The sequence below is a fragment of the Phoenix dactylifera genome, unplaced genomic scaffold (genome assembly GCF_009389715.1).
Source record: "Phoenix dactylifera cultivar Barhee BC4 unplaced genomic scaffold, palm_55x_up_171113_PBpolish2nd_filt_p 000007F, whole genome shotgun sequence".
Taxonomy (NCBI): domain Eukaryota; kingdom Viridiplantae; phylum Streptophyta; class Magnoliopsida; order Arecales; family Arecaceae; genus Phoenix; species Phoenix dactylifera.
In genome coordinates this window covers 265300-337388 of record NW_024067666.1, presented here as the reverse complement: position 1 = coordinate 337388, position 72089 = coordinate 265300, and the positions used below count along the sequence as shown (strand labels likewise).

Here is a 72089-nt window from a genome sequence, read left to right as displayed (position 1 = left end):
CATAGCTTAATGCAATAGTACTCACATACTTCATCATCTACCTTAGCTCTCCACTATAACATAAACATAACCAAGCCTTGTCCTTGGAATGTAGAGTTTGATTCATACGGCAGATTTCTCTATTAGTTTCTAGGCAGAGCCCTCCAAAATTGACTGTCTTGAAATCTCGATGTGCTACTTCCATCTGAGGTTTCACTTTCACCTACTCTATTCTCGTCTGTGAAGCTGAATTATGATAAAGAATCGCCCTCACCATTTTATATTCGTAGGCCTTCAAGATCTCTAACATTCTGCTCCATAAGGAAAAGAGCATCATATTTTAGTCCAATATTCTCCATTACAATTGCTTCTCATGATGCACAGCCAACATAATGCTCTCCAAGGGAGGGTGAATCCAAGCATGATAATACTTTGATACCAAGCTAAGTAACTTATAAAGTAATCGCCGATGCAGCTTTCTAACTATATACAGATGAATTATAAACAAACAAATCCTGAGGTTTGCTAGAGAATGATTACAAGAGTAAAATAGTGATTAGTTGGCTTCATGAGATATATAAAGTTACAGAAGATATATGAAATTACAGACTCAGAGTACAAATACAAATCTTAAATTCAAAACAAACTTTTCCCATAAAGGCTTGTTCCTGTGATAAAACCCAGAGAGAATGCCTTCCCCTTCCTTGGATACCCAACTGCAACATTAGAGCAGAAGAGACGCAATTAATTATAGCCAGCGACTTGTTAAACTGTAAAAATACACATAATAAAGACAGACCCTGGAAGAGCTTGCACCCTTTCTTTAAAATCATTGAGAAAACTAATGGTAGAAATAAATGGGAAGAGGATACCTGAACGAATGATTTAGGCTAGCACTTGCAAAAAGTAAAACCAAACAAAGCAAAACATTATCATTATTAAAAGCCTTTCTCCATCAAAATTGCCGAAGGTTATAGAGCTGAATTCTAGTCCTGAAGATTCTACAAAGGAAGGGAGAAGATTTTATAAACAAAGCAAACCATTGACATCTTAACCCATGCAGAAAACTTAAAATCCTTGAAAGATTGAATTACTTGCGAAGAAATAAAAATAAAACCTAAAGTCTCTAAATTTGAAAGAATGATGAGGGGACCAATAATAAAATCCTTGAAAAATTACAAAACTATATTTATACGGTGCTCAAACAAATATTACCCAAAACCAATTAGAAACTTTCAAGCAATAAAACTTGCAGAAACAGAAAACAAACAGAAAGCAGAATCACCATTTAATTTCAGATATCAAAGGAAAAGATTCATCACTATCAAGTAGGGGGCCAACAAAATTTAATCTTTGAACAATAATATCCATTATGTAATACAAACTGATCTCAAGTACTTTTCATCAAAAAGATCTTAACGAAAAAATTTGGACACAAGTTACAATAAAAAGGATTCAGAAGAAGTAAGTGAAAAAAAAAATGCCATTTTTTGATAATTCAGCCTATAGAGAAGCAGAACCAAACCTCAGAAAACAAACAAAAAAACCATCTTTGATGATATTTACCAGAAGAAGGACAATAAAAATCCTATCTTTGACAAAGAAACCTCAAAATAAAAGCAAAACCTGCAGATAATTGGCAATAATGGGTACCAAAACTGGAAGCTCAGTATCTGACCTCCATTCCAGCGGCTGCGGCCTCAGACGACGGTGACATCGGCGTCGTCGACGACGAGATCTCCATTGACGAGCTCCCTGTAGGCAGCCACCGGCCAGATGAAGCCCCTCCAGACGAGGCGATTGGCGAGGGGAACATCGATGATGATCTCCTTCTGCGCGGGCTTCTTCTCGTCCCTGATGGCAATCAAGTAGCTCCGGCCAACCCACCCGATCCATCCAGCGATGTAGAGGAAGAGGAGGCCCGGGGTGATGAACTCGCCCCAGTGGCGCTGATCGCCGCTGACGATGAGGTGGGGGAGGCCGTCGGAGCCGCAGAGGAGGCCGAACTTGCCGTAGTTCTCGAACCGGCGCTTGGTCTTCTCCATGGTGGCCTTGATGGCGAGGGCCGGGGCGGAGTCCGGCGCGTACTTTTTGAGGGACGTCTCCAGCTTCTTGAGCGACTGCTTCTCCCGCTTCGCGAAGGCCTTGGACTCCTTGCACGGGGTCAGCCCGGCGATGTCGGCGACAGCCGGCGGCGGCGCTGCGGCGGAGGAGAGGAGGATCGAGGATAGAGCCACGGCGGCGGAGAAGGTCTTGAGAGACGAGGAGACGTCTTGGTTTTCTTGGGTTTGAGAGGAAGAACAGGAGATGGAGGGCCGGGGTTTGGAGTGGAGACGGGCGAGTCGGGGTTTCGAGGAGAATGAGTTGGAGAGGGTGGTGGAGTGGATGGAGGTGAGACTGGCCATTTTGCTCCTCTCTCTCTCTCTCTCTCTCTCTCTCTCTCTCTCTCTGCTCTTGTTTCAGATTTGTTCAAGAAGAAGGGAAGAAGGGGAGGGGGGGATAAGATGGAGGGAAAGGATTTGGGTGGGTAGGGGAGGGATAAGATGGGAGGAGTGAAGGGCTGAGGTGGCGGGTGGTGATAGGCTGAGGGCGTGTGGTGTGGGTGGGTACCTGAGATTTTCTCAGCCTTCATGGCTGTGGTGAACGGTCAATCCACAGACACCATGTTATCTGCATTTGATTGATTGTAAGTTCCTAAACTTTGTTCTATATTATGTATGTAGTATCTTATGAAGGATTCAGATTCCCTCCGGCTGCATGACTTTGAGATGTTGGCAATTGAATCAAGTCGGACTAGATATAGAACATCTCGGATGCGTTAAAAAATCTATCAATCTCAATCTAATTTTTTTATTAAACATGTCAAAAATTCAAATCTAAATTTGATAATTCTTAATTATTCAGACAAAATAACTTGACCTATGATAGGTTAAAGCAAGATAAATGGGTCGAACAGATTAAACATTGACATCTCTATCTTGATGGTTGTAGAGGTGATGTATTTATATAATAAAAATACCCCATAGACAGATGTAATAAAAAATGAAGAGAAATGACATGGTAAATCATAAAAGGGCAAAAAGGGCAATGGGGCGGATGGATTCATTCATACCTTGAATCAGAACTTCTAAAGGAAACTGCAGGATCTAAGGATATATACATCACAGACACAATGAAACCTCAATGTAAAATCTTGATGACTAAAAACAAGAGTGAAAAACGTGTGTTGTTTCATATAAAATTCAAGAACATATCACAAAATCAATGTAAATAAGTGATTGTAAATGTCCTCTTAGGTCTACAATTGTTTGCTCTTCAGCATATTTGATCCATCATGTAAGACTAATTGTATGAATTGAAAGTGCTGCTTTTCTCATCTAAAAAATTCTCGTATCAATAGGGATATGACTCAATTGCTCACTCTATAACTAGATATAACTAGATATGCAAGCAACCAGCAATGTTCAACATCATGAAATTATTCCCCTGAATTTTCTGCAATATTGTTGTATTATAATCTTTTAACAACAAATGATAACAGAGTTTCATACAGGCTGGTTAAAAGAAACAAATTAAGAGTTAAAAGAAAAGCCTGTTAATTGAATAGACTCACAAAATTACAAACCAAGAGGGGACATATGTATCGCCACTGAATTGAGACAAGCTTAGAAAAGATGCAGAAGGATGGGAATTATATGTACAGAAAAGGGGGGAAAAAATATAAACTCCCAAGTATTGGAGTAAGACTTGTTTACGTTAGATCATAGGTGAAAGTAAATTTGTTTAGCAGGCAGGCTAACAGCAGAACCACTGGTCAATGTTTCAAGAATAAAAAACAAATAGAGCAGCCTGCTCCAGGAACTGGGTAGTCCACACCAATAGACTAATAAGAGACATTTTCAATTTTTCATACCCTCAAGACTGCCGACGCCATCTCTTAGAAGTTAAATAATCATCAGAATGCTTGGTCAAATAGCATATATACAGCTCACAAAATTTGAAAATAGCTTGAAAGCCACCATATATTTTCATTGAGAAGCTAGCAATGGAGTTCACAACTACAATATTTTTCCTTGAAAAAAATCTAACAACAAGACCATTCAACGAGACAGATAGGATGAAACTTGCTCTAGTTAACCATGTCATGCCCACAACTTTCAAAGGTTTTGGCATTAACAGCCAAAATTGCATAAAACAGCACCTTTTTCCTCGAACTTCTTGACATCTCTGCAGGGCTAAATAGAACTGAACTCAGTGGACAACCTTTGTGGAGAACAGAATCGAATTCTGGTAGCTGTCAACACAAACACCAAATGTTAATGAGTGTTAACTTCTCATATATGGCCTATGAATTTTGAATAATGGCAATTAGAATTTGCACCGAATAGGAAAGCCTTGTCCGATGAAAATTAATAATTATGTGAAAAGGCAGCAGGATCTAAAATGACTTCATAACTCGATCAACAAATGAGTAAAGACATTCCTCAAAAACACACACACAAAAAAAAAAAGTAAACAAATGAGTAAATACAGGAAGCATGAAATAACTTTTCATCACTCCTGTTGGAATTAGTCTCAAGGACATAACATCTAGCATCTGGTTTTTGTGTGTGTACGTGCATCTCTGAGAGAGAGAGAGAGAGAGAGAGAGAGAGAGAGAGAGAGCACCAGTTTGATGTTACCAAATCCGTCTCCCAAGAGAAACTTTAACGCAGGCTACGATTAAGCAAGCTTTGAAAAGATACATATAGATCCTTGTTATCTCTACCAAATATCTCTTCTGCTTTTTTTAGAGTTTCCTGCAAGTCAATAGAGGGCATGTGACAAATTATCTTACCACTGACTTGACAGATAAGGATATTTCTCACATAAGGAGTGAATCTGCAAGCTGGCAAAGGATGCAACTACTTACTTCCCGTGACTGTTTGTGAGCATTGAGCTCCTTGATGTTCGCTAAAAATGCACCAAACTGCTCATACGAGAGTCGGCTCCTGAAATGCACAAGCATTGGAATAGCCTTATAACAAATTGGCATTAGGTAATCCACTATAGCATGTCCAGAAGCATACACTGACCTAGCTTGACGGAAGAATTCCTTTCCATCAATACGGGGAGTGCGTCCTGAAAATTTGAACCGCATATCAAATAATTTATCATAAGCTTGGTAGTATAAATGATGCATGTTAAATATCCATATCTATAAGAGCAAAATGGAATAGTAAAATGAGTGGACTGTTTCGAAGCGGTTTCAGCCTGTTTCAGGCGAAAGGCAGATTAGCTTCAAATGATGGTCATTGACTCAGATAAAACCCCTTGAATTTATCTGAAAAAGATAAACTAGACCAAAAATATTTGGTATTATCAATATATATTGGGCATATATTGCCATCATCCATTATTCTACATTTTTATGCATTTAGCTACTACTTTGTGAATTTTATTTAAAAATATTGTTATTACCTTTTAAGAATATTAACTACCTATCTAGAGTATACAAGAATACCATAATAATTGTAATTAATTTTAAAATATCTTAAAATTACAGATAATTGTTAAATTTTCCAGTTTTCATGTTTCAAAGCTGTTCTCCCCTAATCTTCTAACATTAGAGTGTGTAATTCTAGCATTGACCCATTTCGATCCAAGACAGTAACCAAAAGAAAATCTACACCATGAATTTCGCTGGTAATCTTGAACCTGGCATAGAGCGTCCACGAGGAGGAGAGCTAGCTGCTGAGGACTGCTGGCTTGATGGATACCATGGTGACATTGCAATGTGCCCTTCAAAGCGAGGTTTTGACGGTGAAGTCGCACCAGACGTCAATTTTGGCGATCCTGCAGTAGAATGTTGTCTAGGGGACCCACTAGTTGACTGTATTTTTGGTGTAGCAGTTGGAGTTAGATGTGGGGTCATTTGCGGAGAGATGAAAAATTTCGATCCAGCTGGTTTCGTCGCTGTAACAAGATAGCTCAATTTCATCAACAACAAGTCATTCTGACAATGATCATAAAATATAAGGCTATAGATGTACCATCTTGAATCATATTTCCCATTTCTGCAGATACACTTATTAAATTTGATGCAGGGCGGCTAAGGGTCCCTTCATCTTCTGCATAAGTATGAAAGTAGTCATGCACACAAACAACAATAAGAATAGATTTTTTTTTTTGGTGAAATAAGAAAGACTTCAATGGGGCAACACAAACAGTAAAAGAAGGGTTCCCAAGCCAAAAATAAAAACCTTTCCAAGAAGATGCTTTGGCAACTGACTGATCGTAGGTCCTTATGTCAACGGTTTCTTGTGACTGCTAAGCAGAGCAAAAAGAAAAAAAATATTAAAAGAAAAGAAAAGCAAAAGAAAATGAAATCATCTTAATTCATTAGGATATTAGAGTTTCAATGAGAATGAGGAGGATTCTGTGACAGAAAGCTTCTGAAGAGTATGCATCAGGAGTTTTAATTGCGAATGGTTGGATGAACTTACAGATGAATTATTATCATTCAGTGACTGCATCAAATGCCTCTTGAATGTTTCCAACTGCCAAAGGAAATAGTGTCTTAGACTTTCTAATGAAGAAATTGATATAGAACATGACAATTCCAGATAAAAATGGATAGTATGTAATGAAGCATACAGCTGGCATAAAATAAGTTGCATCAAAATTAATATATAATTTGCCTCAAGTCGTTAGGCATATCCCATATCATGACATAATTTCTTATGCTATAACAATAGGCTTGCCAGAAACTTAGGTTACATTGTAAAATAAGACTGTAAAGGATAAAAGACACAACACTTACTGGACACATTACCACTAACAGGCCATTAGTCCAATATTCTGACATGTCAATCAATTAAGAACCTATTGCATCGGTGACATCACATTTCTGTTCAAGAATGACCACTTGCATCATGTAAGCAATACTCTGCCCGTTTGGATGCAGATGATTTTGGTGCAACTTCTTTCAGCCAATCTTCATTTTTAACAGTTGTGCCACATACTTTCCACAGACCATTTCCTTAACCCTGAGTATGCAAAGCTAATCATTTTCATACGATAAGCTATTCCATATCTATTCTTTTTTAGACCCTCAGAATCTTATGTCAAGGAGATTTGATTTTACAATTGAAAAGTAATTAAACTTAATTGAACCAAGTAGAGAATGTTCTTGTATTCTATATTTCTATTCGAAGATCAAATTATTATCTCAGACGGCATTCTCTGTAAAAACTATTAAGAGGCCACTCAAAAGAAATTCATTGGTTCCCAATTACAGTAAACAGCATAACACAAAATTTTCTAAAAGAAACAAAGTTCATTAAAAGGAAGGTCAACTACGACTCACCAAGCAGTCAGCACTAATCTTAAGATTGCATCTTTCTAACCTGATGAAGGAAGCTTCTACTGAAGATGTTTTTTGTCTTTTTGTCACCATGTGCTGGTGTTCTTGTATTAAACCTAATGAAAATAGCAAACATGATTGTATATCATTGACCTATGAACCTAAATCCTTTTAAGTTTTAATAATATCTAAGAATTTACTAGCCATTTTCAGTCAGGTACTTCTCCTTCAAGACTTCCACATAGGTTGTTGAGAACTGTAAGTTCATTTGCAAAAACTTCTTCATCATCTGAAAACAAGCATCAATGTCTAACATGAGACAGAGAAATCCTCCCTTTTTCAAGAAATCTTAGAGACAATGACCTAATTTGCCACTACCGATGAGAAAAAATGCACACCAATGAACTCTCATCAAGCCCATGATTAATTAGGAAATATCAAAACTGACTTCAGCCAACCAAAAGGAACTTTCTTATTGAAGAAAACATCCAACATCTCAAACCATAGACGAACTAAAAGTACGATCTGTTATGTCATTAATAATAAAGATTAAAGACAAAAGGTGAATATAAGAAACATCCAACATGTCATGCTCCTAACCAAAGAAGCACCAAGCATCATATTTTTGGATAATCCAATATCTCTCGTTTTAAATTCTCCACAAAAGCGGGCAAGGAAAATCCATTTTAGTTTTGCGAGATTTAATCCTTTCTTATAACTACACAAGCTATATTTGTAAAAGTTGAGGCAATGAAAATATACAGCTTTTTAAAAATTCTTTTAAGACACTGGTTGTTGGTGGCTATCAAGGTGATTGTAGCAAGCCAACAAAATATATTAGTTGCGGCTAGCTCCATATTTATTGAATACAACTAGAAGTAAAAATGTAAGAGGACAATATGGAAGCTGATGTGAACAAGCTGTACAGATTTCTTCTTCCAATTGTAGGATCTATGTGGACTACAATTTAGCCAAAAAAAAAAAGAGAAGAAGGTCCTCTTTGTAGCATAGAATAACAGCAATAATGTCGATGTGCTTCACATTTCACTTTTAATAATTGATCAAAATCAAAGCAAGATTTTCTGTACCGACCCATACCACCCGATAGCAGGCATATAAGGTATCAATATGGTACAAGGGCTTCATACCATACAGTAATGACACATGGTACTGCCTCTGTCCTGCCTCCAGCAGCATACCATATGTCGGTATAGGGGTGTACCATACCAATCCAACCCATTTCAATAAGCTCCAAGTACATGGTCTGGTACCCAGACTAGAAGCCTTGACTAGCATGTTTGTTTAAACTCTTTGTTAGGGCATTGATTGAATCATGCCAACAAAATGACTGGGGTGCAAACAAAATCAAGCAAATGAAGTCTCACAATTTTCAATTTTGTAATGATTTGTATTCTAGAACTCCGTAGAAAAATCAGTAGACGGTTCTACAAAATCAAAGTCAATCAAAGAAATGATCTTAGTCATGGATTTGGACATAGGATTTTAGGACGAAAATTTGTCATGATAGCAAGCCTCTCCTAATTATCAGAAAAAATTCTTGGATTACTCATGAATTTTTCATTGACCATATGATTCTCCAACCAATTCTCTTAAGTAATAAACTAAACAGACTAATTTAAAACCATTCAACAATTCACAAGTGACTTAATCATGGTAAAGAAAACAAGCTATTGAAGAAACACTCACAGAGTACAAATCAGCAGTATTGTCCCATGTTGTTGCTGTTGTATTATGTGGTGGTGGTGGTGGTGTCATTATTCATTGTTCTTACATCTTGCATGCTTGTTTAAACATGTGTGGATATATAAAAGTATTTTATAAGTTTTTATTCACATTTTTTTGTTTTATTAATTTTTAACCATCCAAAATCTTTCCAATCATTTGGCAAAACCTGCACATGATTTCAGAATTCTAATAATTTTCCCTCCAGAGAATTGTTCCTAGACCCTCTGTTACTAGCATCACAAGAACCCTGGCAAGATTTAAGCATTGTTTTTGTTTTGAAACCTGACAAGATTCTTCATTGTATTGTTCTTGAAAGATTCACCAAACGGGCACATTTCATACCATACAGGATGATAGCAGATGCATTAAATGTAGCTAACTTATTCTTCAAGATGAGCTCATCACTATGGAGTATTCAAGGCTGCCATTTCCAGTAAAGATGAAGAAGACATTACAAGCTATTTACTAATCTTTGCAGGAGTAACAAGAACTAAGCTTGTCCTTTCTAGCGCCACACCACCTGATATGGTGCACAGTGACCTGGTGAATAGGAGTTAAGAAAAAGATGCCATCCTTTACCGAAGATCCTCTTACAATATGGCATCAAGTTTAATCAAATCTTTAGTTTGAAGCAAAAGAATATGACTTCAACATGAACAATCCAGTGTTCAAGCCCTAGTCAAACATATATCAACTAAAATGGTGCAAGAAAAGTCTCAAATTAAGATTATTTACTCTATATTGTTACAAAGGTTTTAAGCTTTGTCTTTCTGTCCCATAAACAACATTTTGTCCCCTTCCATGGCCCAAAACAGGCAGGTACAAGTTTCTCAAGCCTTTATAGTGCATTAAGTCATTTTTCCCTTTTCAATTCATGCAGGTATAGCTAATTCATGCTCACCTCCTTCCCCTTTTACTACCAAAAATCGGTATCCATTGCTTCCATCATCACGATCCTGAATAAAAATATGGATAAATCTAGCACAATTCTACAACAAGAGAGTGAACAAATTCAGATTCCCCCCACAATTCACATGTGTTGCTTCAGTAAAAAGATAGGATTTTTCTATCACATACGTTCCTGATTTAAGCAGCAATAGGCCAATTCCTTTGATGGAGCAGGGCATCAGATATTCAATACTAAATTATGTGTATTAGCTAAAACATTTAGCAGCACGCCAACCAAACATCAAGAACTACTAGAATTGCACGCGTAAACTATTAAAGTAACTTCACTAGAAACAGTTGGATTAAAGAAAAAGGAGAAAAAAGAAGAAAGAAGAGAGGATCGCACCTTTGCCAGATCACGAGCTAACTTCTTCGATGTCTGGGCCAGCGAATCGCGCTCCTTTGACAGCTTAATCTAATCAAAAACATCAAAAAAAATCCTTTTTTTCTTCACACCTAACTAACAAGCTACAAACAACTATCAAATGCAGCAAAAAAGAGGTTTCGAGGTCTCACATTCTCCTCGAGGGAAACTCTCAGCCTGGCATCGGCCTCCTGGAACATCCGGTCGAGCTGCGAGAGCTTGTCCTGGAGTTCCGCGATCACACGATCCTTCTCTGCCACCTTCTCCCGCAGCTTCCCGTTCTCCAAATCCAGCTTCGACACCCGGGAGGCGATCGCCATGGAGGTTACCTTCCTCGCCAGGTCCAGCTGCTCGTAAGGGTCCGTCGGGATCACCGCCAGGATCTCGGCCGGGAGATGGAAGTCCGCCCCGCCCCCGTATCCCCCGGTGCCGCTCTGCGTCATCTCCGCCGCCGTAAAACCCTAACCCTAGCTCCGAATCGAAAGATCAGAACCCTAGCGAAGGCTCAATGGGGATTTTGATCTCAATCTTTTGGGGAACGAATCCGCTTCCCGCGCTGCCTCGCTCTCGAGTCCCTCCCTCTCCCCCACTAAATTTCTCTCGAGCTTCGACAAGGACGCGGAAGTGGAGGTAGCTTCGATGATATCGTCGCTTAGCCGTAGCTTATGATCTTGGGGGCGTGAATATATCAGTTTTTCTCGTGCTGTCCGCCCTCGGATAGTAGGTTCGGGGGACTAGCGAGACCGTGGAACAGCGAATTCGAATTTTCGCTTTCCCGGGATACGCTGTTCGGCGCAGCGAGTCCGCTTCCGTCCTCAAAATTCAAATTCGCCAAGACGTCGCATTATACTATCACACGCTAGAGAAATATTAGTACTATTGGGCCCTCAAGCCGTCGCCGCGGAACGTATAGTCCACTGCGGATGGATTAATTTACTCCTAATTACTTTTTAAACTTTTGAATAAATTTATTTTATTATACAGAGTAAAACAGTTTATTCCTGTTAATTTGTTAAGAAAACATTGCTTATTTTTCAAAATATTATTTCAATCTTGAAGTAAATAAATTCAATTATACTATTTTCATGGATTAAAATAGAACAAGTTAAAAAAAATATTTCATTTAAGTAATTTTCAACCTAGAATCGATGCAGACTTTTTATATTCATACATGAATATTTCACATATGCACTCCATGGTAGTATGTTATGAGGCGAATAAGCTGCCCGATGCAAGAATATGATTATTATTTATTTTTAAATTAAAATATAAAATAGTAGTATAATAAATTAATTTAAAATATTATATAGACTTATCTAAACCATCGTGATGCCATTATGATATTTTAATAGCCATTACATGAATTCATATAGTAAATTAATATGTATAAGCTAGAATATAGAATATACTAAATTTCAAGACCATAGATGTATTGATGGGTTTATGATTGACTTAAAACTAAATTATAAACATAAAATTATCATATATGATATTAAATTTATTTTTTATAATAAATTAAAATTATATTTATTTTATCTATTTCCTTTTTGTTATATATAATTATTATATTATATTAAACAAATTGTGAATGTAACATATATTTATTTCAATTGTTATATGAATTTTTTGGTAACTGTTGTGATGTTCGTATAACAAATTAAAAATTATCATTTTATAGTCTGTAATTATTTGTTTACATTTTCAATATCAACTTTTTTTATCCCATTGATTTAATTAATACATACCTTTCAACTTACTAATAACATATAGAATATGAGAATAATTTAAATCATGTTATTCTCAGAGCCCGGAAAATATAAAGTAATTTTATGAAACTAATCTAACCAGTTTTTTTTCTTTGAAAATACGTAAAGTGCATCTAAAACAATACTCTTTCCAAGCATGCTTTAACTAAACATATCAAATGTAAGTAAGTGTATTATATACTATAAACCTAGTAAGTTAAATTATAAGTGGAATGTATAAATAATTAATGACCATTCCATGACACTGATCGACACTCTAATACTTCCAATCCCTTCGATCGTCTCAACATCGATTGGAAGGAGATTTTTTTGAGATTTTTTCTTATGGCAAATTTAAATAGGGCTAGTCAAATAATAATTAAGAAGAGTTTCTAAATTTTGTAAAATGATTAATAGGAGTTTATATGTTTCCTAAAATGACTAAGAAAATTTTGCCCAATTGGCATATATTCTTTTGAGAATTTTTTCACATTACAAAAGATATTCGTAAAAAAATAACTAAGAAGAGTTTCTGCATTTTTTAAAATAATTAATAAGCTTTTTGTATTTTCTAAATTAATTAAGAAATTTATAGGTGAAAGAAAATATTTTCTAAAATAAATAAGAAGCAGGCTTGTTGAAATAAATTTTACCTCTAAGAAATTTTTAAACGAATGGCTTCAAATAATTTTTTATCATAACTTTTCTTCCTAAAATAATAAGAAGTGCCTAATACTTGATGATATTTCGAACAACTTCCGGTATACATGAACTCTAAATGGATAGATTCAAATATTTTCTAACATTTCTACATTCCTAAAATAATTTGTGCATTTCCTAAATAGTGCTTGATAAAAATTAAATCATAAGAGATTTGGAGCAAGCTTCCTAAAATAATTCTCTTTCTCTAAGAAATTTTTGAATAGATGGCTTCAAATAATTAAAAAGATTCCAATGCATGGTGATATTTTCTAAATGCATTCTAAATGGATGGCTTTAAATATTTTCTAAAATTTCTGCACTTCATAAGGTAATTTATGTATGGGGATAAATAATTTTTACATAGAGACTACAAATGGATGTCTTTCTATTATTGTATATTTTTGAAACAACTTTAGATATTTCTTAATATATTTTCAATATACTTAGATAACTTGAAAATATATAGATACACTCAAGATACTTAGATAATTTTAACATATTTAGCTTCAAATATTTTCTAAAATTCTTGCACTTTCTTAAATTAATTTATACATAGGGATAAATATTTTTTCTCTTCAAATATCTCCTAAATTTTTTGTACTGCATAAAGTAATTTATGCATGAGGATAAATATTTTTTTTCTAAAATAATGTCAGTGTGGAGACTATAAATGGATGCCTTTCTATTATCGTATTTTTCTAAAATAATTTTAGATATTTCTAAACATATTTCTAACATATTTAGATAACTTTAACATATATAGAAATATTTAACATACTTAGATAATTTTAATATTTCTAGTTAACTTTTTTAAAAAAATTGCAAGATATTTATATAATTTTGTATATTTTTTGAATTTTATTGAATTTTGGAGAGGGTAGAGTTTTTTCTTTCCTTTTTGTTTAATAGGTATCCAGGTGGGTTGAAGAAGGACAAGGTTTTATATAAATTTAATATAAGGTAGTGAGGTGGAAGTTGTATGAGACTCGGTTTGGCTGGTATCTTCCTCACAAAAAAAATAATAATTCTTTTTTCGCGACGTCAACCTCCAAATTTCATCTCGCATGGGTCTCAAAGCACTCCTAACTTTTCTTTCTTTCATATGCATAGATCAACGATCCAATGGTTGACATCACCGAGGAAAGTGATTATTCTTTTGCATGAGAGGTACAATATGAACTATGATCTGTTGTACCGCTTGATATGGGTAAGAAAAGAAATCAAATACAAAATTTAACTTCAAGTTGGTATAAATTTCGCACCGCCCATACCAAAGTGGATCGACCTATACCAAAGCATATAAAAGTACATACCGATCTGTACCAAAACATACCAATCCACAATAACGCATACTAAGATTAAAAAATAAAAAAATAATTAAAAAGCTATTTTAGTATAAAAATATATCATACTGATAAAGTATCCAACACCAAAATCTGAACCCTTATTTTTCTTGGCTACAAAGGCCACGTGCATAGGTCGAGGATTTGAAGATCCAAAGGTGCTCGCCATGATTTCAATCCAATCTTAAAGATAAAGCCCTCTGCTGATTCCAAGATCTCAGAGATGAAGAAACAATGGGTGGGTCTCAACTGGGAGGCAGAGATTTTAGTTTTTCATTCCTTTTCCTTCGTACACCTTTAAATCTCCAGTCCACTTTTCGCTCGGACCACCTGTATCTCTTCCCATCATGCGTTAATTGTTCTTTGATTAAAGTGGGAAGATATACTCCACCCAGATTTTATTGGAAAGATTATGTACAGATAATTACAACATGAGTTGCACAATTCCTTGACCTGGGAGGGACAGATTGTAGAGAAATTATTCCCTACACTACATGCTCCATATGGCCGTGCACCCGCCACCAATCACAACAGCTCATTCTTATGAGTCCCATTGGTGAATCACAACAGCCATCAAACAAGCAATTGTGCTTGGTGGCATGCAGTATAAAGAATAATTTCTCCTATTTGTGTTAGACTAGATAGGTTTTTCTTTAGCTGAGTGGTGCATACAGTGTAAAGAATAATTTCTCCTATTTGTGTTAGACTAGATAGGTTTTTCTTTAGCTGCTGACCAACTAAGGCCTCCTTTTCTCTTGCCACCCTTCTCAACTATTTTTGAGTCTTTAGAGTTGAGGTCATCTCCACGATGGCAGCCTTCTCTTCTCTTCGATAGCATGATGCCCAGATGCCGAAAAGGGAGATGCTTTTGTTGTGTACTTTGATCCAGGCCGAGGCTTCAAATCTTAGTCTTCCGTTTCGTTCTGTCCATATCAACCAGCAGATGACTGTAGCCGAGCTGTCCCATGCCATCTTTCAAAATCTTGCGTTCATTGTTACTATAACAAGAATTACACATACAGCCAATGATATAAACTATATCCCATACAACCAATGATGCATTAAAACAAAAACAAACTATATCCAAGCCATTCTATAACAAGCTGAAGGTCATCATGACCATGGCACCCACCATATAACCCTTTGAACACCAGCGTTGTACCTTCTCCATGATAAGATTGCGGGATGCTGCCCGGTGAGGAACTGGATATCATTTCCCCTTTAAACTGGAGAAAAGTATAAGAACTTTATGTTCCAGTTTCATTTTCATGTCGGGAGTTTTCTGCAAAAACTTGGCCCTGGTCTGGCACATCTCTGAACATAGAAAAGAAGGGTACAATGCCATCAGAAGAAGCTCCTCCTAGGATCCATAGCAGGAGGGAACCGAATGGGTTGAGTAGGCTGGAGCCAGGAGCAGTTCCTGTCTGTCGAGGACCAAGAGCCTGAAAGTGGAGAGTGTTGCTTATTGAATCTGGCCTGTCCACTACTAACTGCTCTTGAGTTTCGGTGCTTTCAGCGGAACCTGGATGATCAGGCACTGAATGAAGTCTGGGTCCATCTCCAAGCTCATTATTTACTACACCACCGTTTCTCACATCTACTCTGGCAATATGCACCGTTGAGGTGTAGATGGTCGATGATGTGATCTGAACACCAGCCTGTTGCTGCATCTGACCTCGGCTCCTCATCACCCTCTGAAGGGCTGGGACCTAGGATGGGCTTGCAGAGTAAGGTGATTGAGAAAGGCAAAAAAACACTAACAGGTCCATATAATTGTTCTAGTAGATGTCAATGGTACATCAGCAGGCTAGTAGAGTACCAAACGAAAGGGCCACATTCGACCCTTCAGTGCAGCCCCATTGATATAGGTAGCTTGTCATGCAGCAAACTCTTGAGACACGAGAAAATGCATAGAAAGAACAGAAGCAATGTAGAAAGAAGACAAGCATCTTTTGGATTTTATCATGAAATAGGAAGAAGATACATTTGCATAAATTCTTATTAAAGGAAAATGATAGTCCTGAAAAAGTATCTCTTCTCGGGATCTTGGTTCAGGTTTTTTCAAACCAATGCCAAATTCAAGTTTCCTTAAAAAAGACTGGCAGTCATGACTTCTTAACATCGAGATCATAGACACAGAAAAGTAAGAAGAGTCTGGCAACAAAGGAACATCTACCAGAATCAATGAATCTAAAATCGAGTTGGCTATGGCTATTGTTTAAATAAATAGCAGGAATTTAGCAAAATAACAGAATGGTACTATCTTATGAAGCTGATAACACAATTACCTCAAAGCGGTTCCAGAAATAAAGAATTAAGTGCTGCATGAATGCAGCAGTCACAGAGAAAGCAAGATACGAAAAACCTGGGGAAGGGTGAATAAGGATTAGTTAGCTTGCAAAGGCATGTATAATTATCAGTGCCTGAAATGTCACTTGTTTCTTTATCCAGGAAATTCAAAATATCAAGCCAGCATATCAGAAAACATTCGTAGAAATTGGAACAGTAGATATAGATACATACCATAAGCATACGAGAAGAAGTAGATGTGAAAAACCAGAAAGTAGAGCAAGAAGAAGCGAGGAAAAAATTGCCTAGATATCCATGTACGCACACTGCAAATCAAACATAGCTTAAAGTCAGGGAAATTTAGGGTTCAAATTCTGGCTAAATTGTCAACAGGAAAGTCCATTAATTGGGCAGTCTTTGTAGGTATTTGCATGTATTTTAGCCAATTTTTACAAGACCACTCCTGCTATACACACTTACAAGTTCATCGTAGGCTACCTTTATGAGTTAACATTGCAACACGTGATTGGAAGCAGTCTTCAGACTGCTTCTAATCATATAGGAATAACACTTCCAATCACGGGCTACAACATCTGCATGTGAAAGGAGCATGTGAGGAACTCTTGCATGAGCAATGCATTTTCCCTTCACGGGTGAACAACTTAAGTATGAAACCATCAACATGGTCCACATGGATCTCAACTGCTACTACTTTGCAGTAGTTTACAAGCATGCTACTCCTTAAGAAAGGAGGGAACTCAGGGAAGTACCTGATCATTGTAAATAGTTCACACAACCATACTAGAGTTAAAACCAGGAATGCAAGTAGCTGGTCATCATAAAACTCAAATAGAAAAAACAGAATTCCAATCATAATCTGCAGTAACCAAGAATAATTTCTGTTAGAAGAGAAGATGCACAAAAACCAACCAAAGCCACAGGATGATATACCAGAGCTGTTAACTAACCATATGACAGAAAAGCTTAAGCTGATAGGTAAAGGGTCAACAATATATATCAGACTTAACACCACCACTCTCCCTCCCATGGAGTACAGACCATGCACGTGAGGGATAACTGAGTTAAGACAATCAGAACTGGAATAACAAATAACCAGAAATAATTAAATAAATAATTGAACGAGAGGGATTCAAACTCATGGCCCTAACAAACCTAAGCTCTGATACCATGTTAACCAACCAATTGACCCCGAATACCTAAGCTAATAAGAAAAAGGTCAACAATGTATATTAGGCTTAACATATGTATGCCTTGCAAATGCTTTATGTGGTTTAACATTGCATACACCAACAAATTTAAAATTCACTCACCGGAACAAAAACCAAAGATTCAATCACATGCACAAAGATCAATTGGAATGTGGGAAGCTGATGGCGAGCATGGTGCTGGAGCTGCACTGGACAAAGTAAAGAAAAAGAGTGTGCATCAATTTTTCTGATAACAAGTAAACTGTTTAATATAAGCTTTCATTCAGCAAACCAGAATGCAAAGGGGACAGAAGAAGCACAAAACCTGTGAACTTAAGCATGCGAGATTGTGTTTCTCTCAAAGTAAATGAAACAGACATGATTGTTGTGAAGAAAACAAAAAGTGACATAATAAGCACGCCGCATTTTGTAACAAAGTAGTCTGCACAGGCCAAGGATCAAACTGTATTAGACAACATGGATGCAAGGAAACCCAGAAAGCATCTCTTCCATCCAAAGAGATATTAAAGAAATCATAATTTTTTTCATTAACAATTGATTCACCATCCAATATCCGATAAACCTCTCTAGGATTGGAGGGTACTTGTCAAGTAGCATTCTCCTATCACTGGTCAGCGGTCACTAATGACAACAGAAGAGAACCATGTACAGCCCAAAGAACCATTAAATAGGTCTGAAATAATTCAGAAGAGGAAGACAGTGGCAGCAGAAATCAAACCAAAATTCTCTGTACCTTTCACTTAGTTGCTTATTGTTCAAATCATGAATATCTGATGGCAATTTGATTCATTGGACTGATATGAACAAACAAGATGGTACATAGGCACCTTTCACTTAGTTTCTTATTGTTCAAATCATGAATATCTGATGGCAATTTGATTCATTGGACTGATTTGAACAAACAAGGTGGTACATAGGCACCCAATATCATCCCATGCCTTAAATAACATCCAAAAATTTCAACATAGTTATGCAGGTCCACATGAGAAATAATAAGCAGTCCTCAATCATTAAAGTGCTTATACTTTATATTTGATGTGGTCAAATTATTTAATAATATAGCCTAAACAAGTACACTGATAATCCAAAAATATCATGGATCTACTTAGCAGTTAAACCTAGTGAAACAATACTTTTTTTGATAGAAAAGATTTGACCGGACAAACCTCCAAATCTGGCAGGGCCTTCTGCTAAGTCATGCCCATAACTAAGACCATAGAGTTCCTTTGTTTGAAAGTTATAGAGATATCCTGCAAAATGTTGCAAATCATTATGTATATAATTCAAAAAGCTTCCATGAAGCTTGAAAAAACATTTTGATCTATCCGTGCATTAAAATTTAAAAGGATGATGTTGAAAACAAACATATCAAAGGAAGCTAAGAAGTAGCATCAATTGAAAATAAAATAAGAAATAATTGCCTGATGGTTTAGACATAAGAAATGTAGGATAATAAAGCCATATCGGTAAAGGGTCTCAAATTCACGTAAAAGAGTCAAAAAAAAAAAAAAATGGGGAGGTCAAACAAAAATTCTGTGAAAGTAATACTAATAAGCAGTAGACACTTTCCATTTCAGCAGACTCTACATTCAGAAGGAATCAATAGCAAAATGGGACCAAAAAGCATAAAATTATTTTTATGGATGACATACACTATCTGAGCTGTACCCAGCATTAATCAGTAGAAGATATTAAAAATCAATATACGTGGGTAAAGATTTATCAATAAGGCTAATAAAGTAATAAAATACTCTATTTTCAGTTAGAACAATTATAAATAGCTTCACCATGGTTCTCAATCCCATTGCACCTTCAATTGGTTCCAAGAAAGCAGGAAGAACTACACAAGCAGCGGTTATGCACTATTTTTGACTCAAGGAAAAGATTTAAAACATTTTATATCAAAAAAAGACCTCACAATAATAGAGAACTTGCAAATACTTAAGTCGTATCAAGTAAATGTTTGATTAGATAGCATATGATAGTAATTACAAATGTAAATATTAGCAGGGAAAATAGCAGGGAGAACATAAACAAAAAAGTGAGGTGGCCGATTTTGAAAATGGAAAGTGTAGCAGGTGTCCTTTTGAGAAAATGCAGAAAAAGTGAAGTCAAGCTTAAAGTTGTACCCATTATTAGGTTGAATCACATGGAATGCTATCAATGAAGGTAGCCAACGAAATCCTCCTACGCACAAGGGAATTGTGCCCGTATGATGCTCGGTAAATGGTCAAAAACCGAAAAGGCCATTTTCTAGGAAAAGCATTACAATATGAACAATGCAAGCAAAAGGATATGAACAATGAAATGAGTAGAGAGAAAAGTTCGACATAGGCAAAAAAAATTTCTTTTGCATCAGGCTACTTGGGCAGGCTATGATTAACTAAAAACTGGCATAAAGAAAGAAAAGAAAACCAGGATATCAATCATATAGAATATGTTACAAATAAGAATCTTTGCTGAAAAAGATAAGGTGACAAGAGGAAAAAAGTTATTGGAACAAACAGACTCTTTGGGTCTTAAATTCATAGACTCCTACTCAAAGAAGATATAAGTACACCAGCAGCTGATTCATAAAATCTTAGTTGAAATCTATGACAAGAGTACAGAGGGACATTTATAAAAGCAAATATAAGAAATCTCTACAGGCATTATGCTTTATCCTATTTGTTCACACTGTGATTCATAAGGGATTTTTGGAAGGGACATTTATAAAAAAAAAGTAAGAAATTCGTACAGGCATTATGTTTCATCCTATTTGCTCATACTGTGATTCATATCGGATATTTGGGACTGAATTTCATTTTGACTCTTTGACTTAGAATTGCGCCTCAAAGACGGGCATCTTTTTTATGTTGCCATCTTCCCTCTTCATCTAGGCCTTTCCCAAACCCAGGGGAGGTTCAGAGCACTGCTGCCTTATGGCATCGGCTTAACTTGATATGAGCTTAATAAATGCTTACATAGTTAGACATAGATGCCCTTAACTAAGGGTGTAAATAAGTTTGTATCAAAATAATTTATGTGTGAAACATATCTAATTTCACTGGATAATTGTTTGATTTATGGAAAATGTCTCTCAAACTTACCTGATGTAGCATTATGAGTAATGCATCAACACATAAGTCTCATTTCTCGCCATAATGTAACACAGGGTATGCATATAAATACATAAATATGCGAAAAAATATAGCCATCTCAAATATCTCCGTTTTAGAGTTCAAACACTCTAACAAAGTAAGACACCCATTATGAATATCAAAAGAACACCCTGACCATATCCGTGGAAAATAATTGATGCAATGAGTTTCAGACCACAGGGATAAATGCTGAACTGAATTTGGAATAAACGCCAAGACGCTGACTGTATAGAAGTTACTTAAACAACACTGGCATATTTAGATCATGATATTAGTAGAAAAGGAAATGAAGATGCCTCTGCCACTAAAGGTGATGAAAACAAGCTGATGCAAGGAAGTTGAATACATGATGCGTGATCCTAGATTGTTGTCAGATCACAGCGTGCTGATGAAACCAATAACGCTCAAATGCAGCATGGATTTAAATGTTGTTTCACATAAGACAAATATGGGATATGCAAGGGTGTCGATCTGGATGTGTGGATATTGTAGGAAGAACAGAGTAAAAAATAATTATAAAGGATCTTAAAAGTTGTAGTGGTAAAAAATTAACTAATGACATATGGGCATCTGTATCAAAGGTTGTAGGTGTTTCAGTGGAAAGTGCTCATCCTAGGTAGGATGAAGGAAAAAGAAATAGAAAATTCATGATGAATTCCATTATACCAGGATAAGAATTATATTTATGCTTAATGGAAATTGTTAATAAAAACTGAAATGTTTTGTAAACTATCTGTAGAAGTTGACAAGACAACATAAATATATGGGAAGTTAACCATAATAGCCAGTATATGACATGCATAACTGAGGATCTGTCAGTAATTTTCTGTAATAGATGTAAACATCTGATGAGCTGCGACCGTATGATTTGTGCTTAACCAAAATCTAAAGCAATTTACTTGTTCACACACCATAAAATTGTTCCACAGTAACCTAAGTCTCAGCTGGCAAATATATAAGGGAACAAAGCACATATCTGTGACAAAATTAAGAAATTAGGCTAAATACAGAAGCCATAGATTTTCTTGTAACCAGTCATGATTAAAAAAAATTAAATATCATAAGCAGCCTCAGATCAAGATAGCGCCACAAGAGTTACTAAGCACTCATCTAGGTCTATTTGTGAGGAATATCAGAAATACATAGAAATATGAGCTTAGAAAGCAAAATAATGGCACAAAAATACTATATATAAACTTATGTCAGGAAACCTTCACAATTGTTGAGGACCAGCCCAAGCACAAAAGGCAGAATAGTATTCACATCAACTCAAGTGATCACTTCAACTTAACACGTACAGCAGCATAAACACTGATAACTCTATAGATGAAGCTTATTTGCTCTGAATGTAAAGCAACTTCAAATAGTATGCGTAGTATACAGAAGTCTTTTAATTGTATTATTCTAAGTACCCTTAGTTCCACCTCAAGCATAAATTTCAAAGTGAAAATGCAAGGTGATAGTAAAAGGGGGAAAAAGAAAGGAGGAAAAATCTTACCCTGACCAGGAGAACTCAATAAACTATTTGTAAGAATTGTATCATAACCAACAAGACTGTTGATCAGAAGTTGTTGCCATCTAGAAAAACAAGAAAATTTGTACATTTAATAAGTTGCCTACATGCACAAAAACAATGTCTATAGTTTATGATAGCTCAGAAAAGAAATATCGAAAAGTTTTCAAATTGTTCTTGATTTTTTCCTTGGTTAGGATTAAGCTGTTGTACCATATAACTTTAGGTCAAGTTGACTGAGTCCCTTACCTGAATCTACCTCAACATGAAATAAAAGTAAATGTTTGCCAATCATGATCTAAGTTGAAAACTTATTGGCCCATTTCTATGCCCAACCCCTTGTTTGAGTCAGACTGGGTCAGGTCTCAATCATCCCGGAACAAGTTGCTGACTTGCTGCTAGGCCACTCAATGAATCAACATATCCATGGTTTGTCAGTGGTCATTCTACAAGTCTACAGAGACAGTTTTAAAATATATAATTGAAGTGCATTTTTAAGGAGGTCTGCTTGTAGTCCCATCCGAATTTATAGAGAATGTTGATACTTGATACCATTGGTATAGCCATTAGTCATTCCCTAGCATGGAGAAGTATTAAAGAAAAAAAAAATCATCTTTTAAAAACTTGTTTCAACTGGATCAGTCTTGCCAACTTTGATGCCTCACTTACCAAGATAATTAAATAGCATCACAACTAAGATGCATTGACCATGTTTACAGACATAATCCCTATATAGTTGAATTATAAGAAGAATGGTTGTGTTTGTGGGTTTGTTTTACATCTTCTTGCTCTTTTTTGAATTGCTCAATAAATCACAATCCAGATCAGTATGGAAAGTTCAAGTTTCCAAATATTATAATTCATTATATTCATCAAAATATAGCACATATCCAATTAGATTACAGGTATTAGTTCCAACATTATGTGTAAATTTTTCAGCATCTTGTATTCTCTTCCTTTCTTAAAAGCCTGTCTTCAGAACCTGAAATGCTTATAAATTAATTGAATAATAGCTCAGAATCAGAGTCAAATAAAGTCATAAAGATCAAGTTCTCAATTAGGTCACCTATTCAATGTATGCCCCGTAACGAATCAGACTGAAATCAAAGCGCTACATGAAGAGTTAAAGTCAGCAATAATTAATATTCTCTATGTATATCTGTTAGGAATCAGACCTGGTAATATTAAGATTGAAAGATCACAGCTTTGGTATGACAAGGAAGCTCAAGCAACCAGTAAAAATCTACCTATGCGTAGGAAATCTACAAATGATTTCCTCCACCTACCACACAAGAAACAAAATCATAGAGGTAGAACCCAACCTAACCTGTTTCCAAAGCAGGGATTCTGAGAAGAAATCGAAATATTAATCATTCGGATGTTATGTCGAGATTTTGCTCCTTCAGGAAGCAGGAAAAATCCCTGCAAATTTAAGCAGCAGCCCAAGGTATCCATTATAACATCTAAGACATCACAGACATCACAGGCAACAAGATAGGTAAATAGCATCCTCATATCACAATACTATCCTCATAACACACCTGCAACTCATGCAACACTCCAGAAGACATGTTTGTAATCATTAAGAGCAGTGATGATAGCAAGCTTTTAGAAGAATACAGTTTTCTTTGAAGTTAATGCATGATCATTAAGGAAAAGTGAATAAGCAAAGCAAATTACCTTCTCCGCAGCGTATAGATATGTTGGCTCAAATGCTTTGCTTCTCTTCTCAAGCCACTGCACTGCAATAAGCATCACAACTTAGCCAGAAGTTAAACAAAATGAATGAACATGTAACAAAGGAACCACTTCCTATTTACCAAAAGACACAGTATCTGCAGCAACCTAAGGAAGTGAGTGACAAGAATCAATAAAATATGGTAGATTAACACTACATTGGTCCATTAGATGTGTAAAAGTGTCTTGTGAGGTCAAAAAAATACTATACACACACAAAATGGCATATTCTGAAAACATTCACCCAACTAACAAGGAAAAGGTTATTATAGATGAAATTATAATAGTGTTTACCTATCAATGAGCTAAGATGTTCCATGTGAAGCACTTGTAAGCACTTTGAAATATCAAAAGACTCATTCCACCTTGCAGCAGTCTGTAGTTCAAAAGTTAGGCTTCAGAATAAAAAGAATATCTTGTACTCCGCAATGAAACAAAGATCAACTAGAGCTAATGAATTCTACGCTTTCAAAATTAAATGATATAAACAATAGAACCTAGCAATTTATTATTTTTGTCAACAACTGAGAACTTTTAATCTTAAGAAGGATATTGAAGCAGAAAAAACAAGAATTGTGAATGATTCATTTGAGTGAATGCAATTGGCATGTAAAATAAGTGGCACAAGCTATAGTCTCTGTGTGTACAAATCGGAGGTGAATTATGTGGCTGTCTATGCTTATTGGCATACCCAATAAATTGATCATATGCAAGAGCAACAGATCCTCATGTCCAATGTTTTTTGCTATGCTCAAAAGGATTGTTGTCTCAACTAGTCAACTGCCACACAAGTGGATATGTTTTGTTATTTAATAACCCTAGACACCAAAGTTTTTCCATAAAAAGAGACAACAATCACCATAGCATGCAGATGAACATGCAGGACAGATACATGCACGCCTTCTCATGAATATGTGCATACACTCGCTCATTCATGAGAACGCAAAAAGCAATCATGCAAGCATTCACATATACAGACAATATTTGTGCCAACAGAGGCATATCAGCATGAAAAACAAACCCAGTAGCATCTATATAACCAATGATTCATATCTTGTGGAATGGGGCATCCCAATTTTTTCCATGTAACGAGATGTGCTGCAGTCCTGCATATCCCAACACTTAGGTCAAGGGATGTCCTAGGATATGCCAAACAGGATGCCGAGACGACTGCCAGATGGTCCTGTCCTGACACTTAGGATGACGCCCCATCTTGACATCCTGCGGTACATCCTACTAGGACTATAATCATTGTACGTAACCATATAAGTAATTCTAGTCAAAGCTTGAGACTGTAACATATGTTGACATTGCATTAGAACGAAATCAATTTAGATCAGAAGTATGTTATTTGCATGGTATATGATTTGGAACAAACTTTTCACATAAGATGAGATATTGCTTCTCCACAATTGGACCTTTTATCTTTTAGAAATAATTCTATGAACTTTAGATTGCAAATATTCTTTTGTTAACCAGCTGGTTTACCAGCTGGAATTAAGTTAGTATGCTTGTGCATAGTAATTTATATTTTCCGATCATAGGAAAGGATTTTTCACAAGATGCGATTCAGAGGAAACATCTGATCAAGGTTCTCACCAATAATTGAAAGGTGCTCTGAGAAAACTGCTTTACATTTTTCCAGAAGGAAACAAAACGCATGCGCCACTTAGTAAAGAAATGAAAAGGTGCTGCTTTTAATGACTCTCTAGCAGATAAAGGGAGGCCTTTATGACCTTCTGTACTAGCTTCAATATCTGTCTCATCCGAACCAGCTTTGCTGATGCTACTATCAGCTGCATTATCCAATTGAGGCTCAAGAAACTCTTTGTCACTCTTCCAAGATCTAAATATCAATTTGCTCCTTCTAGCACCTGAACCTAACCAGTTTGACCAAAACTTGGCTGTCAAGATTGTGAACTCATCTCCATTCACTTCTGGAATTTTGGAGTTCTCAGTCAAAGTATCCTGTTTCTGGAATTCCACAATGTTCCGGTCGGCTGCGCTCTGACCCCACAGACCCCCACTGATTATCTGCAAAGGGCATAATAACCGCATTTTATAGAAAGGTAAGAAATATAAGCTTCAGAAAGAAGAATACAAGTGCGAACAGCAGAAACCAAAAAAGCAAGAAACAATTAAGTGTCCACAAGGATGCAAGACATTTTTTTGAAGGAAAAGCCTGTGAACAAGTGAATCTAGGAGTGCACCCTATAAAATTGCAAATGCAACATCCAGAGACAATGATAAGCACATCTCTACATAAATATATGATCAAGCAAATATCAGGTGTAATGCTCGAAAGTACAATAAGAGCATAATGCTGAGACAGAAGGAGAACAAACATCAACATGTACCTTTATCTGGACAAGTTGAGCTTCGGTAAATTCAACTCCAGAAAACTCGCTTGAACAACCCGGCTTCACATGCAAAAGAAATCATATATTCATTTAGAGGTTCTAAAAAGTCAATTATGATAATTAATGACAATTATTAAGAATCATAATTTTTTAAAGTAGCTATCTTCTATGCATTAGAAGTTCACATATTAGATAAATGTAATACAAATTTATTATTATATAATGACATGTAACAAGGGTATGATTAGATTCACCATTTGAAGTAACTTTAGTAAAAGAAAATCACAATTAAAGACAGACTGTATAAACACTATAATGCTTAATTTCAGTAGGTTAATAATATTTTTGAACAAACTGTGAAATAACACCCAAAGGGTTCACAAACCCTCACATCTTCCAATCCACCCCGTGCACCTGCAGTCTCCTTCTTGTATTCAATATATTGACTTATAGGCATTAGAACTTGCTAAAATAAGGATATATTAAAATGGAAAAAAAGTACAGATAAAAATGAAGTGCAGAAATCTTGAGAATAAAGAGTAACAGGACATATATCATAATACCAACAAATATTATGTACTTTATTAAGTGAAAATCAATGTGAATCCAACTCATCAAAGATTGGACCTATCCAACTCTGGAATCTGGAAAAGAAATATTTCTACTGCAATTTCCTCATGACAAAGTAATTCACATCATAGGATTGTCCACAAAGTTATATTTTACCACAAACTTGGAAAGAGTCTTTCTTAGCCATCAAAATATCTTGTCTAATCCTTTTCTGAATGCAATAGAAATGCACAAAAATTCCATTTTGGCAAGTTAAATGCAAATAAGGATTATAAAAATAATGCTTTTTATACCTTGAATTGCTATACTTTATATAAAAGAAGCAACCTGTTGACAGTTATGGTAAATCAATGTTATCTATTGTGTGAGCTGCTACACTCAAACTAAATCCTCAATTTTTGAGCAGATCTCCCAGTTCTCCATCTCATCTCGTATACTAACAACACAAGTATTTATTTAAGGGAAAAATGATCTGAACAATTGGACATTTCCCTTATGATCTAGTCATGTATAAAGCTAATGAAGAAAATTTCAAGCAATTAAGTGGGACCATGATGTCAGAATATTGGAAATTTCTATTACTGTACAGCAAAATATCAAACCAGTTAAAGATATCTCTATCAACAAATGGGGAATGATCTTAGAGGCAAGGTTTGAGATACTAGTCGATGCATTACATTCCTATTAAACCATACTAGATTGATCCCTTGGCAATACAAGGGGGCACCAGTTTGGAGAATGCCCAAAATGCACCTGAACCACTCGAATTGAGATTGGTTTACCCCAGACCAATAAAGTGGCCTGGGGTAGATTAAGATTGGATTAGCCTGAACCTGACCCAAATCAAGTGGTATGAGATGACTAAAACAGCCCTTTTACAATCATTCCCCACCATTTGAAGGTGGGACAAAGTGAAGGAGAAGGAAAGTTTGCCTATGGAGATTGGCTTGCAAGATCAAAGCACCGTTTACAAATCATTCTACCTAGGTAAATCTTCTACCTCCTTCCTTTTTCCTTACTTCTTCAAAAATTCAAGTGGATTTTTTGTGTTTAATTAAAAACAACAGGAAAATTTTGCCAATGAGGATTAAATATTGTTTGATCATGAGATTTATGCATTAGAGTATGAATACAAGATCAAGATCAATGATTTTGTGATATTTTGGATGGAACTCCAAAATATATACACAAAATCATATAAATCTAAAAATAACCAAGAAAAGGTCATATCAACAGCATGTTCACTGCATTTACCTTACGCAATGATACCCTTTGTTGGCACATACTCAATATGGTGCATACTGTAGCCACCTCCAGTAGGTATGGTAAACAGAATTGAAACTTGCTTAGAGGATGGGCATATAAGTTATGTTAGAGACAATTTCAAAATAGAAATCCTTTATGTGATACCATATAGACATGTTATTACAACAAGTCAGACTATTTTTAGTTTCTAGAAGTTACTCTATGAGGTGAGCACAATAATTTGTCCTCTATGTAATGTGGAGGCAATTTGAGCTTCGAAAGGCACATTTTGGATCATAATGTGTCTCTAGTTGCACTAATTCATATGGCTTCAAGACGATAATTGAGTTCAGATAGGATTTGTGGTTAAACAACATCTGTAGGATTTATAGGTTTCTCACTAAGGACAGATGATGGAAACAGCAGAACAGTAGCATCTCTTCTCCTCCTTCCATGGTATTTCATCGTCTTCTAGTTATCATTTCTGTCCCTTATGACGGCAGAGTGGAGATTGTGTTAAATATAAGTGGATAGTAATCTCCTATATGAATAACTACATAAAATCAACATCAACTATTTTACTGTGTTGCTAAATGCTAACCGAAGAATCTTAGTACATTGGCTCTACATGAGAAAAGAAACCCATGCCACCTGTATGCAACTAAACCTAATTTTCCATTTCAAATGGAAATGGATGGATATGGTCATTATATGTGTTTATGTAGGTCTGTATTCCAATAAATCAAACAACCATAGAGTTCTCGCTGTGATATGAGGTCTGAAAACCGCTAAAACAGTAAGTTATACTGATAGCAGACCTATTGACTTCGGTGAAGATAGTCATTTTTAATAGTTGTTAGTTGACCCTTCCTCGATGACATTTTTTAAAGAAAAATACAAATATATATTTATTTCAAAAAGAGGCAGCATATCTACAACCTTTATTTCAAAGCAACTACAATCACAAATTAACATTCAAAGAGGCATAGAATAATTCATTTCATTGATAGCTTAAAATTTCTACCATCAGTTCCTCCAAAAAAAAAAATCCCTTCGAGCATTAGGATGGAGAAAGGTCAAGAGAACAACAGCTTCCAAGTCGAGCCAATTACGGCTTTAGATCAAAGAGCAATATGTAGCGCTTTCTAAGAGATCCTAGAACTGACATACGTTCATAATTACACGAAAGAGTCTATAAAATATGTTTATGTAAGATTAAAACAATGACATCTCAACGCTATTCACCTAACTTTCCAAACAAGAAACCGTCTTCCTACCAAAAGTACACGAATTCCGCAAGAAAATGCACTAACCTACACCAAAATGTCATAAAAAAGAAAACCGCAGGAATCACGGAAAATGGCAATAGAACAACCGCAAAGAGCCCTCTTTCCTCACCTGCTGCACGAAATTAACGTGCATGACGGCGAGCAAGCAGAAGAGCGCCACGGCGACGGCCAGGTACCCATACTCGAGCGCCAGCCGGATCCTCGGCGTCAGGAGCTGGGACAGCATCCCCGAGACCCGCGCGTGGACCCGGAGGAAGGTCTGCTCGGGATCCATCCACCCACCCCCTTTCAAAACCCTAGAAGTCCTACGGTTTCTCCCCGCCGATCTCCCTTCAGATCGATCGAAGAATCCCAAAAACCTCAAGCTTCAAGAAAGCGCGAGAGAGAAGCCAGACCAGTGACAATTCGACCCTGTTCCTCCCTTTGTGCTCTCTCTTTTAATTGACAACCCCTCACCCACTCTCTCTCTCTCTCTCTCTCTGGATCTCTCGAGCGAACGATATTTACTATGCCGAGCTGGGGGCGTTATCAACGGCCGATGGGTGCTGTCGGGTGCCGCGCGAGGTAGGATAACGGATGATGTTTCGCGGTAAGTCTGCACATTTATTGGATGCTTACGGTCCGACCCGCTTAGATCCGACCTAACCTATTTTGGAAAACCTATAACATCGGATTAGGTCTTAAAATTGGACTCATTTCATTTGTTGAGTCGGATCTAGGTTTACTGAATTCTAACCCAATCCAACTCGATTTGATCTATTTAAAATTTGGATAATTTTGAATTTTCAATCTTATGATCCGTTCCTTTTCGATCCGATCTAAATTTGTAAAATTATTTAGGCTCGCAAGTCGCAGTCCACAAGAGTAAAAACAAGTTCTGAAGTCATAGATGGATTGACTCAAATCGAATTCGACCTGAATCTGAACTGAATCCGAATTTTTTAGGTTAGATCTGAGTTATACATAGATCCAACTCTAATTCGGATCCGATCCAATCTAATTAACCTATTGGGTCAAAAAATTGCAGTGATGGAACTGATCTTTTATTGGGTTGGATCTAAAATTAAAATTAAAATTAAAATTTAAGAGTTAGGTCAGTTCACTCATAATCCGATCTGATCGGTTTGCACCCTTGCTTAGGAGTGAGCTCCAGATGCTTGATGTGGGGGAAGTGGGGTGATTAAATTGGTCCTGCGGAGGCGGTTTGCCAGTCTGGGTCGAAGTGGGGCGCCGTTGGGATGAGCTGACCCAAGAATAGCGCCGGGCCCACCAGTAGGGAAGCGCCGTCCAATCGGAAAGCGACACTGGGAACGGCGATGACACGTTAATTGGAGTCCAAGCGGCAGGCTTTAGAGTACGCGGCAGGTTTCAATTGGTCTAATAGTTTGGCCTGTGGGGCCCTTCTACGTAAATTCCTGAGTTTTTGGAGTGCATGCTATCAAAATGCTAAATTGTTGAAAATTCAGACAAATTGGGTTCTGTGGTGGGTTCTCTTGGTTGTCCTAGTTAGGCGTGCATATATTATACCAGAATGGTTGGTTTCAAATTGTATATTAAAATTCACCACATTATTGAATTGGAGAGATTTCATCTTATTTAGGTTGTAATGGGTATATTGTCTTGATTTTTGCAAAAAGAAATAGGTTGATCACTCTTGGTAGATAAACATTAAACACACACATTGCATATAAAGGGAATATGCATGGTTATGTCATGTATTAAGCTTTCTTAGTTAAGGTGATTGCTCTTTTTCCAAAGATTTTGTAGATTCCTGAACTGCTGCTCCATTTTTTTTTATTTTTTTAAAATAAAAGATGTGAGTTTATAAGAGCATGTTTAAATGTTCAATGTCTTTCAAAATGGTTTGCTTCATATATTAATATAGACTGAAAATTAGGATTTGTCCCAATGGCTTCGCCTCTCTGTTTGGCAGTCAGAGATTCTAAATGCGATTCTTAGATCGTACACCAAAACATATGAATATAGATAATTATAGCGTGAGTGTGTCTATATCCCTTTCTCTCAAAACAAATTTTTTTAAGCCAATCTGCAACACAAAAATTTTATGCAAAAAGAGTTATACATAGGCATGTTATTTGTAAATTTGCTCCTCCACTAGCATTTGTACTTGATGTACATAGTATGATAATCGGTGGTAGGAGCAAATAGACATGTTGGACCTTGATCATTGGTATTTTTTGTATTTTTTTATGCAATTATACATGAGTTGACAAATGCTTCATCAAGGCAATGCACCTACCTAATTAAAATCATGAAAATTCCTACATATATATATATATGACTGAGAGAGAGACTTGTTTGTCTTAAGTTGCTAGAATTGTTGCCCAAACTTTAAAATAGGTGTTTTCGTTGCAGAATAAGTAGAGGATAAGACATTAGCAAGGTGAGAGTTAAAGTTATTATTAATAATATTGATGTTTGAAAAATAGTTTCAAGTGTGAGTTTTTCATGAATCATTGAAGTCAATTCTACTTTGACAACATTGTCAGCAGTGGTTACTAGTATCTCCACAGTTTCAGGTTGTACCTTTTACATAGAAGAATGATTGATCTTCTTTCACGACATTGACCATTAGATTGTGAGCCATGCAAATCTTAAAGCACCGCGAACTTCGGTCATCCATTTACACAGCTCTCAAAGCGATCATTCACAGACAAGATAGAAGCCTGGTCCATCTCCATTCCCAAAAATAAGACATTTTTCTCAACCATATCACCTCTATCATGTAGAATCCTTTCCCAATACAAACATCTCAATTTCTTTTTCTAGCATGACTCCTCTGATCAATACTCATCAATGTGTATCTGTATTTCCCAGTGCATTCCAATATCCTTAATTTTCAAGCCCCGTGCATCGCTTGACAACTCCAATGAAGAATAATTGTAGCTGAAAGTACTGTGCTTCCTTGTGTTACTAAACCAGTTACAGAGTAATGGCTTTTTGGAACGATGTCAACCATGCTATGTTACCTCGGAAGGCCACATCAACAACTTCATGGGAACTTTATAAGTATTATCTAATGTTTCATCCAGATGCCTGCCCCTCTTAGTGGAATGCTATATATCCTTGCCTCTTGGGCATCTAGTTCCTTCTCCAAGCATTGACTCCACGCATCTCCCACATCTACCTAAAGTAGCTTTCATAATATTTAATGGCTCAAAGGGCAAAAGTAGCTCCTCATCAACTATAGAGATCAAAGTTTAAAGCAAACTTTGGAGAGTGGTCAGGTGTGGGTCGAATTTTCTTTCTGTCAAGCTGTTAAGAAATCCTCACAAAATCATGAAGAAGGAGCTATCAAAAGATTAACCAATATGTCATTCTTTGAATGGCTATTATGCATATATGCATTAACAAATATCAGTCAAGTGCAAATAATATATAGCAATAATTGCTTAAAATTCTTAAATAAAAATGTGTCAGATTTTTATCGAATGCATAGTTTTGGTTTGAACACAATAAACAAGGATGCCGGGTTTTTTTTTTTTTCTTTTGATGAGAAGGGAGGTATGACCACCCAGAAATTTACTGAATAGAGTTGATAATGTACAAGGAGAGCCCTAAGGATGCATGCCCATATTTTCGATGAGGCATCGTTTACGTGGTGCATGCGTGGCTTTGAAAAAGAGGAAAATTATGTGCAGTGGGTTGCACCACCCTTAAGCTAGCGATCTACGCAATAGGTTAAGTTGACTGAGATTTTTGGAGGCCTCGTGTCAACCCTCAGACAAAAGTCTGTGGGAAAATGGTTACTATGTGGAAACTGAAACCTGAAACCCTCCGTTTTTTTTTTTTTTTTTGTTATACTACTGTTTTCAGTGGTGAGATCATGTCTCGCAAGCATTGCATGCTGAGCTTTCCCCTTGTAACATGAAGTCTAGTTGTTTAGGAGAAAAATTCTCCGTTGGTAAATCATGTTCTCTGAGAGGGCTTCGAATGGAGCAATCTTCTGTTTCTCTCTTTCCATGGAGTCCAATAGGTTGTTGAAGCTAGGCAATCCAAGCACGCTCTCGGATATGCTGGTCGGTAGATTGTTTCATCAATGATTCCACGTCATCGATTGATGTCCTAGGGTTAGGGATATGAAGTTTCTCCCGAATCTTCAACCATATTTTCATTGTGTATCTGCAAGAGATAAACAGATGATTTGCGGTTTTGCTTTCAGAACAACATAATGGACAGCTTTGTGGTCTTTGGATCTTCCTTGTTTTTCAGGATTTCTCCTGTTAGGACTTTGTTATGAAATAGGAGCTAGTTGAGGATTTTTCCTTTTTCTGTCAATGGCATTTTCCAATTAGCTTCGACGAATTATGACCAAATTCTGTTAGAGTTTTAATTAAAAAAGATTTAAATTTTCTTATCCCCTAATCTTTAGTTGTTTTAAATATTTTAAAATATCTTTTTTGTGTGATGCCTCTTTCAGAAGAGTTATGACTCTTAATACAGTATTTCCGAAATATTATGTATCTTCGGAACTATCACATCTCTTCGGTCTTCGGATAAAGTCTATAAATAGACTCCTCTGGGATTAATCCTAATCGAATCCAATCTCTCTTTCACTGGTACTCTATTTCCACAGAATTTCTTCCACACGCAGAGTTCTTTTATTTTTCAACTTTCTACTTTCTATATTCTTTTATTTTCTGGGCAACTCAAAGAGTCGGTCGGGTCAAGCCTCTCCAGCGATCATGCTCGGTAGAGGAGGATCAGACTGAGCCGGGTTATTATACCTCAGGACGAGATCATTTCGTATCCACATGTAGGGGACGAATTATGTTCTTAGGGCAGTGTATATCATACTTCTCGATTTAGGCAAGCTCTTTTCAATCTTCTGAATTTATTTTAGTAAATTATTTTTTTATAAAATTATATTTTCTCTCGCACAGACGAAATTGAATAATTTGATTGCTGAGTAAAAGAATTCGGACTAGCCTTTTATGGATTGCCAATCATGGGCCAAATCATGATACTTTGATTTGCCACCATAGACCGAAGTGGGGGTACTATAGATTGCCAATCATAGGATGAATCATGATATTTTGATTTGTCATCACGAGCTAAAATATGGATATTATGGTTTGCTACCACGGACCAAAGCATGAAATTATATTTGTAAGTTATGGGCCAAAGCATGACTATGGATAGTTCGGATTAGAAAAATAATTATTGATTGAAAATATGGATAATAATATAGAATAAGATATATGAAACCTATGTTGAACAAAAAATTAAGACTAATAATATATGTGACATGTTTTTTTGAATAAGTTGTATATTTTATGACATGCATTTTAGTACACTTATTTATATGTATTTATTTGAGCTATATTGATTAATTGGTATAAAATTTTATAATTTTTGCCAGCATATTAATATAGTTTATAGTTAATATTTATTTTAAATTCACTATATATATTGGTGTGAATGTAGAAAATTTTTACTGGGCTATAAAGCTCACACCACCTCTTTTTTTTTCTTTTCGAAGTTGCAGGATGAGTAGCCTCGATGGGGTTGTATGTGGAGTTCGAACAATGAAGTCATTTGTTAGTTAGTTTATTTTTTGATACCAAATTAAATTTGAATATTTTATAATTGAATGTGTTTGATTATTTGATTATGGGGGATTTATTTGGCTATTAAACTATTGATTTAAATTTTTGGAGTTATTGAAAACTTTGTTCATATTATGGCCTTATATGATTTTAGGACATTGCTTTAAGATTTATGCAGCTTATCATATGGTTGATTAGGTGATGGGTTTAGGGCGTGACAATACCAATTAAATTTCAACATGAAGCATTTGTAAACAACAAAAGTCAGATGAGAGAGAGAGAGAGAAAGAGAGATTAACTAAGTTTTTTGCCATGAGTTTGGTTTTGAGATTGGGCTTGTATCAATTTTTAGCTTCATCAACATTGGAATCTTACTGTCGTTGATATTTTGGTACACCATCAATAATCATCAATTATAGAAGAAATTATATCCTGCACTACATTCACCAACGTAGTCGTGCGTCGTGTCGAATATCACCAAGGTCCATTCTTGTTGGCTAATCTCCAAGAAAAGCATATGATGAATGGGACCCATAAGAATGCATCTCGGTGATTGGTGTGGCACATGGCCACATAGTGCGCACAATGCAGAATATAATTTCCCTAGTTATAGTAGAATAAAGTTGTAATCTTATTAACTTTGACAAGAAAAAAGAACCATGGACTGACTTCTTTTTATTGCTTATACAAGCATGATTTTGCTCTCATTTTGCATCTTGGTATTTTGTCTAAACTAGATTTTTTTTTAACTTCTTACAAATAGGAGTTCTAAGCCTCCTCAAAACTCTCATGATCTTCACTTTTCATAATACATTTTTTCCTCCTGGCATTGTTTTGTTTTAAGGGTTCATAGCTTGTGATTGAAGTATTTCTTTCTTTTATACAAGCACACGAGAGCCATACTATTGCAAGGTATCATCTCATGCCTTTGAGGAGTTTATACCTTGTTGTTTGGCCTTTGTCAACAAGTTCCAATGCAGAACACGCATGCCAAAAAAAAAAAAAAATATGTAGTCCTTTTGATGATTATGATTTTAGAGTCTATTTGGGCTAATCTGGCATGAAAAAATAAATTCCATGTCAGAATACCATATTTGATATGAAAAATAAATGAGAGAAATAGTAAAATAAATAATAGGTCTCATGTCTAAGTTTTTAAAAAATAATGTAAGATAGATACCACCAAAGGGGTGGTATTTCTTTTCCTATGCAGGAATATTATCGAATTGAAGTAATATGAAATTATCATTTTTATAATGAAAATGCCCTCACTTATATTATATTAATATTATATTAATTATATTATATAATTAATATGAATTATATTCATATATATTATATGAATATTATATTAACATATGATCAATACATCAATATATTGATTAATAATATTTATTTAATATATTCATATATTCCTTGATAAATATTTATTAATTATCAATAAATCTAACATAGAATTTATTAATGATTACTATATTTATTTATACATTAAAGCATACTAAATTTTATTTAAAATCAAAAAATATTTTTAATATATGTATAATTACTTTAAAAATATTTATTAACTTATATAAATATATTTTAATATTCAAAAGAGCTAATATTGACAATATTGATGGAAGTAGGCTAGAAATAGCTAATAAATGGAGTGAGAAAAAAAGTTATTACTTAAATTATTTATTCAAAAATATTGTTGGAAATTTTACAATATTTCCACAAAATATTATATCCAACCAAACATAATAATTTTTTTTTTCAAATCTATTTTTTGAAGTAATTTTTTTTACTAATCAGATGTGGTAAAATTTATTTTTTTATATAATTATTTTTTAAAATAAATAATTTCTAGAAATCTAATCTAACGTAACCCAACCAAACCCTTAAAGCCTCAAACTTCGAGGTTGGGTTTTCAGAAGAAAATGGTAGGATTGCTGACTTCTCCCTCTACTTTCATTCCCAAAATTTGGCTATTAGAAACTAATTTCAAGAAGAAATATTACCGTCGGCACCTCCTGTTTTTCCAAATCCTCTCCACCGTTCTGTTTCTTTTTCTCTTTTGTGACTTCCTCTCCCCCAATCAAATCTCTCTCTAAGGACAAGGAGGAGGAGGATTGGGACGACGATATCACACAGGGACTCAAAGTGATCCTCAAACCTATACGAACAGTTACCAATCCCATGAAATCTGCTCCAGCACATCCTCCGTGATTGGAACTATCAAACAATTCTAGGAGGATTTTATTGTTATATCTGACAACCATGCACAACTCATATGTTGTTATTGTAGAAAACAATATTTTGTATCGGTGTCAAACGTTAGGCAGTTATAGCACAGCATAATTGTCTAACATTTTAATTCCACAAAATCTGCTCCAACACATCCTCCATGATTGAAACTATCAAACAAATTTAGGAGGATTTTATTGTTATATCTTACAACCATGCATAGCTCATATATTGTTATTGTCGAGCACTATTGTAGGAAACAATATTCTGTATAGGTGTCAAATATTAGGCAGTTATAGCACAGCATAATTTCAGGATTGATTCAAGTGAATCACTCGTATATATACATCCTTAATATCAATGAAAGGTGTGTGAGCCTTTACAAACCTGTTGTTTGTTTCGCTCTTTATGGTATCAGAGCAAGACAACCTCTTCTCCAACGAGCCTTTCGATCCAGCTTTCGCAAATGGTGGAATCCGCATCCAATACCACGTCTCCCAATACTCAACCCTCACCCACCTCCACTGATACTCCCCTCATTGCCATCAATGCCCTTCCAACAGGTCACTGCCAGACTCACACCAATCAACTTCCCTTCTTGGAATGCTCAACCCGAGTCCCTACTCCTCGGCTACAACCTATTTGGCTATGTTGATGGATCTCAAGTATCACCCCGTGCCTACCTCTTCGAATCCCGATGCTGCAGCCAGTGCCTCTTTCAACCACTGGTTTCGTCAGGATAAGCTCATATTAATTGCTATCCTCACATCGGTCTCTAATGCTATGATCCCTCTCATAGCAACCTCGAAGACGTCCCATGATGCCTGGTGCAGACTAACCAAGCTTTATGCCAGTCGCTCCCGCACTCGTATTATGCAACTTAAAGAAGGAATTGACACTCATTCAGCGCGGTACCTGCACCGTTACTGAGTTTCTGTAATCTGTAAAAACTCTTGCTGATGAACTGGCTCAAATTGATGCTCCATTGTCCCCTGATGACATTACACTATACGTTCCTCAATGGCCTTGGTTCTGAATATTGCGATATGGCTGCTCCTATTCGTGCACGGGAATCATCCCTTTCCTTTGAAGAGCTTCATGATTTGCTCGTCGGGCATGAATCCTATCTTATAATTAAATGCCTAGAATCCTCCTCTCAAACGCTGGTAGTCATTGCTAATACCATGCAGCGTAAGGAGTTATCTCATCAGCATTCCTACAAGAAGCACTCGTCTTTCTCTCGCGGCAAGCAGCAGAAAGGAAACTCCAAGCCTCGACACTCCAAGCAGCAAAAATCACCGCCCAAATGTCAGTATTGTGATCAATTTGGTCATGTTGCAAAATACTGCCCTCAGATTCATCCTGCGGAGACTACGGCCAATTGCACCACGACAACTCCGAGTACGGACAAGAGGTGGTTTATTGATTCTGCTATTTCTCACAACATCACCTCCAAGATGTCTAATCTCCACCTCCACTTTGAATATGATGGTACAGATGAAGTTGTGATTGACGACGAATCATGTTTCCTATAACACATTTTGGTTCTCTAACTCTTTCCTATCCCAATCGAACATTTCATGTTAAAGACACCCTTTGTGTTCCTACTATCCAAAAAAACCTACCGTCTGTTCATTATTTCACAAAGCAAAATGATGTTTTTCTTGAATTTCATCCTACTTTTTTTCTTGTGAAGGATCGGAGAATGAGGAAGATTCTTCCACGAGGACCATGTGAGCATGGTGTGTACCCCTTACCGGCTCCTGTTGGCACACCACCAAAGAATAAGGTGCTTGCTTTTGTTCATGAGAAGACCTCTTTAGATGGATGGCTTAGTCGTTTTGGTCATCCCTCGTTCAAAGTTGTCTCTCGTCTTATTACCTCTTTCTCTCTTCCTGTTAGTAGCACCAAGCCTTGTTCTCAACTTTGTGATTCTTGCGCCATCAATAAAGCTCACAAATTACCTTTCCACAAACATGGCATGACAAGCAATGCACCCTTTGATCTTATTTACATTGATGTTTGGGGACCATCGCCTATACCAAGTGTTAGTGGTCACAAATATTATGTCATTTTTATCGATCATTTCACTAAGTATATATGGTTCTTTCCTCAACATCAAAAATCGGATGTCCGAACTATTTTTTCCCAATTCCATAAAATGATTGAGACCAGATTTAATGCTAAAATTCGAAGCCTATATTCAGATAACGGTGGAAAATTTATAGCGTTAAAACCTTTTCTCTCTCAGCATGGAATCAGCCACTATACCTCGGCACCGCACACTCCACAACAAAATGGAGTGTCCGAATGTCGTCACCGTCATGTGGTGGAAACTGGCCAAACTCTTCTTAGTCATGCCTCTCTTCCATCCGAATTCTAGTCCTATGCATTTGCTACTGCTATCTATCTTATTAATAGGTTGCCCTCTCCTATTCTTCGTCACAAATCACTTTTCGAAGTTCTCTTCATTCAGCAGCCCAACTATCTAAAACTTAGATCATTCGGTTGTCTTTGCTTTCCTTGGTTGCGGCCATATAATAGCAACAAGTTTCAATCAAAGTCTCTTCCTTGTCTATTTGTTGGTTACTCAACCAGTCAAAGTGCATATCTCTGTCTGCAGCTCCACACTAAAAGGCTTTATGTCTCAAGACATGTCACATTTGATGAGTTAGTTTTTTCTCTCAAGGTCTCCGCACCACTGTCCCACTCTACTCTACCATCATCTGAGAGGCCGCTTATGGGCGAGCCAGCGCTATCCATCGTGCCAATGGGAGCTCTTACTGCACCACACACCCTGCTCGCACCGCCTTAAGAGGACTCTTCCTTGCCTTCTTCGAGCCCCACTATCGAGCCCCCCCCAACATCTACCCTGCCGGAAACTAACCCGTCAATAGTTCCGCAAGCTCCCTCTCCCGTGGCCTCCCCACCACCAGATCCTCCCCGCACTCGCACCATGACCACATGCTCCATGAAAAATATTTACCGCCCAAAGCAACTCCATGTTGTGACCAAACATCCTCTCCTTGAGCCCATAGAACCAACATGTGTTAGTCAGGCTCTCAAGGACCCGCGCTGGCGTGCAGCCATGTCCGAAGAATTCACTGCACTCCTTAAGCATGAAACTTGGGATCTTGTTCCCACTCGGTCTGGACAAAATTTGGTCGGCATCAAGTGGGCGTTCCACGTAAAATGGAACTCAGATGGCTCTATCAGTCGGTTCAAAGCACGAGTGGTAGCCAAGGGCTTTCATCAGCGGCCTGGTGTGGATTATTTCGAGACATTCAGTCCGGTTGTAAAACCAGCCACTATTCGGCTAATTTTAACTCTAGCTGTGATGAACGGCTGGACTCTCAGGCAATTGGATGTCAACAATGCATTTTTGCATGGGACTCTTTGTGAGTCTGTGTTCATGAAACAGCCCCCCGGCTTTGAAGATCCCTCGAAGCCTCATTATGTCTGTAAATTAAAGAAGAGTATTTATGGACTCAAACAAGCACCACGTTCATGGTACCAATCTCTCCGAGCTGCTCTTCTCAGCTATGGTTTTGTTCACTCCTACATTGATATCTCACTGTTCATTCACACCTTGGACGGCATCGTGTGCTATTGTCTTGTCTATGTCGACGACCTTGTTATTGAAAGAGATCAATCGGGTTTTAGTAGTGTTTAGCATGCTGAATTTTGAAACTTTTTCAAATCACATGGCTGAACCTGATCGGGTTGCCTACGTACCCCTTTGAAAGGAGGATCAAGCCATACGTAGTTCTTTTAGAGTTTCAAAATGGCAGCAAAAAAATCGAATTAGACAATTTAATTCGTGCATGCCAACAAGATCAAATCTAGAAATCAGCACTGTATGAACACAAAGGATTATGCCAGAATTGTTTAAACAATTATGCTAAAACTTAATGCATGATTAATTATCAAATCTGAAAGGTAAAAACTCTATTCCAATTAATCTTCAAATATCCATCGAATGGACTCTAGAGATAACTCTATGAGGAGCCCCAAATGAGGGTAAAACCTCGGAGAATCAGACCTAGACCCTGACACTAATATAGAGGATTAATGCAAGATCTAGAGTAATACCTTTTAATGATAGTAGAAACTTGTGGATCTGATCCTCGACTTCGCAGCCACGCATACAAATGGTCTCTACGAGAAGTACACGCGAAGCCTGAAGGATCTCCTTCTGCAACTATGCTAGCAACTGCAGAACGTGAGAAGACTGAAATCTGCTCACTCGAATTTGATCAACTCTTGATCAATCGTCTTGAAGCAAAAGAAGGAGAGGTTTGTAGGAAGAGTAGAGAACTCGGATCTGATCTAGAATCTCTCAGAGATAATCCCTAAAAACCCTAACTCCAATGGAGAAGGAGGTAGTGTTGTGGCGTGAAGGAGAAGAAGGCTGCAGAAATTATTCTTGGCGACACCCATGAAGTACCCTTTTTAAAAACATTCTTCAAAACATTTGAATTCGAAATTCAAATGCTCTGAACCACCTTTAGTTGGTGCATGAGTACGGCAATAACAACCCCAAATCAGATCTCAACCATAGGTCAAATTAAATTCGAAATTTGAACTCATGCGCAAGGGAAAATTCAGAATGGATGGCGGCATGATGTGTTTGATCTCATCATAACCCTTGATCATGTCGCCGTAATTTTTCATTCCAATCAATGCCCCATGCCCACCATCAGATTAGGGGGTCATGTGATGATTTTAAAGTGTTTGAATTCGAAATTCAATCCTAATTAGAACTGATAAGCATGACATGTGTCATGGTGCCATGAAGAGAGAGAATTGGACCTTATCCAATTCTTTTCATGAAATCATCTCCCATGTCGCCCCATCTGATGATGGAGGGGAACTCTGATGTGTGCCACGTGTCACATGGTGCCAATAAACAATTTGAATAAATTTTTAATCATATTAAAAATCAATTCATGGCGCTATGTATGAACAAGTGACATGTGGACTTTGAAATCCGAACAGTTCAGATCAAACCCATTTCATATGATCAATCCTTAACAATTAGTGAAGTCCAATCTGCAAGCATATTCGAGTAATCCCCCAGAAGAAAAGGGAGAGAACGAAGGGGGAGAGTCAAAGCTGTCAAACTCACCCAAAGATTGATTTTGATGATCACAAAATCTTGAAGTATAATTACTATTGGTTGTGTTGCAAGAAGAAAGATAAATTGTTTTGCAATGAATATAGCAAGTTGGAAGAATGCAAGAAGGCCTCAAAAGTTTTCAAGAAAAGTTAGAAGAAAGCCATACTTCATGGCCCAAGTTTCAAGTACAAAAAATTCAAGTTGGAGGGATAATACTAAAGAAAAACTCAAAAGAATAGTATTCGAGCCTACTATTCATGAGCCGACTCCAGCTACAGTGCTAAATCGACTCCTACTTCATTTGAGCCATCTCTCTCAATCAGGACAGAAAGTAGTTTTCAGGGCTACAGTTCTCGAGCCGACTCCAGCTACAGTGCGAGCCGACTCCAACTACAGTGCCGAGTCGACTCCAGCTACATTCGAGCCATCTCTCTCAGTCAGGATAGAAAGTAGATTTCAGCGCTACAATTCTCGAGCCGACTCTAGCTACAGTGCGAGCCAACTCCAGCTAAGTGCCGAGCAGACTTCTATTCACGAGTCGACTCCTGCTTCAGCCGAGTCGACTCGAGCACGCTGGGAGGCATAACGGCTAGTTTTTTTTCTCGACTCCAACGGCTCTATTTTTGTCTCTAACGGCTAGATCTTTGTTCCCACGTCATCCAAAGCTATAAAATCAAGAGAAGAGCAAGGAAAAAAGTTAAGAAAGTGGGAGAGAACACATAGGGAAGAGATTTCAAAGAGATTTTAAGAGAAACCTTCCAAGAGCACAAAAGGATCATTAAAAGGAAAAGAGAAAGAAGAAGAGCATCTGAGTGAATCCTAAAGCTTCCTCTCCAACTGTGTGCTGCCTTAGTGATCCTCTAGCTCATGCGAAATCAGAAGAGGATCAAGTAAATAAGAAGTCGAATTCTTTTATCTGCAAAACTTGTTTGAGGGATTCTTCTCTTTACTCTATTTGTTTATATTGTTATATCTGCTTGTTTGAGAAGTTTGTATTTGTTTTAAACTCCTATTTTGACATTTTGTAACTTGATTCAATCAAGAAATTAAATCAAGGGGTTAAGGATTGTTGGTGAGCCAGTGAAAACCAACGTTGTAGGTTGTAGTTGGTAATCGAGGAAAAACCAACTGGGTTGGATTGTGAGCCCGTGAAAACGGTCGGATTGGTTCTAGTCGGTGAGCTTGTAAAAATCGACCGAGTTCGTTGTAATCTCGTGAAAACAACAAGTTAGGCTATGAGCTTGTAAAACAACCGGCTGTAATCTGAGAAATTATAGTAAAATTTTCAAGAGATCTTGGGAAGTGGATGTAGGTGCTGGGGTGCACCGAACCACTATACATCTTTGTGTTTGTGATGCCTTATCTCTTGTGCTTCAATACTTGATTGTGTAATATCTCCAGCTTTATTTCCTATTGATTTATATGTAATTGTTTAGAGCTTGCTTAGTATCCACTCCATTCATATCATTCACATATATTAAAATTGATCATACAACTATAAGTTAATTTTAGATCAATTGCACCTTAAAGCCATAGTGTAGTTGCTCTAGCTTAATTTTTACTGCTTTACTTGTAATTGCCTAGAGCTTAAGTAAGATAACATCTTATCATTCCGCTGCATTCAATTCAAAGTTAATTAGGAAACATAATTTTTAGAAAATCCAATTCACCCCCCCTCTTGGGTTGTCACCTTGGGCAACACAATCACTTTGGGTTGAACCTAATCCAATTAGGTCAAACCCTAATTTAGCACATATTGAATCTAATTCAATTTGGTCTACCTAAGTCCTCTTGGTTTAGACCTAATCCAATCAGGTCAAAATCCTGATTGAGCCTAGAATTGAATCTAATTCAATTTGGCTCATCCTTAGTCCAATTATTCAATCCAATTGAGTTCATTAGCAATCTAATTTCTAATTAATCCTCCAATAATTACTTTAATTATTTTATAGGATAATTTGCTAATCGAATTGACCAAATTATCCCTAAATGATTCTCAATCATCTTGATCAATCAAGAAACTTCTATACGTGTGATCTCATAGGTTCGAACCTAAGCCGATAGTACAGAAACGACTTCCTACACTAATCGATGTAACCATCTAGCAATGGTACCCGATATCCGAATAGGCCGAATATTTGCGAAGCAAATATTTTGGAACTCTGGACTATGGTTACTGTATAATTCAATTTCTTTGACTCCTAATGTCAGGACGACTTAGAGCTCACTGTCAACCCTATAATTAGTAAACCATTATGTGATTAACTGTAGATATTCCGTGACTCCTCACTGGGATTATCCTGGCCAAGGTTTTGCTGAATTAATCACAAGACATTATCTCCTGTTTTTTGGAGGGGTCAATTCCATCTCGACTCACAACTGACTACGCAAGTACTTGACTGCACCCAATAACCTTCAGTCACTAAATTAGAAATTCAGGTAGTCCGGTACCAAAGTACAGTGAGTTGCTTGCTAATCACAGGTTGCGGTCTCAGGTCAGAGGGCCAAATTTATACCCACATCCACTCGGAATATCTTTTGACAAGTAGAGCATTTTGGAATCGATCACGTTCAGTGAAATGTACTCCTACACTTCACCTGTGTGACATATCAATATCTCCACACTCCTTGGTTAAAATAACAACCAATCTATATGTCACACAACGACCTAATCTTGATAATGCTGTCGTCTTAGTAACAGTATATCATTTGGTCGCGAACAGTTTTAAGGACTTGAAGATAAATTCTTCTTTATCATAAAATAAGTCCTATAGACTTCATCATATAAGAGTTCATTTGAAAATGTAAAATGATGAATAATGCCAAATAATACTTTATTAATTTGTCAATTCATTTACAAAATTCAATCATCAACATGCTGACGATTGATATTTATGATACAATTCCCAACAGTTATCACAGGCAATGACTCCATATTTGTGTCCAAAATTATAGCACAACTTGGCTCTAGATTTTCCATGAAAGACATGGGCAATCTCCATTATTTTTTGGGAATTGAGGTTATTCCCATGACCTCAGGTCTCTTCCTTTCGCAGCATAAATATGTTCGTGATCTTCTCACATGGATGGTGCCAAGAGCATCTAGACTCCTATGTCTACAAGTCAGGCCCTTGTTCTTAATGATGGCTCACCTTCGGCCGGTAGCACTGCGTACCGCAGAATAATTGGTGCCCTTCAATACCTTGGCCTGACTCGTTCGGACATTGCGTTTGCTGTCAATCATCTCTCTCAATTTATGCTCAAACCAACTGATACACACTGGGCTGCTACTAAGCGACTACTCAGGTATCTCAAGCATACGATATTTGATGGTATTCATATTCGCAGAAAAAATGAACTCAAGCTGCACACATACACGGATGCGGACTGGGCTGCTAATACCAACACTCGTGTTTCCACACTGCATTTATCACCTTCCTTGGGCACAATCCTATTTCCTGGTCGGCCTGAAAGCAGCGCGCGGTGTCTCGCTCTTCTACAGAAGCTGAATTTCGTGCTTTAGCCGCTGCCACTTTTGAAACCATTTGGCTTCACTCGCTACTTACAGAACTTGGTCTCAAGCTCGCACATGCCCCCCAAATTTTCTGTGATAATATCGGCGCCAATCACTTTAGTCTCAATCCCGTGCAGCATACGTGTATGAAACATATCGAAAATTGACCTCTTATTTGTCCGTGATCTTGTACCCAAAGGAAAAATTAGTGTGCATCACGTCCACACTCTTGATCAACTTGCTGATATGCTGACCGAGCCATTAGCTCGCCAACGATTTCAACTACCCAAATCCAAGATTGGTCTTGCTGATGGCACGTTCATCTTGAGGGGGCATATACGAACATTTACCAATCCCATGAAATCTGCTCCAGCACATCCTCCATGATTGGAACTATCAAACAATTCTAGGAGGATTTTATTGTTATATCTGACAACCATGCACAGCTCATATGTTGTTATTGTCGAGCACTATTGTAGAAAACAATATTCTGTATAGGTGTCAAACGTTAGACAGTTATAGCACAGCATAATTGTCTAACGTTTTAATTCCACAAAATCTGCTCCAGCACATCCTTCGTGATTGAAACTGTCAAATAAATTTAGAAGAATTTTATTGTTATATCTGACAATCATGCACAGCTCATATATTGTTATTGTCGAGGACTATTGTAGGAAACAATATTCTGCATAGGTGTCAAATATTAGGTAGTTGTAGCACAGCATAATTTCAGGATTGATTCAAGTGAATCACTTGTATATATACATCCTTAATATCAATGAAAGGTGCGAACAGTTACCAATCCTATGAAATCTACTCCATCACATCCTCCATGATTGGAACTGTCAAACAATTCTAGGAGGATTTTATTGTTATATCTGACAACCATGCACAACTCATATATTGTTATTGTCGAGCACTATTGTAGGAAACAATATTCTGTATAGGTGTCAAATGTTAGGCAATTATAGCACAGCATAATTGTCTAACATTTTAAATCTACAAAATCTACTCCAACACATCCTCCGTAATTGAAACTGTCAAACAAATTTTGGAATATACGAACAGTTACCAATCCCATGAAATCTGCTCCAGCACATCCTCCGTGATTGGAACCTCAGAAAGGGCACCTAGGATTCTATGGATGCAATGATAGTCTATTTCATCAGGTATCCTAGAGGGTATGCTGGTGGAGGCAGAAGGTTCAGTGTGCAAGGAGGATGAATTCCGGTTTAAGTTTTAGCGAGTAGCATATCGTGAAGTAGTTGGGTTGGACCTATTATCAACTTCAGTGGTGCTCTCATCTATGGCTGAGATCAACCCTAATGTGGTCAGCAAGAACCGCATTTGGTTCTGCCACCTCCTAAAATTATGGTCATCAAATTTTTCAGGTTTGACACTAAGGTGGTCACTAGTATTTGAGGCCATAGGTTCAAGGTTATAAAGAAGGGAAAAAAACTTGAATGAAGGTAAAAAGTCTATGTCAAAAGATTGTACTAAAATTTGTATTGAATTTTGAATGTCTAGTTGATATATCAAAAAAAATAATAGTCAGATCTGCTCCAGATCGATGGTGGAGCACTAGGCTCACTTAAATACCAACCTTTCTTAGGCACGTATGTCTTTTTGATAAGCTTTTCTTTGACACTATTAGTTAGTGGATATAATCACTAAAATCACAAAAATTTAATTTTTACAAAAGCCTAAGTACAAACTTAAATTTGTTGTTACGAATTAACCAATTTTCAAATTTTTTGTTTGAATTTTCCGAATTAGTAATAATTGATTACTAATTTTGTGCTAGCAAATCAAATATTGTAATTGAGATCTAAAATGTCAATTCAATGAATTATAAAATTTATTATCTTATTAGAATAATTGATCACTAATTTTGTGCTAGCAAATCAATTATTGTAAATTTGTAATTGAGATCTAAAATATCAATTCAATGAATTATAAGATTTATTATCTTATTAGTATAATTGATTACTAATTTTGTACTAGCAAATTAATTATTGTAATTGAGATTTAAAATATCAATTCAATGAATTATAAGATTTATTACCTTATTAAAATAATTGATTACTAATTTTGTGCTAGCAAATCAATTATTATAATTGAGATCTAAAATGTCAATTCAATGAATTATAAGATTTATTATCTTATTAGAATAATTGATTGAGATCTAATAAGTCAATTCAATGAATTAATTATTATACATTAACTAATTTTCGAATTTTTCGCTTGAATGAGATTTGGAAATTACTTCTTGAGGAGTCCAAATGGAGGTATGATAAACCTCTTGGAGGTTAAACAAATTATTTTCTTTTTAGAATGATTTACTGAATTATATGTTACCAACAAAAAAAATAAACAAACACTTCTTTAGATTGTTAGCAGTATATTATCTAAATAAACAAATAAATCTAAAATTACAATTAATGAAAAATCTTTATAGGGAATAATATATATATATTATTCAACATTAAAATAATTCTATTTTAACACAAAAAAATCTATTCTAGCATAAAATAAATCTATTCATTTAATAAAATTAATTCACAAAATTGCAAATCCTACATCTCTATTAATATTAAATTAAAAATATAAGTTAGTAAAAATAGCCTGATTGAAGGTGGGTCGAAGCGCGTAAATGCTGTCCCAAAGAAGTGTTTGTTCCCACATACGGATCTTCCGACAATCCTCCTCTGAGATACGACGATCCTACAACTTCTTTTTCGGTACGTCTCGGAAGAAGTCAAAACGAATCCGATCGGACTTGCAGATCTAGTGAAGAACGAAAGAAAAAAAAAGATAAAATATAAAAGAGCAAAAATAAAAAAAAATTACAAGTGGCTAAGAGGAGGAAAAACTTTTCTTCAGAATTTTTTTAGTATTTTTCTTTATTTTTTTGGTATATTAAAAGAGATGAAAGTAAAAGGTATTTGTAGGAGTAATAATGCAGGGGCAAATAGATCTTTTTGCAAACGTGACCGCGCTTTCGGTGAACGCGTTCCGCGAAATTCAAACGAAACTAAAAAAAAAAAAAAGGGGCAGCGGGCGCCATTTAATTTTTCCATCATTACCATCGGCACCTCTCGTTCTTCCAAATCCTCTCCACCGTTTTGTTTCTTTTTCTCTTCCGTGACTTCCTCTCCCCCAGTCAAATCTCTCTCTAAGGACGAGGAGGAGGAGGAGGATTGGGATGACGATATCACACAGGGGCCTGAAGTGATCCTCAAACCAAGTTGAGAAGAAAGAGCTTACTTCCTATGTTTTTTGAGATCAAACACTTCGATGATACTTGAAGCCTGTAATACTATTTTGAAACCAAGATCTGATTCAAACATGGGTTTAATTTGAGAGGATGATGTTAATTCTTTCTGAGTCTATAAATTCAGGCATTTGATGCTGACAAATCTCCATTTGATCTCCAATGGCGATGGAATTCTTTCCCCAAGTCCACAGATGATAAGTCCATAATCCACAATCTCAAGCTGTAGAACAACAAAGCAAATTACTTTCTCCCAAACGCATAGATTAGTAGCATCAATGTATCACAAATTATTGTCTTACGCCCCAAAACAATGTAAGAAATTTTATTGTTTCATCTCATAATACATCATCCACGCTTCCAGCATATACAAACAAGAATATAGACGTAAACAAGGATTCAACCAAGTCCACACAGACATGAGAACACAAAACTATGGGAAACCAACAGCAGGTTGACGTCGATAAATATAACGGTGGGTAAGCAGAGACCGGCTCTCCTCTTTCCTTGCAAGCTCTCAGACATTATCTGGGCCTTCCTTCTTCTCATGGGTTGGAGATGAGGACTCAATGGCGCCTGGTGGGGGCTGGGGAACACCATAGACTTGTGCGCCCACGCCGGCGCGCGCTTCCTGCCTCCCCTTCGTCTTCCCAAAGAAGTAGCAGCCAAAGCCGAGCAAGATGGCAAAGATGATCAGAGGGAGGGAGATGACTATGACAAAGCCCATCTCTGCTCCTTGATTTCCAATAGGACTCAGATGGGAACAAGGAGTGCAAGGTGGAGAGGTGTTTATATGAAGGAAGGAAAGCTTGAGAGAAGTTGTGGTTGTGGAAGCTGGTGAGAGAAGGAACTGATGGGAGGAGGAAGAAAAGAGACAGATGGAAAGAGACAGCTGAGAGAGTCTTGGTTGGGAGGCGAGCTGTGCTTGCTTAGCTTCCGAGGCTAAAAAGCTGAATAAATAGACGAGGGAGCCCCTCCTTTCTGCTTTCCAGAATAATCGCATGTTGCTCGCGGGGCCCAGAGGCCAGAGTAGAGAATAAGACAAGTGGCATGACATGACCGTTTGCCAACGTTCGAATGAGTTTCAACGTTCGAGTGGGTTCGAATTGTACCTTTTTTTTTTTTTTTTTGGTAGCAATAAATGGTTCCTCCACTTGGTCATCAGTCTCGAGAGAATAGTTTAGCTACGGTCTCCCTTCTTTGGTACCTTCTCTGGTAAACTCTCAAACCCGCTCTACATTTGAGGTGGGAACTTCTCTCCCGCTTTTACATGGAAAAAAATTAATATTTGAGAGCTCAAGTTGCTGGGTGATCTCAGGTACTATTTGATGAAGAAAAGATCGAAAGAAGGATTCATCTTCCTTAGTAAAAATCTACCGCCACTGTATAGATCTCAAAATTTCTAAATTTTACTATTCACCTTTCTGTATAGATCTCAAAGTGACCAACAGATGATCCAAAAGAAAATACTTTTTTTGCACAAAAAATACAATTCTGATCTGCTCCTGAATCAGGCCAACCCAAAAATCTCACCAATTTCCCTCAATCTTACTTTTTCTCGGTGCATTAAGCAAAACCAATTCCTCTATGTTACTGTTCGAGTCTTCCTTGTGGCCCAAACATCCATGACGTACGGTCTACTTGATTTGAAGGAGGCTGGCTTTACTTCTAATATTCATGCGTTTGAACTATGGACTTCCAAGGGTTTAATATCTATGGCGTCACCTTGAAGATTCTAAGAATGGATTACGTCCTCTGTGAAATTTCTTGGGACTAACAAATGTTTGCTTCTCTCCCTTTTACCGAGTAAACGAGGGATGCGGAAATACTTCATCCCTTTAAGCGAGTTAACTCTTCTTGGGTCACTAAAGATCCCATTTTTAACGTCCATAAGAGTAGGGGTGGCAAAATATGACCCGACTCGCTAATCCGATCCGTGTTCGATCCGCCATAAACAGGTTTGGGTTTGGCCTAAACAGGTTCGGGTCGTAAACAGGTCGACCCGTTTAACCTGTTTATTAATTGGGTCGGATATGGGTTTTAGATGTCTGATCCGTTTAAACCGTTTAATCCGTTTAACTGTTGGGCAGGTTAAACAGGTCTAAACAGGTTAAACGGGTTAAACAGGTTAAACGGGTTAAATAGGTTAAACAGGTCTAAATAGGTTAAACGGGTCTAAACAGGTCTAAACAGGTCGGATTGGGCAGGTTAAACAGGTTGGGTTGGACAGATTAAACAGGTCTAAACAGGTTAAACGGGTCAGGTTGGGCAAACATGTTAAACAGGTCGGGTCGGGTTGGGTAAACAGGTTACCTGTTTATTAAACAGGTTACCTGTTTATTAAACAGGTTAAACGGGTCGGGTCGGGTTACCTGTTTAATAAACAGGTCAGGTTCAGGTTTGCAATTCCTGACCCGTTTAATAAATAGGTCGGGTTCAGATTTATAGTTTTCTGACCCGACCTGTATTTGACCCGACCTGTTTATGCCTGACCCGACCCGATTGCCACCCCTACATAAGAGGCCGTGGCTTCTAGTATTTAGGCCAAACCCAACCAGTCCTCAAGCACCGATTAAGAGCATGCATTCTAACCATTACAGGGCCAGGTTGTATCTTTTCGTGCAAAAGTATGATTTACCTTTTTTCATAACATCAACCATTGGATCGTGCACGGGTCACTTAGATGCGATCCGACAGTTGATGCCGCAAGAAATTATCCCACCATAACAGAGCCAAGCGAAAAGCTAAGTGATTGCAACACTAGGTACAAAATGATCGAAGAAAGAAGAAAGCCTATACATACAATTGTACAGTAAATGAGTGATGCCTTGTGAACTGGGTGACTCTTTATATGGCGGAGCATTCCAATGATATTCTATAGGTTGATTTTCCATCTTTTTTTTTCTCTTTTTCATCACATTTTAGTTTCTAATTTTGTACGATATATTCGTATTAGAATGGTGATGTACTGCAAATTCGGTGGCTTCTTATATGGCTCCGGTGGTGAGATTCTAAAATGGTACGATCCTTCTATTTTGTGGAGAAAAGAAAGAGAGAGAGAAATAGGCGATTCCAAGTTGGCCCTAGATGGAGATCAGTCTCTTTAACAACCAAAACTTGGGGTTCCGTATATCCAGAGGCCCAATAAGTTTTGGGAACAACGGTGGAAGCCCGACCGTCGGAGTGGGACTAAAAACCTCTAACCCAGCACAAATCTAGAAGATGGGAGTGCCAATCAACAAATAGAAATCCTGTTAGTTACCCACTCTATAACAAAATCAAGCTAATCGCATATGTGAGACACAAGTACGTAAGCCTCTCATAATGATTTTAATCAACCATCTAGTTTTAGACCAGGGGGACACTTCGGGTATCCTATTTTTTGATTTTTTTTAGATGTATTTGTACTAAAATAATATTAAATGGTACGAATTGTTCGTCCTAGTAAAAAAAATAAAACAAAAAAAAAGTAAGGCTAACCAGAAACCTGATACATGATTGATACTGGATAAATCATTTTTGGACCATAACAAAGAAAAGGCACATGTATGGTTATATACAGGAGTCACGCATTCTAAATCTATATAGAAAATGTTTAACAACGCCTCACGTTGTTATTTTAACGTTTAATTTACCCCCATTAATAAACATGTATTTATTGTTTGCCATTTCAATTTACTAAATGATATGTTGAAGGAAGCCTCGGCGAAATAAGTAAGCTAGTCGTCCCCAAAAAACATGTTCAAAGAAGCGTTAAGAAATCCATGAAGGTAATTATCTTCATTATTCGTTAATAATGTGATTTACTTGTTATTGATCATTTAATTTGATTATTATTTTTTAGTTGTCAAACAACATTTTAATATTACCCTCGAAAAATCGTAGACTCTCTATATCAATTGAAAGACCAGCTATATATCAATTTACTGCTTTCATTTCCACAAAATGAATTGTAAGAGATATGAAGATATTAACTTGAAATATCTTTTTCATTTTTTATCCAGAAAAAATGATGCAATATGTCCACTGAACCATCTGACTTTTGTTGGTTAAGTGATCCACTGCCCCCTTTATTGCAGTTGGAATGAATTGGCATGATTTGGCATCTCCTTAGCCGTTGGATGAGGCTTCAATGGTAAATGATGTGGGTGAAGCAAAACTTTAGGTTGTCTTCGTGAATGACCTATTCAAGGGAGTTCCAAAGCTTAGCAGGACATCATTATGCAAGATTGGTATATGCATAAAAATCTCCGAGTGTACATGGAACCCATGGAGGGCTTCAAACGTCGACCATTCTAATGATTCCATCTTTGGAGCTAGACTTGAGACAAACTAAATATGAAGGACCCATTTAAATCTGACACAGTTGCCATGAATTAGGTGAGCTAAAGATGAGATAACTTGCAGTCTAGATGACTAGATGGAGTCTAGTATATAAACCCTAGCGCTATAAATGGGTCAAATTGGACCAGGACATGCTTTGTCATACTCGACCCACTTTTATGTATAACTCTTGATATTGGATCCGGATGCAATCTAATAGATGATTGGGTTGGACCGGGTCAGAACCATGAAAAATGTTTTAGACCTAACAGGTTGTCTTGTTCGGGTCGGGGTCATGTACACCTAGGCCTAACATAAAATATTCGGGTCTGATTTGGGTCTAGATATATATTCAAATACTAAGAAGATTTTATAAAAAAAAGTTTTGTTCATACTTCTTAATCAAATTGAATTCTGTCTATCAGAAATTTATTTACTACTATGATCAAAACTTTATGAATGGGACTTATTTAGAACTACAATATGCTTCAAGAGATTAATAACCTCAACAACGGGCCTTTCTTAATGTATTGAGATTAGTTTCAGTCAAAAAAAAAAAAAAAAAACAAAAACAAAGAGAGAGATTAGTTTCAATACTTCTCTCTTAACAAAGTTAAAAAAGAGAGACTTGGAATACTTTCTTCAAGTCAATTTGGATCTTGTTGGATTGGCTCACATAACTAATAAGAAAATCCAAAATAAATCTATAGTTCGGATAGAGTCAAATTAGCTTGGGTCAAAATTTCTGAAATCCAGACCTAACTTGAAAAATAGAACAGGTCTAATATTTTTTTCTTTGCTTCGAACTTTTCTTTCTATTCTTTCTTTTTATTCTCTCTTTCTTTTTTTTCCCTTCCACTTGTTTTTTTTATTTTTCTCTCTTTTCTTATTTTTTTCACATTTCTTTTTTTATCTTTTCTTTGATTTTGGAGCAGCGAACCTATCCTAGTCCCATTATGGAACAGCCAGAACACCTACCGACCGGAAGTCACCACACAAATTGAGGTAATAAAAAGTTGATGAGGCGTGGCTCGTTGGTTATGATCAATATTTTAAGTTTTTGTGGGACGGTCACCGCACCGCACTGAAGAGACTCGATCAGGGTTGATGATATATTTTTTTATATCATTTTTTTTCTTTTGACTTGGTTGGCTATACCCATAAAATCTATATAAAATGCCGATTTTTCTTAAAAAAAGAAAAGAAAAAAAAAAGAAGACGCGGTCCTAGAACATGGGGAATACCGCACAGAAACCAAGCATGCGAGCAAGGGCAATATTGTAATTAAGTTAGAAAACATAAATAAAATCATAAAGTTCCAACTTTCCAATAACTAGGCGGCTGAGATCTGATCATGGTTCCCCTGATTTCAGCATACTATAAAATTAAAAATAACCCATTCCTTGCACTAATACCATAATGATCCCGGTACGCTGAACCGGGTCAACGCCGTAGAAAAAGTCCTCCAAGGATCGAGGGCAATTTGTCATTTCAAATATCAACTCTTTCAATACAAATTAAATAAAATAACAAAGCCAAAATCACTCCCTCCTTCCATTCCACAAAATTAGCTTTTACAAAAAAAAAAAGAAAAAAAATTGAAAAATAAGTTTCCAGAAAAGCCCCTCTCGTTGTGCTTTTGTACAACGGAACCAAGAAGAGAAAACCCGTAAAACAAACCCGTAATACGAACCTTGGGTTTGTGCTAGCTGCCGCCAGGGGCGAGGAACTCCTCGTCGAAGGAGCGGAGGAGCTCGGCCTCGGCCTCGGCGGCGGAGGCGGCGAGGAGGGAGCGGAGGACGCGGCGGAAGACGGCGACGGGGCAGGGGATCCGAAGGACGCCGCGCTGCTCGTAGCCGTACTCCTGGGCGGAGCGGCGGAGGAGCTCGACGAAGGCTGGCCGGCTCAACAGCTCGGCCCGGACCACGAACCGCTCCACCTCCTCCCCCTCGCCGACGTACACCGGCACGTGCCCCTCCGGCACCTCCTCCCGTGCCCGCCCCCCCTCCTTCCCACGCAGCGATTCGTATTGCGACGAATCCCCCACCCTCGACAGTCGTCGGATCATCTGTTTCATCTATTAATCAATGAACCAGATGAGAAATTTAGAGAGAGAGAGAGTGGGTACCGAACTACCGGGACTCCTTGGAGGCTATTTATAGTGGAATATTAATTAATTTTTAATTTTTTTAAAAAATAATCAATTAGTTTTATTAGTAAAATAAGGAGGTAGTGGAGGTGCACCAAGAGTACGTGGAAGGTACAGATGTTTGCTACCCGAAATCAAACATTTAACAGCCTGTTCATCGCACAGAATCCTGCCACGATTAAGGATACTAGGTGGGACCCACGATTACGTAGAACTTGGGGGTGGTTGAGTGGACCTTGCCGGTCTGCCTTTACACGGGAAAACAATTAATTTAAGTCGGCAATTGAACTGTTCGGGTGGACCCACATGATTTTGACGGTCCAGATCGCTTTCAGAAGCATCACAGGTACTCCTCTAGGTTTCCCGTAACTTTCACGAAGCGGTTCTGGGTTGAGCCGGGTTTGGATAAAATACTGCAAGCCGGTTCACATTAGCTTGGCAGCAAAGAGTGGATCCGGTTGCTATTAAGGTGGTAGCACAGTTGGAATGGAGCTTTGCTTTCATCGATATAGTCCAAATTCAAAATGTACGGGCATCGATTAAATATTGAAGACCGTATGGCCTCGTCTAGACACGATCGGTGGAAACGTTATCTGGTCCAACTGGCACTGAGATGGCGCTGGGGTGACATACTCACACGTGGGGTGATCCACGGGTCGAAGAGGGTATGAACAAAATTTTTACCCATATTGAACATTCTCTGATGAAATAGGGTCCAGTAGAGGCTGCTATGCAGGTGAGGTTTTTTCTTCCTCCTCTTTTTTCTTTTTTTTACCCAAAAAAAAAAAAAGTAGATCCGGTCAGGTCCGACTTGGTTCGGTTCGACATTAGACCGGAAGGTGGGGGACATTGCGACTTTGCGAGCACATCAAGGCAAGCTACTGGGCCACTTCATCCACATAATCCAGGAAAACATGAGTGGGTCCACCATGCACCTAATCGGACGGTGGGTCAACACCAGATCCCGGGATTAGTAGTGACATAAGAGTTCAGTGTTCCAACCACTCTTTTCTTTTATTATAACCTAATTCATAGAGGTTAATCCTGTGAACTACGATGGGATAAACTATTCCGAGCGACATTGCAACAGGATATATCCTTATTATCCATGGAATCAAAATATCTTCGGGTGTGGAATTGGTGCACATTGCACCACCAGATCGCCGAGTCGTGGGGGGGAACATGATAGAAATTAATTCTAAAGAAGAGAATAAGATAGCTGGAGAATAAGAGGGGCGGAGTGGTTGTTTGGATCGGGCTATAGCTTTCACAAGGAACAGGGATACACCTTGCTTTACGCCCATCAGCCATTGGATCATCCAACGCACAGATCTGAAAGCACTCCGAACTCACTTCCATTCGGCTACATAGATCTTGAAGCAAAATGGAAATATTTTTTTTTGTTGCGGGGACGGAAGTATCATACATAACATGTACGGATACAGTTAAAAAAAATCAAAAAGCACATCACGGAGAGCACTTGGCAACTCTGCCTCTCCTATCTATAGGTGGTCCTCTGAATGGTTAGCGACAAAAGATGCCACCCAATTCGCAGCCTCATTAGCCTCTTTAAACACATGCTTCGCTTGAATAGCCATTCCATCACAACCATGGCCCGGATGTCTCTCAATGTGGATGGTAATTGCTGACTCACTTGAACTCTGCAGAATCCATCCAACGACCGTCACAGAGTCACCCTAAAGAAGAACCTTGCTCACTTGCAAAGCACGCTGCACATAACCCAAGCCAGACTAGGCCGCCTTCAACTTTGCCCCTGGGGACCAAGGTGTCAAACATCTGACAGCCCCCAGTAGTGATCATTCTGGAGTTCGGGCTTCTAACGACAAAGCTCATATCTTTTGTTTTTTGCTGCTTTGTATGATGTATTTATTGAAGTTGATCTTAAGAAAATTTAGAAGCGGAGGCTTCCAAAAAAAATATCATAAAGGATGCTCTATGAGAAGAGGTAGAGCTCCAAATGTCTTGAGCTATCAAAGACAAAGAAACATCCATGCAAAATAATAATAATATTGTGCACCCTTCCCTAGCGAGGAGGATAGAGTTGTTTGGTCTGTTTTCCGTAGTCCGTTGTGGGTCCCAGGGGCTTGGAGCATTTGGCGCCGCAAGATCGACAAAAGGGTGAGTCAGACCGGAGTACTCGTGTCACTTTCGGCTGCACATGGGAATAAATTCGTGAAATCCCTAACTTTATATAAAATGACCAAAAACATCTTGCTGACTCCGCAGAAGATACATACGGTGATCGCTGTGCGGGAGAAATTATACCTAGGGGTGGCAAAATATGACCCGACCCGCCAACCCGACCCGTGTTCGACCCGCCATAAACAGGTTTGGGTTTGGCCTAAACAGGTTCGGGTCGTAAACAGGTTGACCCATTTAACCTGTTTATTAATTGGGTCGGATACGGGTTTTAGATGTTTAACCCGTTTAACCCGTTTAATATGTTTAACTGTTGGGCTGATAGAATATAAGGGCCACAGCCCATAAGGCTCAGCCGCCCAAGGCCGGCCCAACCTCCCGCCGCATGGGCCACAGGCCCACAGCCCGCACCGCACTCGGGCTTCAACTTTTCACCGCGACTCGCGAGCTGCGAGATTTTCCTTAGGGTTACTGTGTTAAGGTTCATCCAAAGCGCCGCGCCGCCGCCCGAGCTCTCTGCTCTCTACTATTCCCTCAGTGTCCCTCTCCCCTCTCCTCTCCTCTCCTCTCCTCTCCTCCACCTCCACGCCGCCGCCCGACTACTTCCACCTCCCCATCGACGGCGACCGCAGCTACATCACGCCCCCCGATCGGTTCACGCGGGTCGAGATCATCGTGGCTACATCACCCCGTCGACGCCCCCACGGCTACCACCCTCCCATCTTGCTCTCTCTCTTACCAGAGGCAACCCCACGGCAAGCGGCAAAGAAGCGAAGAAAATTAAGGAGGAAGCCGCCAAAATGAAGCTGGAGGCGGTGGCGGAGACGGAGCCCAAGGCGGCGGCGGCGGAGGACAAGAGCGTGCTCTATCTTTTCCTCAAAGCGGCGAGTACTGGGGAGTCCAGCAGCAGGTATGCCGGTGGAGGAAAATGGTTTGATTTTTATGGTTTGATTCATGGCGAAAGCTAGGGCTTCCAGATTTTTTTCCCCCACCCGAATCGAAGCCGTCGATGATTTCCGGAGAGAAAAAAATTTGGGGATGGCGCCTAGAATCCTAGATCAGAGATTTTGAGGGCTCTCGTTTCCATTTTCTTTTATTTTTTCCAATAAGAAAATTGTAATCTGTTAATTTCTCTCTTCCCCTTGTTCGGTTGTTCCTCTCTGTGTTTTTTTTTTAATTTCTGGTTAAATTTATTTTTTTAAAAAAATTGCTTGACCGTGTTAATATTGGTGGATTTATGGTAAATTATATTGGCTTACACACTGCTAACTGCTAAGTATCTAATTTAAGTCTAACAGTTAAACGGGTCGGGTTGGGTTAAACGGGTCGGGTTGGGTTAAATGGGTTACCTGTTTATTAAACGGGTTAAACGGGTCGAGTCGGGTTACCCGTTTAATAAACAGGTCAGGTTCAGGTTGTAATTTTCTGACCTGTTTAATAAACAGGTCGGGTTCAGGTTTATGATTTTTTGACCCGATTTACATCTGACCCGACCCGTTTATGTCCAACCCGACCCGATTGCCACCCCTACCCACACGAGTGTTCACCATATGGCCGTGCTCATCAATATACGGAGATGAGCAATTGAGAAATAAAATTATAAATATAAGCATATAACGTTTATCATTACATGGTACATATTATTGGGAAAAAAATGAATTGCCCCGAAGTACATGGGCACACCGCCGGCACGTGACACCAGGCGCCCGACCTCAAGACGCCCGACTAAGCGCCCGATCTCAAGACGCCCGACCTTAAGACGCCCGACCAGGTCAAAGAACGAGGCAAACTCCTCCACTCCATCGGAAACCAAGCCTTCCAGGGCCCCGTCCCGCGATCTCCACCTAAACAACTGTCAACAATAAATACGCATGCTCTCCACGGATCTCTGGCTTATTCAACAATAAATGCGCATGCTCTCCACGGGTCTCCAGCTTACTCAAAATCTCAGGCCATCCACGGCAACCAGTTGACTTACTCAACTCTGTCCAGTCACCCACAGCACTTCATTAATTCAGACGGTCACGCCCAATCATGACGGTAACTCACTTAATTCGCCCAGTCACATTACAGGTAACCCTGTACCACTCTTATAAAAGAGAAACCTCTTCCTCCGGGGGGAGGGGGGAATTCTGATCCTGACTCTAAAGCTCTTATACACAGTCTATCTCCTTCTCCAAAGAGAGCCCCCTCCGACTTAAGCATCGGAGGGCCGACGCCGGAAACCCCGGCCACCGGCTTTTTTGCAGGTCCCCCGGAGGACACAACCCGTCGACGTATCATAAGCACCGGAGCTCCCCCTCCTCAACCAGTGGTCGCCCCCCGGGTCCAATTTCCAGCAACAGTTGGCGCTAGAGGAAGGGCCCGAGTCGTGGCCATGAAGTTAAGGAGTAAGGGAGCCTCTAATGCCTCCCGGCATCGCGTACCAAGTTCTGGACACTCAGTCCAGAACTCACCACCAAGACCTCCGGCGGATCCAGTCTCTCAAGTCCAACCGGAGCAGTTTAACATCCTGGTGCAGCAAGTTCAAGCCTTGGTTGCCGCAGTCCAAGGCTTGCAACAAGTGGAGGCCCCTCCTGTGCCGCCTCCACGGGTTCACGTTAAGCAGAGGAAGAAACTTTCTCCTGAGCCATCTAGAATCAGGCACGGCTCCCGCTGCAACGACGTGGGACGTGGGGGCAATCAGTGAGAAGTAGTAGCTCGAGTCTCACGTCAACAAGTTGGAGAGGAAGAGAAATAAAAGCTGAGGTCTGGAGGAGGAGAGTTATGGAGTTTTAAAATGGGATTGTAAGCCTTTGTGGCAAAGGGTACAGTCCCATTAAATCCCATTGCCCTTCAAACTCTTCTCTCTTGTTCCGCGATCAGGACGAAGGCTACGTGTCCCCACTTCCCTTGTTCGGATCATCAAAGCCTACAGCAAGTAAGAAACGAGCATGTACTCCCTCCTCATGGGTGTAAGTCCTCAGAACAGCGCCCGCAACGTCGCTCTCCTGCAGAGCGTCACTGTCATCGAAGCTCCCACCAAGCTCAGAAGGCATGAGCTCAGAAGACCGAGTTCAGAAGGCCGAGCTCAGAAGACCGAGCTCATGTAGGCCGAGCTCATACAGGCCGAGCCGAGCGCATGCAAGCCGAGCTCATGCAAGCCGAGCTCAGAAGATCGAGCTCATGCAGGACGAGCTCCAAAGGCCAACCTCAGAAGGCCGGTGCTGAGCCAAGTCCTGAGGGACTTCGAAGCTCGAGCTATCAAAATATCTCCAAAAGGTACAGGACGTTACTTTGGCTTCAAATAATTTCAATATTTTACCTATTTCCAGGTCAGAGAATTCAAAAAACGACCTACAAGTATCTCTATCTCCAACGTCACCCCGCTCCGAATAAGGGCACACGATCGCCAACGGATGAAGTCCGTCTCCTGTATGTGTCGCCAATGATGCCCGACCGAGTTCGGATGCCCCAACCGAGTTCGAATGCCTCGCCGCGTTACATCGAGCCCGGTCTCGATCTCCATCAAAGACCCCGACCAAGCTCGGGATGCTCCGCTGAGTCGACAGCGAGCCCAAGCTCCTTCGATCTCGGAAAGCGTCGCGGGGTTGACAGCGAGCCCGAGCTCCCTCGACCTCGTGCACGGTCCCCCAACTAAGGTCGGGATGCCCTGCTGAGTCGACAGCGAGCCCATGCTCCCTCGACCTCGGGAAGGGTCGCGGGGTCGACAGCGAGCCCAAGCTCCCTCGACCTCGTCCACGGTCCCCTGACTAAGGTCGGGATGCCCTGCTGAGTCGACAGCAAGCTCAAGCTCCCTCGACTTCGGAAAGCGTCGCGGGGTTGACAGTGAGTCCGAGCTCTCTCTCGACCTCGGGAAGCGTCGCGGGGTCGACAGCGAGCCCGAGCTCCCTCGACCTCGTCCACGATCCTCCGACTAAGGTCGGGATGCTCCGCTGAGTCGACAGCGAGTCTAAGCTCCCTCGACCTCGGGAAGCATCGCAGGGTCGACAGAAGCCCGAGCTCCCTCGACCTCGTGCACGGTCCTCCGACTAAGGTCGGGATGTCCCGCTGAGTCGACAGCGAGCCCAAGCTCCCTCGACCTCGGGAAGCGTCGCGGGGTCGACAGCGAGCCCGAGCTCCCTCGACCTTGTCCACGGTCTCCCGACTAAGGTCGGGATGCCCCACTGAGTCGACAGCGAGCCTAAGCTCCCTCGACCTCGGGAAGCGTCGCGGGATCGACAGCGAGCCTGAGCTCCCTCGACCTCGTCCACGGTCGGGATGCCCCACTTAGTCGACAGCGATCCCAAGCTCCCTCGACCTCGGGTAGCGTCGCGGGGTCGACAGCGAGCCCGAGCTCCCTCGACCTCGTGCACGATCCTCCGACTAAGGTCGGGATGCCCCGCTGAGTCGACAGCGAGCCTAAGCTCCCTCAACCTCGGAAAGCGTCGTGGGGTCGACAGCAAGCCCGAGCTCCCTCGACCTTGTCCACGGTCCCCCGGCTAAGGTCGGGATGCCCCGCTGAGTTGACAGCGAGCCCAAGCTCCCTCGACCTTGAAAAGTGTCGTGGGGTCGACTGCGAGCCCGAGCTCCATCGACCTCGTGCACGGTCCCCCGACTAAGGTCGGGATGCTCCGCTGAGTCGACAGTGAGCCCAAGCTCCCTCGACCTCGGAAAGCGTCGCCGAGTCGATTAGCGGGTCGAGCCTCCCTCGACCTCGCGCGCGATCCTCCGACCAAACTCGGAATGCTCTGTACCGCCAATCTCCAGCTCGATCTTCACCTACTTCAGACTTCTCCGAACAAAGTCCCGACCAAGTCCGAACGCCGACCTAGGCCAAGATGGCCTGCAATGACAACCTCAAGCTCTGCCCGATGATGTCCCGGCTGGGCTCGGGAATGCCAAGTCACTGGCCGTGAACTCAAGTTCCGCCCAATGACGCCTCGACCAAATTCAAGATCAAGGAGCATGCAAGCTCCGACGGCGACTCGACCCCGGCCTACACTACTGAGCTCGAGCTCAAGAACTTGATAGGTTCTTTCGGAGACCGAGCCCAAGGACTTGGTAGGTTCTTTCGGAGACCGAGCCCAAGAACTTGGTAAAATTTCTCCGAAAGCCAAGACTAACGGGCTCGTTAGGACTTCCTCAAAGCCGAGCTCAACGACTCGGCGGAATTTCCCCGGAAGATGAGCCTAAGGGCTTAGCGGGACCACTTTAGAGCTGAGCCTAACGATTTAGCGAATTCTACCGGAACCTAGGTCTAATGACTTAACTGAGCTTGAAAACTTGGAGAAATTCGCCGAACAGGAACTCAACTCCGGCAATCAGAGATAATAACTTATTGGTTGCACGAGTGGAAGCACACGATAGAAGATGAAAAAGAAAGTTTTTCATTGATGAAAGCCCGAAGGCTAAGTACAAAATTTGGGTTCGGCTGTACAATAACTGCGAAGGCCAACCTCACTTATAAAAAAGAAAGAAAAAAAGAAGAAGAAACTAAGTCCTAAAAAGCAGCGGAGGGAGCAGCATCAGCTACGGGGTCGTCCACAATGATCACCTCGGAAGCTTCGGCAGGAGCTGTCCCGAGATCATCTGCAACGGCTTCGGTAGGGGCCCCGTCGACAGCCTCGGGAGCACCTTCGGGCACCTCCTCGGCAACGCCCGCGGCAACCTCTCTAGGAGGAACGCCCCGGGCAGTCTCCTCGGCTGCCTCGGCTTCGGTCCCGGCCTCAGGGCTTGCGGGCACACTATCGATCCTGTCATCAGAGCCCGCATGCTCACCCTCGCCCTTGCCTTCATCCTCGTCCGCGGCAAGCCCCACTCTGGGCCGAATATCTTTGAGGTCGAGCTGGGGGTAGTACTGCTGTATCTGCCTTCAGAAGTTCTCAAAACCGCGGATGAATTCGTCTACGGCCTCTTCTTCCATTAAATCGCGGAACTCTTCCGACTCCTAAAAGAGTTGCACCGCGTCTCGGGCCTGCTCTAGTGCCTTTTGTTCTCGAGCCTCGAGCTGCTTGATCTTCAAGCGGAGGACCCCCTCCTCATACTTGTGGCTGGCAATCTCGGAGCAGGCCTTGGCTAGACGCGCTCGGAGGCGCGCAGCTCCGACCTCGACAAGGCATGCGAGGCCTCCTCCTCTTCCGGCTGGTCAACCGCCGATCGTCGCTCGACCTCGGCGGCCTCCATCCTCGCGACGGCCTCCCTCCGCGCGGCCTCGGATTCGGCAAGCCTCTCCTCGGCCTCCTCCTTGTGCCTCTGGCTTCTCCGAGCATTGGTCTGGCAGTCCGACGCTATGAGTGAAAGTTATTCCTAGGTTCTTCGGTGTTTAGCATGCTGAATTTTTTTTTTTTTTGAAAACCATGGCTAAACCTGATCGGGTTGCCTACGTACCCCTTCACAAGGGGAATCAAGCCACACGTAGTTCTTTTAAAGTTTCAAAAATATAACGGAAAAATGAATCAAATAATTTAATTCATGCATGCTTACAAGATTAAATCTAGAAATCAGCACATTAAGAACACATAGGATTATGCCGGAATCGTTTAAACAATTATGCTAAAACTTTTATGCATGATTAACTATCAGATCTGAAACTTAAGAATTCTATTCCAATTAATCTCCGAATATCCATCGAATGGATTCTGGAGATATCTCCGTGAGGAGCCCCAAAAGAGGGTAAAATCTCAGAAAATCGGATCTAGACCTTGACACCATAATAAATGATTAATGCTAGATTAATACCTTTTATGATGGATGAAAGTTGTGAATCTGATTCTTGACTTCGCAGCGACGCACACGAATGGCCTCTACGAGAAGTACACGCGAAGTCCTGAAGGATCTTCTTCCGCAACAGTGCTAGCAGCTGCACCTTGGCTGATGGTTTGAGTGATTAAAATCATTTAACACATTGCTTAATGTTTGAATTTAAATTCAAATAACAAACAATGTCGCCATGTGTCAAGCAATGGGTCCTTGTGCCATGCAATAATTTTGGTTTATTTAAAATTCATGAAATCCAATTCCATGTCACCAATAATTGCCACATTATCTGAGCCTAATCCCCTTGGGTTGCACCTAATCAAATTTGGTCAAACCCGAATTAAAACAAAGCAATTTGGTTGAACCCAATCTAATCAGGTGAGATCCTGATTGAGCTCAAATTGAATCCAATTCAATTTTTGGCTCATTCAAACTCAATCAAATTGAATTAATTACTTTGTGTTGGACCTAATCCAATTAGGTCAATTTCTAATTAAGAACAAATTAATTTAAAATTAATTTGATCAGCTTAAGTCCTTTTTGGTTCTGACCTAATCCAATCAGGTCAAAACCCTGATTGAGCCCAAACTTGAATCCAATTCAATTTGGCTCATCCTTAGCACAATTACTCAATCAAATTGAGTTTATTAGTAATTTAATTACTAATTAATCCTTCAATAATTACTTTAATTATTTTATAAGATAATTTGCTAATCAAATTGACCAAATTATCTCTGAATGATTCTTAATCATTCATCAGCTTTCTTGATCAATCAGGAATCTTCTATGCGTGTGACCTCATAGGTTCGAACCTAAGCCGGTAGTATAGGAACAATTTTCTACACTAATCGATGTGATCATCTAGCAATGGTACCCGACGTCCGGATAGGCCGAATATATGCGAAGCAAATATTCTGGATCCCTGAACTATGGTTACTGTATAATTCAATCCCTTTGACTCCTAATGCCAGGATGACTTAGAGCTCATTGTCAACACTATAATTAGTACATCCATTATGTGATTAACTTTAGATATCCCGTGACTCCTCACTGGAATTACCCTGGCCAAAGTTTTGCTAAATTAATCACAAGACATTATCTCCTATTTTCAGGAGGGGTCAATTCCATCTTGACTCACAACTGACTGCGCAAGTACTTGACTGCACCCAGTGACCTTCCGTCACTGAATTAAAAATTCAGGTAGTCCGGTACCAAAGTACAGTGAGTTGCTTGCTAGTCACAGGTTGCGGTCTCAGGTCAGAGGGCCAAACTTATACCCATATCCACTCGGAACATCTCTCGACAGTAGAGCGTTCCGAAATTGGTCACGTTCAGTGAAATGTACTCCTACACTTCACCTGTGTAGCTTACCAGTGTCTCCACACTCCTTGGTTAAGAGGACAACCAACGTATATGTCACACAACGACCTAATCTCGATAATGCTGTCGTCCTAGTAACAACATATCATTTGGTCGCGAATAAGTTTAAGGACTCAAAGATAAATCCTCCTTTATCATAACATAAGTCCTAAGGACTTCATCATATAAGAGTTCATTTGAAGATGAAATGATGAATAATGCCAAATAACACTTTATTAATTTGTCAATTCATTTACAAAATTCAATCATCAATATGCTGACGATTGACATTTAGGATACAAATCCCAACAACTCCCACTTAGCCTAATGCCAATCGGCACAGTATCTAATACCCATTTCCGACTTGTGTTCGTCGAACTCTTTGATGCCGAGGACTTTGGTAAATGGGTCAGCCAGATTTTCTCTTGTGTCAATCTTCTGAAGATCAATATCACCTCGATCGATGATTTCTCGAACCAGGTGGTAGCAACGTAGAATATGCTTGGTCCGCTGATGTGCTTTAAGTTCCCTTGCTTGAGCTATGGCCCCAGTATTGTCACAAAATACAGGTACTAGACCATCAATGGAGGGTGTCACTCCAAGCTCGATGATGAACTTCCGCAACCATATAGCTTCCTTGGCGGCATCAGATGCTGCGATATATTCTGCTTCACATGTAGAATCTGCCACTGTATGCTGCTTGGAACTCTTCCAGCAGATGGCCCCACCCTTAAGAGTGAAGATATATCCTGACACGCTCTTGCTATCATCTTGATCTGACTGAAAACTTGAATCAGTATATCCCTCAAGTTTTAAGTCAGAATCACCATAGACAAGCCACTAATCTTTAGTATTTCTCAAATACTTAAGGATGGTTTTTACAACCTTCCAGTGGTTGCTACCTGGATCAGACTGGTATCTGCTCACTACTCCTAGTGAGTATGCCACGTCTGGTCTAGTACATGTCATGGCATACATTATAGATCCCACTGCCGAAGCATATGGAATTCTATCCATACTCTCTCTTTCTTGAGGGGTTGTCGGATGATGAGAGCACAAAAGTGCGACCTACATATTAGTAAAATTAGTGTTATTGTTAACCGATAATGATAAATTCACTGGATTAATATTATATTTGGGTTTAACATAGATTAGTATAAATTAGAGATAAAATGCACATTGAGTACAAATTTGACTTCAAATCGGATCCGAGTCGGGTTTGGGTCCGAATCGGGTCCATTTCTTTTGTGCTTTTGGAAAATAATTTTGGGCAAATCTAAATGGGCTATATCATAACTATAAGGTACTGGGTGACCCATGACTTGAAAGAATTGCACTTGACCTCCAGCCAGAATAGATGACCCGTCTACAAGCCAAATTTCATATCACACTATTTTTCTATATGACTAATTGAATGGAACTTGGTATCTCCCAGCCTCTCCAACCTTCCATGCTCGTCCGACTAGTGCAGCGTGATCCAAGCACCGTCCTCGCATCTCCAGTGGTCCCGAGTCCCTGCTTCGTTCGCATCACAGCGCCCGCGATCAGCGTCAAGCTCCGTTGATCAAGTGAAGCATTCCTCCCAGCTGTCCGCGTTTCTCCCACCGCGTGCCAGCGTCCCCACCTTCCATTCCAGCAACGCCCGTCTTCAATCTCCTCCACGGATCATGCCAAGATCGCTCCTCCTCCGCGCTCATCATCCACGAATTCTCCTCCCCGTCTATCCCGCTTCCAAATCCGCCACTGCAGCCTTCACCGCGTCTCCACCGCATCCATGCCGTGGCATCCTCCACGCCAGCGAACGCGTCAAACTCCATCGATCACGGCAGACCCCAGCTGCCTTCCGCTTCCAATCCCGACGATCCCGCGGCGATTCCCTCGCATCCAAGCGTCCGTGCCAGCCCCTCGCCCGTGATCCCAACAACGCCCGACTCACAGCCCCTCCGTGCGTTCCTCCCATCGATCACGGAAGATCCCAGCTCTTCCGTGATTCCACATCCTTCCCAGCAACCGAAGAAGGAAGCCCGCGTCCCCACCTTCCTCTTCAGCTCTCAGCAGCGTCCGAAGAAGGAAGCCCGCCCCTTCCGGCGATCCCGCATCCGTGGCCCAAAGAAGCAAGTTCCAGCCTCCCTTCCGCGATCTGCCCGACTGATCCCGCCTCCACCGCATCTCCAAGGGGCTATAAGAAGAGGGGAGGAGAAGTAATAAGAGGAGTGCTCGGTTGGGGTGGTGGTGGCTGGCTGGTCGAAGGAAGAAGAAGGAGTTTAGCTCCTTCGGTTTGTCCAGAAGAACAGGAGTGCTCGGTTGGGGAAGAAGAAGAGAAATGCTCTATTTTCTCTTTTGAAAACAGAGCATATTCTGTTTGTTTTTTTTTTCTTTCTTCTTTCTTTAGTTTTCTTTTTTTATTTTATTAAGAGTTTTTATTTGAGAGCAAGTGTTTTGGGATTTTTAGTTTTATTCATGCTAAAGTTGTAATTTCTGTTTTTAATCTACGTTCTTCAAATTATGCAATCTTTTAATTTTTCTTTGATGCAATATATTTAATTTTCCTTCATGCAATCGATGTTCTAGTCTTCAATATCCCTAGCACTGTTTTCATCCATTTTATGCCAGAGTTTTCTTTTTCATTAAATATATAAATGATCCTCGAATTTAAGTACCTGTCTTTCAATTAATTTCAATTAGAAAACATTCTCCGGTAGACCAGGGAATCCATCAACATCTTCAAAATAATATTTTTCTTTAATCATTCAAAAATCGATTTCAAATCCGAGTGAACGTTCTGATTTTTATGCAACTCCAATCGCCTCCCTGTGGATCGACCTCTTACGACCGCTATTCTTCGAGTAGAACAGGTAAGAGTAGAATTAAATTTAACTTTTGTCCGTCGGTTCTAACAACGATCTGTCTAGCATATTTTTAGTGAAACAGAAAATTGACGAACAAAATTTTTGCGCCGTTGCCGGGGAGGCAAATCGAGAAGCAAGAATGATCACGAAGATCAAATTGGATTTTAGATGCCCGGAGTGAACGCACTCCGGTAGTAAGTTTTTATTTTTATTATTTTGATTATTTTTAGTTAATAATTTCGTAGTTATTAAATTCTGAAATTTGAAATTCGAAAAAAAAATTCAAAAAAAAAATAAAAAAAAATAAAAAAATAAAATATAAAAAATATTTCAAAATTCAAAAATTCAAAAATTTAAATTCAAAATTTGAATTCTGAAATTCGAAATTTGAAATTTAAATTTAAATTTAAAAAATATATTAAAAAAATTCAAAAAAATTAAAAAAAAAATTAAAAAAAAAATCTATATTATTTTTGCTAGTAATTGATAAGGCGCAATCCCCCGAGGTGATCATACCTCTATTGGGATTCCTCACGGAGTAATCTCCAGAGCTTATTCAACGGGCATTCGGAGATTGACTGACGCATAAGAATTGTGTTTAGTTTACATTCAAGTTATTGCTATATATAAAAATAATAATAATAAAAAATAATAAATAAAAATAAAAATTATATAAAAAATGAAAAAAAAATTGCTTGCTCATTTAATCAGTACAACCTAATGACATTGCATAAACTTTTAAAAAATATTGATTATTTGCTGCATTTAGTATTAAGCATTTGCATAAAGTAATTAAGGGCAAAACCCATTAAAAAGATAAGGTCGGGAAGTCATTACCTGTCCTTAGCCCAAAAATCACCACCTTGCATACTTATCCTAAGCCAAATTAAATTAAAATCAAATTAGACGTTGGCCTTAGGGTTTTCGAGCTCAATTAGGCTCTTGGAAAGAAGCGGCTGAAAGCCACTCTAGTGAGGATTTAGTAATTGGTGATGTCTAGGAAAGTTTTACAACAGTGAGAACTGTTATGGGTATTGTGGTATCGATGTATCCCTTCTGGCACCACTGCATACCCCGGGACTTTTCTGGTCACTGGTTACTGGATCACTTAACTGGTAAGCTCAAGCTTAATCTGAAAGGGAGATTAGGAGCTGTCTAATCTAGAGAGAATTTCAGGAACTTTTTTAACCTGATAAGTCTCTATGCAACTAGATATAAGAAGCTACTAAACCTCACTTAGCTCTAAAATTAATAGGGTCAAATTATTGTGTGGTGTTGATTGTGGTCATCTTGGTCTAGCCCTTCTTCTTATCTTTTAGGATTTCGTTTAAAAAAAAAAAAAAATTGAGTCTAATTAAGTTGTGGAAAATGTATGCATGGTAGAAGGTCATTAAGGGATAAGTTAACCCCATTTGATCCTGAGATTGACAGAACTTTTCATCATAACCTGCGAACTGTAAACCAACCGTCGATCTCTACAATGGGTGAACATATTAGAATCCTGAATGAATTATTCGCTCCTGCATCCGCTAGTCCACCTACATGCATAGTATTGCCAATAAATAATGCAGCCCAATTTGAAATTCGGGCTGCAACAATGAACATGTTACCCAAGTTTTATGGGTTCGAGAGTGAACAACCCTATATTCATCTAAACAAGTTTTTGACAATCTGTCAAACATTTAGAAATCAAAACTTAGATGAAGAGGGTATTAAATTAAGATTGTTTTCCATGACTTTAGAAGATCGTGCTGCTGCATGGCTGTATTCCCTTGCTTCAAATTCCATCACATCATGGGAACAGTTGTCTAGGAAGTTCATGGCTAAGTTCTATCCCATGGTAAAAACTGAAAAAATTAAGGATGCCATCAGAACTTTTAGAGGAAAATCTGAGGAGGAATTTTCCCAACTTTGGGAAAGATTCCATGATCTGTTAGTCAAGTGCCCGCACCATGGGCTTGACAAGGCTGATCTAGTACATTTCTTTTATAAAGGACTAACTCTGGCATATAGAAACATGATTGAGTCCATGCACAAGGGTAGGTTCATGAACCAAACCCCGGATCAAGCCTATGAATTTCTTGTTGACTTAGCCGAGAATGCCCAAAATTGGAGTAGCTATGGTGAGGAAGTAAATAGAGATGAGTTCGGGTCTAGAAAACCAGGTAATTATGAAATGAAAGCAGACCCAGAACTCAAAAATGTCATGTCCAATCTGGTGACTGGAATGAACAACTTAAGCAAAAGGTTTGATGCTTTCACTGTTTCCACTAGCTCGAGTTCATATAAAGAGTTAAATCCCATCATGAAAGTGGATCACGAGTCACATAGTTTATGTATCTTGTGTAATAGTTTCGAGCATGTGGAGTGATTGATTAAAACCCCATTTGATTTTGATGAGCTCAAAGCATTTGAGTATATCTTGTGATTACTAATGAATTCAATTGAGTGTTTCGGTGAAAATCCTGTCCAAGTGTCTCTAGATTTTGGTTCATAGTATTTTGGATAAGTTAAGAAGTCTGCTGAACCAAAGTCTGAGACTCGAGTCGACTCCCGAGTATCACGAGTCGACTCCAAGCGTATCAAGTTCACTGGCACGAGCTCGAGTCGACTCCAGACTAGTACGAGTCGACTCCGATTGAGAACAGAAAGAAGAACAGAAAGCCTCATCTCAGAACCTGTCAACGAGTCAACTCCTGAAGTGCGCGAGTCGACTCCAATGTTCAACGAGTCGACTCCAGGGTAGTAAGAGTCGACTCCAAGAGGTACACAAAGAAAAGTCAGAGAGCAGTTTTCGAGTCTAAGATTCGAGTCGACTCCAGTGGAACGCGAGTCGACTCCGATGGTTGGCAAGTCGACTCCAGAGAAAGCAAGAGTCGACTCTCAGCGGTACACAAAGAAAAGGTCAGAGAGCATTTTATGGACTCTGAGATTCGAGTCGACTCCCGCAATACGCGAGTCGACTCCGAGACTGTGCGACCATCGACAGACAGAAAACCATGTTACTGCCTCTGAGATTCGAGTCGACTCCCAGACAGCTCGAGTCGACTCCAAGACAAGCTTCACGTCAAAAGGCAGAAGACCAACTTTCAAAAACTGAGAGCCGAGTCGACTCCAAGGAAGTTCGAGTCGACTCCAAGACTGGATGAGCCAAAAGACAGAGAATCGGGAGTTCAGGCTCTGAGATTCGAGTCGACTCCAAGGACAGTCGAGTCGACTCGAGTGGACAAAATTCAAAATTGGATCCACGGACTTCAGTGGATG

The 72089-nt window shown here is 39.1% G+C and overlaps 5 protein-coding genes across 8 annotated transcripts; all 5 read right to left on the bottom strand.

The window, feature by feature from the left end:
- Positions 1-451: 451 nt before the first annotated feature.
- LOC103705445 (photosystem I reaction center subunit III, chloroplastic) lies at positions 452-2453 on the bottom strand. Its single transcript, XM_008789153.3, has 2 exons — positions 1658-2453; positions 452-695 (listed from the first exon to the last, which is right to left on the bottom strand). Exon 1 carries the CDS (start codon positions 2382-2384, stop codon positions 1680-1682), a length of 705 nt encoding a protein of 234 aa, XP_008787375.3. The 5' UTR covers positions 2385-2453; the 3' UTR covers positions 452-695; positions 1658-1679.
- A 1522-nt stretch (positions 2454-3975) lies between these two features.
- On the bottom strand, positions 3976-11185 carry LOC103705412 (uncharacterized protein At4g15545-like). 4 transcript variants are annotated; one of them, XM_008789115.4, is made up of 10 exons: positions 10535-11178; positions 10365-10433; positions 6465-6518; positions 6222-6288; positions 6012-6089; positions 5677-5934; positions 5055-5100; positions 4892-4970; positions 4648-4778; positions 3976-4273 (listed from the first exon to the last, which is right to left on the bottom strand). In XM_008789115.4, exons 1-9 carry the CDS (start codon positions 10823-10825, stop codon positions 4686-4688), a joined length of 1035 nt encoding a protein of 344 aa, XP_008787337.2. In that variant the 5' UTR covers positions 10826-11178; the 3' UTR covers positions 3976-4273; positions 4648-4685. The 4 variants fall into 4 exon arrangements, with proteins under 4 accessions (XP_008787337.2, XP_008787338.2, XP_038971611.1 ...); XM_008789116.4 differs by having other exon boundaries at positions 6222-6285; positions 10535-11175; XM_039115683.1 differs by having other exon boundaries at positions 4892-5100; positions 10535-11185.
- Positions 11186-15131: 3946 nt separating this feature from the next.
- LOC103705414 (membralin-like protein At1g60995) lies at positions 15132-30044 on the bottom strand. Its single transcript, XM_008789117.3, has 14 exons — positions 29654-30044; positions 26438-26500; positions 25680-26114; positions 24375-24456; positions 24024-24085; positions 23671-23765; positions 22329-22408; positions 18857-18940; positions 17995-18111; positions 17793-17878; positions 17232-17338; positions 16696-16787; positions 16461-16537; positions 15132-15881 (listed from the first exon to the last, which is right to left on the bottom strand). The coding sequence occupies exons 1-14, from the start codon at positions 29816-29818 to the stop codon at positions 15420-15422; spliced, it is 2007 nt and encodes a 668-aa protein (XP_008787339.2). The 5' UTR covers positions 29819-30044; the 3' UTR covers positions 15132-15419.
- Positions 30045-49736: 19692 nt separating this feature from the next.
- On the bottom strand, positions 49737-50182 carry LOC103705415. The gene has a single exon (XM_008789121.4). It carries the CDS (start codon positions 49972-49974, stop codon positions 49765-49767), a length of 210 nt encoding a protein of 69 aa, XP_008787343.2. The 5' UTR covers positions 49975-50182; the 3' UTR covers positions 49737-49764.
- A 4840-nt stretch (positions 50183-55022) lies between these two features.
- Positions 55023-55683, bottom strand: LOC103705416 (auxin-responsive protein SAUR71-like). The gene has a single exon (XM_008789122.4). It carries the CDS (start codon positions 55645-55647, stop codon positions 55276-55278), a length of 372 nt encoding a protein of 123 aa, XP_008787344.2. The 5' UTR covers positions 55648-55683; the 3' UTR covers positions 55023-55275.
- Between the last annotated feature and the right edge of the window lie 16406 nt (positions 55684-72089).

What these genes read in the sequence shown, in the direction of transcription:
- LOC103705445 (XM_008789153.3), bottom strand. Translation starts at nt 2,384, where the DNA reads ATGGCCAGTCTCACCTCCATCCACTCCACCACCCTCTCCAACTCATTC.
- LOC103705412 (XM_039115683.1), bottom strand. Translation starts at nt 10,825, where the DNA reads ATGACGCAGAGCGGCACCGGGGGATACGGGGGCGGGGCGGACTTCCAT. An exon ending in TGAATGATAATAATTCATCT is followed by an intron (nt 6,289 to 6,464) that starts GTAAGTTCATCC and finishes TGCTCTGCTTAG; the next exon opens with CAGTCACAAGAAACCGTTGA. An exon ending in CAAAGCATCTTCTTGGAAAG is followed by an intron (nt 6,090 to 6,221) that starts GTTTTTATTTTT and finishes ATACTTATGCAG; the next exon opens with AAGATGAAGGGACCCTTAGC.
- LOC103705414 (XM_008789117.3), bottom strand. Translation starts at nt 29,818, where the DNA reads ATGGATCCCGAGCAGACCTTCCTCCGGGTCCACGCGCGGGTCTCGGGG. An exon ending in CTCAACTTGTCCAGATAAAG is followed by an intron (nt 26,115 to 26,437) that starts GTACATGTTGAT and finishes TGCCCTTTGCAG; the next exon opens with ATAATCAGTGGGGGTCTGTG. An exon ending in ATTGAGTTCTCCTGGTCAGG is followed by an intron (nt 18,941 to 22,328) that starts GTAAGATTTTTC and finishes AACATTTTGCAG; the next exon opens with GATATCTCTATAACTTTCAA.
- LOC103705415 (XM_008789121.4), bottom strand. Translation starts at nt 49,974, where the DNA reads ATGGGCTTTGTCATAGTCATCTCCCTCCCTCTGATCATCTTTGCCATC.
- LOC103705416 (XM_008789122.4), bottom strand. Translation starts at nt 55,647, where the DNA reads ATGAAACAGATGATCCGACGACTGTCGAGGGTGGGGGATTCGTCGCAA.